The sequence below is a fragment of the Lactuca saligna genome, chromosome 3 (assembly GCF_052625555.1).
Source record: "Lactuca saligna cultivar CGN05327 chromosome 3, ASM5262555v1, whole genome shotgun sequence".
NCBI lineage: Eukaryota > Viridiplantae > Streptophyta > Magnoliopsida > Asterales > Asteraceae > Lactuca > Lactuca saligna.
Genome location: NC_136419.1, coordinates 104,342,976 through 104,415,064, shown reverse-complemented (window position 1 = coordinate 104,415,064; position 72,089 = coordinate 104,342,976). Strand labels below are relative to the sequence as shown.

Below are 72,089 nucleotides of genomic sequence, written 5' to 3'. Positions count from 1 at the left end.
CAGGATCATTTTGTCGTTGTCTCACAACACTTGCAATTTGTCTTTGAATATCCAACTCTACTTCAATCTCAGCCATTCTTTCATATTTAGACTTTTAAATAAGAATTTTCTTTCCACTATCTTGAATTAGAGGAGTTTCCTTTGGTTTTGACTGACTTCCCCATTCACCAGATGAACCAATTACAATGCTTCAAAATTGGCCATGTAGTAACCACCGTTGAAATTACTGGCTCAGCATTCAACACTGTGGGTTTTGACATTAGAATTTGAGTTGTATAAAATTTTCCAACTACCTTTGCTTCTTCATTTATCACACCTGATGCACCTTCTCCTTTACCAACCTTCATCGGCTCTCCCGCTTGCATCCCTGTAACAACATCCGGTCTTCGAGATTAAAGCTTTTTACTCGTTCAACAAAGTTATGATTTCAGTAAAGTTTTTACTTTCACTAGTAGACAGTTGATCAATCTGAGGACGCAAAGTTTCATACAACTTAACAAACTTCATCATTGCATCGACAATGATGTCTATTTTCTGATTTAGAGATGCATAATCCTGTTGTGCAATAGAAATCTCTTTAGACATGTCTTCTCGAAGTTCTTGAAGTTTCAAGTTCACATCTTCCCAAACCTTCTTCACGTCTTGAACGAATAAAACATGACGTTCTTTGGCAACACTTTTAAAATCTCTGAATTCCTCAAAGAAAGTTGAAGACTGTGCTTCATCCTGAGCTCATTATTCTTATCATTACCATCCACCTTTTCAAGAATTCGAGATTCAGAAGTTTGACTCAAACCAGAAAATATATTTATCCATCTAGCTTCTTGTGCTTTGAGTAGCACATCAATTTCGAAACTCGACACAAAATTCCTTCCCCCCTGCATCTGCTTGAGATTAAAGGATAGAGTTAGGCTTCTTGTTCAAAATCTTGAATTGCCTACCTGACATCAATATATGATCTAGGATGTCTTCTTCTTCTTGATCAAATTCAAGATCATCAAAAGTACTTCCAAATCCTCCATCATCAGTCTCAGTATCATCAATGGATTTGGGTGGATCAGTGGATTGTGAAGAAAATAGTGAAATGATGGGTTGATTGAGAATATGAGTAAATGTTGGTGAAGAGGAGACTGGAATTGCAGGAATAATAAATGGTGGTAGGAAACAAGGGTATTGACAGTAGTTGTGTCGATAATACCTTGAGTGATCATAGGATGCTCTTTATTTGAATCTCCTTCACCCATAGTGACATTTACATTCATATCGGATATGTGAGTAAGAATTTATGATGTTCGAACCTCCTCATGAGATGACTTTGTTAATGAAACCTCAGGTTGAATGATTGGAGTCTGCTCAGGAGTCGAAACATGTCTTGAAAGAACCGCTTTGGGAGTTTCGGGAATTTCTTCATCATCTGAAGATATCTTTTGAAGGACCAACTTCCACTTTTTAATTTGTTTTTAGATATGCTTAGCCATATCTGTAGCTCTTCACTTCTTTGATGAAGGGGACGTTGGATCTGGAACTTCTCGAATAATTATCTCCCTTTTTTGAGTGACATGTGGCTTATGTGTGAAGGATAGGGAAAAGCCTGAAGACCTTTCAGGAGACTTTCGAGAAGGATAAGTTTTTTTCTTGATTCTTTTAAGGACTCCAGACTTTTAGGGAATATTCTCTGTATGAGTTTCAACTGTTGGAGTCTCAATAGCCTCAGTAGTAGTCATTTTTTCAGCCTTCTTGGATCTTCAAGATTTCTTTCAAGACTCTGCATCGGTTTTGGCCAACGGAACACCTGTTTCTTCATTTGGATTAATTGAAGCTAAATATGTCATTAACACAGGATTAGTTGGATCAATACGCTTGAGCATAGCATCTGGAATACGTGCAACATTTGGAAACACTTCTGCATCATCCTCAACCTTCTTCGGAAATTTATACTTCAAAAACTCAACAATGTGTTCATCAGCAGGTATCTCAATCCTTTCCTTTTCATACATAAAATGAAGAATTAAGCTCCAATACCTAGCATAAGAAATCCCTTCTATAACATTGGTATTCTCATCACTCTTTAGAAACTCTTTCCACATTTTACTTGAATAATCCACAACAAGATCATAGTAAATCCCCGCAACCATAACATACACTTCCATTCTGCCTTTGTGTAAGTCAACACTCTGACCAGTAAGACAACGAATAAAAAATGGCAAAAAGAAAGTTCCATATAGAAGGAAGACCAAATTTCTTGAACTGACTGATCTTAATCAGCTTGATTAAGATCAACAACAATTCATTAAATTTCTATTTCGTTTGAATTTGTTTTTGGTTGATTTTGAATTTTTCGAAACCTCATCAGCATTTTCTTCATCATTGCTGTCTTTTTGACTATCTTTGACAGTCACATGATCGAAATCACAAACTTTCGAAGTTGAGGGTTTATCAGTTTCAATCTTAACCAATGAATCATTACAAATTTCTTTACATTTAGCCTTCGATGTGACATTAATGATAGTTAACTGAGAACAATCAATGCTTTCCTCTTCCTCAATGTTACTGATTTCGCTAAGACAATCAGAAATGTCTTCGATATCAGCAAAATAAGATTGAGAGTCTAATTTTGAATTCTTGGTCCTTTTCAAAATTTTTATTTGTTCAGTTTTGGTCAAGATATCATTCATAATATTAACTAATTCATTTGCATCAAGATATTCGTCTATTTTCACAATTCCATAACCATACATATCATCAGGAATTCTATCAAATTCTGCTATGGTTTTCTCACAATCATAAGAAATGCAATCAACATTCTCTCTTTCTTAAACTAGAAAATGTAATAAATTTCTATGTTGTTCCTTGCTTATGTTACAAGAATGATACAAAGCAGTTAGTTTAGCATACAAACGTTTAGTAGAATTACAATAAATGTTGCGTTGGACTAATAGCATTTTTACTTCACTACTTAATGAGTCCTTATCACAAATCAAATTTGTAATTTGCAATTCTAAATATTCAACTTTTATCTTTTTTGAATCTAACTCCTTCTGCACTTTTAGTAACTGAGAGGTTGATTTCTTAGTTTCGTTACTAGCAGAGATGATCAATGTATCAAAATAAGCAACAGTATTATCAAAAGCAACTAATTCAGAACCATAAGCATTCAAAGGAATATTAAATGATTGAAGGATAGAAGGCACCTTAGGAATCATTGGAGATTTGTCCCCTCCTTTGGTCATAAAACAATGACCAGTCACCAGTTCGTCATTTTCATCTTCATGCTTTGCAAACATGGCACCATGCGTAGGATTACGCATTTCCTCATCATCCAAACCTGGTGACCATATCTGATAAATTCTTTCATCATCATCTTCAACCTTCACAACTAGAGACATTCCTTTTGCTTTTTCCCTAACTTCTTCCAACCGCTTAACATAGTATGCTTCGTCTTTGATCATGTTCTTCTTTTCCTCCTTCTTACGAAGTTGAAAATCACTAGCCATATGATTAGCTCCATGGCAGTAGTGACAATCAATACCAAAATCTCCTTTAAGATTCTTCTCAACTGTCAACTCTTTTTCCTCCACATCCTTCTTTTCACTCTTCTTTTTCTCTTCTCCTCCAGCTTTTGTTACAAATTTTCCTTTCACCTCACTGGTTTTCGACTTAGAATTGAAAGGTTTCATGAAAAACTTCTTTACTATATTATAAGAGTAAAAATCAACTCCCTCATTGTCTGAATTTTTGATAAAATCTTCTTCATTGGAACTCTCATTTTTAATCTGGTCCTTCTCAGTAACTTTCGAAAATAATGCCAATGGACCTCCCAAAGTTTGTTTTGATTCTTCATCCATTTCATTCATTTCTGCTTAATGAGTTTTCAGAAGATTGTATAGATCATTCAATGTTGATGTGTAGAAGCTTTGTTGGGTTTTTATCATCAACGTCATATTCCTCCATTCTTTACGCAAACCCATGATGAACGTCAGATTGAATTCCATAGTTGTTCTTGTAATTTCATGACGATGACACATGTAGATTAATTCATTCAATCGATCATAATAACCTTCAATTGATTCCCCATCCTTTTGCTTGAATTCTTTTAATTCAATCAAACAATGTTTCATAGAATTGATCTTAGTCTTCTCACTTCCTTGAAAATTTTCTTTGAGAGTGCTCCATATGTCTTTTATACTTTTACAGCTTCTGACATAGTTATAGACCATAGGAGGAAAAGCACCACATAATTCTCTCATGCATCTTTTCTCATTCTTTTTCAGTCGATCAGATTGAGTTTCAACACTTGGAGTAGCAGAAGATAATCCAATTGGTTAAACATTTGATGGAGGAATTCCATTTCCAGTTATACATGACCAAAGCTCCACATCAATTCCGTTCAAATAGTCTTGCATGCGATCAGCCCACAGATCATAGTATTCAGGGACGAGCATAGGAATCTTAGTTGAAGCTCCTAGCAGATGTAAATAGGATATCATTGAGTCATCGTATGAATGGATTTTTCTGAAAAACTTAAAAGATTTTGAACACAAACTGCTGAAACAATAAGATATTCCAAATAGAATACTCGATTCAACAAATCAGGTGCAGAATCGAATCACAACTGTTGATCAAGAACAATTTTCCCAGCAAAAGGTGCATCAAGTTTTGAATCAGAAATTGATTCGACAACCTTTTGATTCAAAATGAAAATCAAATCGCAGAGATATGATTCCTACTCTGATACCATTGATGAAGTATTGAATCGAGAATTGAAATGTAAATCAGAGTTATGAGAATTAAGAACACCGACTATAAATAAGATTTGGTTTCAACTTCTATTAAGCTTCAAAGTTTACAAAGAGAAAAAAGACAAGTTAGACCTCTGGTTTTTATCTAAGTCTAAGTAACACTCCTATTTATAGGAGAACAATAAAGTATACAAAAAATTACAAAGGACTAAACAATAAGATTCGACATACAAAGCCTTTGTAAAATAACATTACAACTTCTACATCTTACAACCTAACTTCGACCTTAAAAAGCTTGGATCTAGATTTTTCCCCATGAAATAGTTATGGTAAAGAAAATGTTTGAGTAAGCTCAGTTGTTAGTGTTGGGCTTCTTGCGGCCATGCAAAGGCATAAATTTTGCAAATTTATGGCCTTAGGGGTCTTATTAAGCTTAGATCTAAGTTTTGGTTGTAAGGTCTTAAGGCATTAAGACCTTGTATTGATTTTTTCCTTCGGGTGCGTACGTTGGGCGTAACTCCCAGTACATTGTGCATACTATACCTCATTCGCCACCCTTTCCCGCTCCGACTGAGTACGTTGCGCATACTAGTTGGTATGTTTGGCGTACGACCCAATCAAGCTTGGGTGGTTTTCGGGACTTTAATCATCTGGGCTTGCTTGTGGGGCTAGATCATAGATTCTCATGGTAATAGATGACTTCTAATTTTGGGCCCATATTGGACTTTGGATGATTTTTAATTTTAGGCCTATGATTTTATTTGGCTTAAAATAATAGGATAACTTGGACCTTTTTACCTTGAACATTAAGCAGGTAATGTAGGTTTTTATCTATGGCTTATGTCCCAATTATTAATTTGAGCTCTGTTTGTTTAGTTTGCCTGAGGATTTCTCTAGTCCAACAACTCAAGTGTTTATCTGGTTTTTCAGTAGTTGAGCTGAGTTTCCTCACCAGATCCATGGTTCGCATACACCAATGTCAGCCCATCGTTTATTGTGTAGAATGTTGGATCCTTTGTGATTATTACATGGAAGACCAACATCTGGACCCCAACATTTGTATGAAGCCCCTGGCAGTTATATGAAAGACCAGGATCTGGCCCCTGACATTTGTATGCGCGACCAAAATTAGGCCCTCAGCACCAAACGAAAATACCATGGTTTGGCCCATGGCAAGAAATGATTATATGAATATTCTTTAGACCATAGTATTATCTTTTTTCATATGTGGTATGTGGTACTCGGGAGAACTCACCAAGCTTTATCCTTACAGTTTATGTTTATGGATTAAGGTACATCTAGTCCAAAGGGAAAGATTGTCACAACTGAAAAAAATTAGGTTAATATGTGAATTCCTGAACAATATAATCTCCTTGTATAAGCCCAAAACTCGATCCACTAAGCCAAATTCAATCATTTCAGGCCTGAGCCTAAGAATTCTCAACCCAAAACCCTTATTGGATCAATACTTCCTTATTGGGCCGTGAATACCTTTATTAGGTTATCGTGGACCCAATACTCCATCTTAGCATTTTTAGGGCTAAAACACTCTTAATGGAACAAACCCTTCTTATTGAGCCCTAATGGGCCAATAATCCCGCAAGTTGGTTCTTTTGGGCCATAAGACTTGTTTGGGGCCTTAATGGGCCGTAAACATTTTTCTAGATTTTATTGGGCCACGAGAAATTATTCCAAGTTATTGGGGGCGAGAACCGTTTCCATTTAGCTTCATTGGGCCGCAAACATGTAATTGAGCCTTCTTTGGCTAAAAAATCTGTATTGGGCCAATGTGTCTCGGTTACGTTTAGCACAAAGCACAAAATTTTCTTTCTTTCCCTCTCCTATTGGGTCGATCGGCCATATATATATATATATATATATATATATATATATATGCATATATATATATATATATATATATATATATATATATATATATATAAGAGATAACATATGTATTATTTAGCTTGTGACACATCATTTTTGCATGACATGTATCCATGCACATACCCATCATATATCTAAGAGTTGCATTGTCTACCAAATATCTAGGTTTCAACCTCTCTCCCCCTCCCTCTATTTACGGCCAAGAACACCACCACCTCTCTCATTTCTCATCCAAACTCATACACACAAGTCCCTCATATCTCTCTAAACTCCAAGAACTTCTTTCCTTTTCTCTTCCAAAATCGTGAAGTATAAGTAGGTGTTAAGAAGGATTCATCAAAAGATCATCAACTTGGTAAGTCTATTTCACATCTAAATTGTTTAGTTAAATTTTTATGCTAGGATCATCTCTCATAACCACCTCATTTTTCGTGATTATGATCGTAGAACACCAAAATCCACCAATCTCTTCAAAGAAGCTACCTAAGGCCGAAAAGTCACTCCATTTTCGTTTTCAAAAACGATCAAATCCCAAGGTGAGCTTCATACCCCCATATCTTTTGTGCTTTTCATGTTTTCGGGGGGAGGATACTAGTCAACTCTCATTTAACCGTTGGATATTTGCACGTACCATTGTGTTATGTGTTTAACTTTTGGATCTTTACTTGAACAAGAAGTTTATCACTTAGATCTTCATAAAAACCATGAAAAAAGTATGTGTTGTATTATATATCACATGTAAAATTGTAGATTTGAGATTTTACACTCAAAATAGCAAAATCAGGTATTGTGTTCAAACATCTATAACCTAAACTCAAAAATCAGCTTTTATCTGAAACATTTTGGACTATTTATGGACTGTTTTGACCACCTTAATTATAATATTTTTAAAAACTATTTTTCATGAAAAACGCGCAGGTTTATACCTTTAAAATGACCACTCGCACGCATTCATACGATTTTCCTACAATTTTTGGTGATTTTTACAAAACTGCCTATCATTTCAGGAATGATTTCGGACCAGTCGGTGAAGATGAACATTTTTACACTGGTCTGAGGCCATTAAAAATCTTAATAAAAATTATGAATAAATTTGACTCGTTTTCCAAACTCTCAGAGTTTACCGATCCGAATTTTGACCTATGATGATTTCTCTATAATATTTCTAAAAACAAGATAGAATTGGTCAAAAACAAGAATTTATTTTTATCATGCTAAAAGCTCTTATACTTGTGTTAGATGGAAGTTTGTGTAACTTATATATAGTTTTAAAACATCTAGACATATTAACTTATATATATATATATATATATATATATATATATATATATATATATATATATATATTCTTTTCGAGCCTGGAAATAAGATACATGTTTAGTGGGCCCAAGTTTTCCACTTAAATGTTTATTGGCTTGGAATATACCTTATATGTTTTTCTTTCTTTTTTGCGTAAATTCGAGTAATGATCTAGTAAGACGTGTCGGCTGACACCTATTGAGTGTACAATCATAGCGTATATGTATAACCAGAGTCTCTTGGAGAGAGAATGAGAGTTTGTATATAGATCTATACGGGGGTGACACCCCACACTTGAGTTGTTCGCTACAGTTAGACTAGGTCAGTCTAGGATGACAAAAATCTTACCTTATTCGGTAGGCATCTGGAAAACGCCATGACAGGCGAAATTGTCATTATATAGTATGGTTATAACGACACACTTAGAGGAATTAACGTTATAAAATTTACGGGAAACCATTCTCTTGTCTTTTTGGATAAAACGGTAACCTATACGTGCTGGTACTCAACCTCGGGGGTTGAGATTCCAGCCTTCTCTTACGTAGACAACATCGGGTTGTCTGGGATCACTCTTTTTCTATTTTCGCAAAGATTAACACATGCATTAATATAAGATCATATACAAATTTTTCAAACCATTTCTTTTTAGAAAATATCATATTTTTTGGGAATGTTCTCTTCACTTTTACAAGCAAAAGATAACCTAGGATCGACATGCAAATATTCATAGTTTTAGAACGAGACCTACAAATTATTTGCATAGAAATATCGGATTTCTGAAAGCACTATGAGAAGTACTCTAAACAAGGACAAAGCCATTTTTATACAAAAATGCTTATGAACTCCAACTTTTTAGTTGACGGTTTTCAAAACGACTTGTATTCTCAGGGATCCAGTAACAAGTAATAAGCTCAGCTATGAGATTAAGTGGTGCGACTTCAATAAATTTTACTTTGTTACTTTTGTGTAACTGATGAAGATGTTAAATATGTAAACTATGTAAGTGTGTGTTTCCAATATATGATGTTTGATTGCTATGTTTCATTCATATTCAATTGTTATGATACTGTACAGGAAGTCATCCGCCGTCCCAGTTCGGGTGTGTGACAAAGACCCGACGTGATGCCTCACGATTTCCACATTTGATATATTTGTACTATGATGTTTTGGATATTATGACTTGATATTAATTAAGAACCACTCAATGAATGATTTGATTAGTTTTAAAAAAGAAAAAATTTACTCATTTTTTTTGGGACGTTACAGAGGTGGTGTTATTGGATACCGAAGAGTGGCTATATGTTAGGTGCGATTCATTTTTTATTATTTAATGGTGCGGTTTTTGCATTTAATAGAGCGGTTCTCTTTATATTTTTTATGGATAAAATCAAGTTTTGGGTGCGGTTGTCATATTTTTTGGTGCAGTTTTATAACGGTATCATTAAATAAAAGTATTTTTTGATGCTATATTTATTGGGACAGTTTAATAACCGCATCTATTAATCATTTAAACCGCATCAACAAAAGCTTTCTGTAATAGTGGTATCCAAACCGAAATAGCACAAATGTAAGAACATAATATTTGAACCAAAGTATTGCGGACTTAGAAGTTCGAAAAATACCGAAACGGGACCAAATCAAAAGTGCTGAAATCGTAACGACACAAAATTAAGAACCAAATACCGAACTGATGTATAGGGTACTGTACCGTTCAATTCAGAAAAGTAGGGTTTAATTTGAACTTGGAAGTGAGAACCATACCAATACAGAAGTTGCACCAAAGTAATAACAGAATACCGAACCAAAATATAGGATATTGTACCGGTTTCGTTCCGTACCATCGGTATTTTTGCTCATCCTTAATTACAACCCAATGCAATTACATTCATTTTGCGAACCAAATGACTCACATACCGGAGTCTCACATTCCAATTCATTCAAATCCCTCCCCGATAAGCAAACCAAACATTCCCATATCTTTTTGTTTTCTTGCCATTAAATTGTCTCACACTATATCCTTAAACAATCTACTAAACCTCAAAAAATCGAAATTGCTTTTAGAAACAATATCGACCAGTTATTTTTGTGACTCAAACATTCTTATACCAATAATAAATGAATTATACGATGTTAATTTGGTAGCACGATGTAATGTATCCATACAAATGGATATCCAAAGTGAGAGTTGGTGGCCGGTCCCCCCTAATTACGCAATACGAGCCCTCTTTTATTAGATCAGTTCAAACCAAACTGAACTGTATTCGAGATATCGATCGGTATCTACAAAAACATGAAAACCAGCTGTGTATCATGGTATTGTACCAACACACCCAACAATACAACATCACTCTTAAGAGAACCCACACACTGATGTGTCACGCATAGCATGGATACAGCTGTTTTGAAAATCGACTAAAGAACCAACAGAAAAAAGGGTTACCTTTATTGTACTAATTTTATAAAACTGTTAATATGAAAGAAAAGCTGTTGATCATAGTCAATCTATATCTGATTTAAATGGCAATGAACAGTTAAAGTTCCATATTAATTTAAAGAAAATATATATTTGAGAGTCCTTTGAAAAGGGTGATTCTAATATATATAGAGATTGCCATATAACACCTATATATTTTAGTTTTGATTCATTACAAAACTTGCCGGACCTAGAACGTATAGTGATAGTTGATTTGTATGATGACATTAAATAAAATAAGTGTTTATTTAATTGAGGGAAAAAAAAAAGACGACAGAGGTTACGTCTTTTTCTTGCTATATGGGTCACAAACAAACGAATGAGGATAATTATTATTACAGAAAAAGAAATAAAAAAATGGATATAAAGTGACAATAATAGTATAAAATTATGAAACATATAATTTGAATATGCTGATATTTCTTCTTTTGTATTTAATAAATCGAAATTTGCTCCTTTTTACTAATCGAGGAAAGGGATAACCAGGCATATTAATTTTAAATAATATCGAAAGCTGTAAAATATATTATTTCTTTTGAAACAAAACCATTATTGTACACAATTGCAATCATCATATGAATTCAATTTGACATATTATATGAAAATGATTTAAATTCAAATGGTTTTTGCTGTATTGCAAACAAACTCAGTTAATACATTTTTATAGTGTTTAATTTGTTTTAGAATATATATATATATATATATATATATATATATATATATATATATATATATATATATATATATATATATATATATATATATATATATATATCATAAGCTAGGACTATATGCTTCTAAAATTAAAATGTCAAACAAGAAAATAAAAATAAACCAAAAGGCTCATAGGCTAGTGTTTTTGGCAAAAAGTTGAGAGTTTAAGTCTTGTAGGACATAAAATATATTTATATCTACAAATATGATAATAGGTTCATGTATTAATAATTTTTTATTGTCTATTTATTGATTTTATTAATCAACTCATTTAAATAAAACTTCACTTTATTAGATCTTGAGTCATTTTAAAATGTTTAAGCCATAGATATCTTGATTAGATGTATTTTTGTTTATTCTTCAACTGTTGTAACATACTAACATGTTTGGAATAAAACCCAAAAGATGTGTAAGAGTGTAATTGGTCAAGTTTGAGGTCATCACTATAATTGACTCGATAGTTTTTAATTGAGTTAAACTCGTAATTAACATTAATAAGAAGCTGTGACTCATAATTTAGAAGGTTTATAATACAATCATTTTATTATAAATTTTGGTTAAAAGTAAAAGTTCCCTTAAAAGGGATACATAAAAAAAGAAACAGACATTGCTTTTTATAGTAACCCATGTTAAGGGTAAAAACGTAATTAAATATTTTGATATGGAAATATGTTTGAAGTAGAGGGGAAAAAACGACATCGTTGCAGTCATGTTCGCCCTCATATCATATTTCCATATCTATAAAAAGTAAAAAAAACGCCCATCCATCGCCAGTTCGCCGCCACACTCTATTCCGGTATGGCACTCAACATAGCTTTAAAGTTCTGCCCCTTTCCACCACCACCGCCGTAGCTCCGGTAGCTCAACCCAAGAGTCTCCGCATCGGCGACCTTACTGGAGCTCCTCGCCCGCCCCTTCTCCCCAGAAAACGTGAAACGGATATTTTTCTGACGACGACGACGACAACCACCTTTGGCCAATGCAGCAGCCGCTTTCACCGCCAATGCGGCCATCTCCTCCGGTTGAAGAGGGTACTTCAATCGTTTCAAGGGTAGGGCAAAGTAGAGCTGACCAGGTTGAAGTTCGTCGTCATCTTTAATGGCGGAAACGATATCGTCGAACTCCATGTCGTCGGAGTTACAGATGAAGGTGTCGGGGTTCTTATGAAGAGCATCGGAAACCTTGACGGCATAGGAGAATTCCTGTAAGCTTCCGTCGGGTAAAATCAACATAGACTTGGCCACAGATGTTGAGTGGCATGAACAGCAAAGACCCATTGTTGCATGTGGGTTAGCGTTATAGTGGGTTGGGTCCGGGTATATATAGGGAGAAAGGGAAGATAGCATCGTGAATTGGACCGCCTTATGTTGGCAAATCTTAAATAATAAGACATAATATTTCTATCAAGCACCTACAATCCATTTTTGTTTTCTATTTTTTCTTCTATTTTTTCCGATTTTTTTTTCCCTAAACCTATATGTTTATTCACTAATTTTACAAAATATAAATAGTATTACATGCATTTGTACTTTGTTTTTTAGTTACTACACCAAATACAAATATAGTGTTATACAATTTATTTGTTTTAAAATGGAATGAATTTCCTATTATCGGATTTAGTCTCTTGTTCATATATTTATGCATTTGTACTTTGTTTTTTAGGTACTAATTATAATTTAAATGTGATATTTATTACTTATAAAATTTTACTATATATTAAATTATATCAATTAATTATAAATATAAAGTTTGATTTTTGTTCATCAAATTAAGATAAAAAGTTAAATACATATTAAAATTTTAAAAAATGATACCGTATTTTACAAAAGTTTATAAGTGTGTTATAAATATAATCTTATTTATTTAACATTATTGTAATGAAAAAAATATAGATTATATATCTGTTAAAACCAAATTATTAGAAAAGATGTGTTTAATAATATATGTAAGTTGTAAGAATTAAAATACACTAGAAGTATATTTTTTGGGATAAAAATATAATAGAGTTAGAGATAAAAAAAACTATTTACCTTATTTTTATCTTATTTTTTCCTTTACTAGCTGTAAAACCTGTATATTACACGGATTGATTAAATAAAATAAAATATTAAAATATAAATAATAAGTATTTTTTAAAATATAATTTTGAAATAAAAAATGAAGAAAACATATTAATTGCAATTTATAATAATATTTATTACATTTAATACTTTAAATATATAAGTATAAGATTATATGGTTTTCTAATTTTAAAAGTTGAAAAAAAAATATAAATTTACATGTGGATATTATTTATTTAAAAAATATCATAAAATAACAAGTGTTAAAAATCGTTAGAGATTGACATTTGACCCAAAAAAAAAAAATTCATTTATTAGAAATGATTTTTTTAAAAAAAAAGTAGGTTGGAAATCATCTATTCCACATGAGTTATAGGTAAAATAGATAAACTTATTTATAACATACAAAACCTATAACTAAATAGGAATGGTCGATAACTAATTAAACATGTAGATTGTTTAGTAAAAAAAGACAAATAGAAGTCGTAGATTGTTTAGGAAACAACACAAATCGAAGTTGTAGAATGATGCCGATACGATTAGATTGAATAGCAAAGTATAAATAATAAGAACATAATTTTAAAACTAGATTCTTTATTAATTATCGAAAAAGCTGTTTCACAACAATGAAAACGAAATACTTATTTCGAGAATAAAATAGGCCTAATTTCTTAACCGTAGGAGATTGCAATTGGTTAAGAAAATATCCGCAATCAATTAACTAAATAAAAACTCAGAATAAAAAGTTGTCGTAAATAAAAACAAAACATAAAAAACGTGTTTTGAGGTCCTAAACGATCCCAAATGGCTGAAAACAGTACATGTTATGACAAAGTAATGAGTTTCCTTCATAGACCCATTTTACGTGTTATGTGCGAATTTCGTTCAATTCCAAGCCGTTGGATCCCTTCGGCAGATTTAATGTTGATGACATCATGCATTCATTCTTACAAGTGATGACATCACCAATTCACGCATCAATACTTGTACCACTTGCATCATTTTCCGCCGCTTGAAAAGGACCCGACGTTGAGTTTGCTTCATCATCAAAATTCCCAACGAAAGGTGAGAAATCTACACCATTGAACATAGCGGACACATTGTAATCACCTAATAATTTGATCTTGTACGTGTTATCATTGGTTTTCTTTAACACGAACATGACTATCATGATGGGGTTTTGATACAAAATATAAGTTAGTTTTTTTATAAAAACCGATAAACAGTAGCGTTAAAAATAACAAGTTTATTTTTGAGTTTATAACAAAACCAAATCATTTAGGATCCATTTATAAAGGTTAGAATGATACTAAAAACAACTAAAGAAAAAAAACACATTTTAAGCATTTGAACCTACTTGGTTTTGGGGTATTGATGAAGATAGACAAAATCAAAGTATATGATTTTCTCAACAAGTGTCCACCATCAAAATTAAGTCACTTGGAATGCTAGTTCCTTCTAGTATTCTTGCGTGTTTTATGTTTTTAAGTACTTAAATTAATGTAACACCCAAAAATTTACGGAGCAACTTCGACTATAAATCACACTTTGAGGATTTGACACGATATGTTGGTGGAACCAACACAGGATGTCAAGATAAGAAGAGTCGCGAATTTCATTATTGGCAACACGATGTGTTGCGTCTTGGAACACGATGTGTTGATGGGTGGAATGAAACCCTAATCTTTCGGGTTTTTGCTCCTTATTTAAAGGAATGAAGAGGCTAGGGTTTCTTCACCCTCAACCCCCATCAGCACCTCAAGCCCTAAAAGAAACCCTAATCGTCTTTCCATCCCATTTTTGAGCTAGTTTGGTGTTTTTGAAGCTAAAGAAGGAAGTAGGTGGATGAAGGAAGCAAAGATCCACAAGCAAGCCCTCATTCTTTAGTTTGGCACTCTTCTGGACCTTTGTAAGTGTTTAAGACTCGATTTTTAACATTCAAAGTTGTTAGATCTTGGGTTTTGTCCCTTTTGCTTATTGTTCTTGAATGTTGAAATGGGTAGATCTGATGAAGTTTGCAACTTTGTGAATCTCCAAGTCAAGGTGACCTAGTAGTGTCTTGGATCTGGTCTATAATCAAGTTTTGATGCCATGTATAGAGATTAGGTCATAAATCCTCATTTTAACATAATATGGGTTCAAGACATGCATTGGACATGTATGTCTAAAAACACCAACATTTGGGATGGTTTAGGTGTTAGAGTCACTTTTGGAAATGATGGTGTGACATCCCCAATTTCACGACCAGAAATGATCGATTTGTTTATGCTTTTTTTGAAAATCAGAGTATACTTTTAGAGAAATATTTGCGAAATTTGTTCTCAAAAATATGATAAGTAAATTATCAAAGCATTCCCGAAGGAATGTATTTTTGTTATCTTAAAACCTCGGGATGTGATTGTCACTACAGATCATAAGCATAAATAGAAACTACATAGGACTTACAACATTTATTATTCTAGTGGCCTATAATCCATAGATCCTTCATTAGATCATCACTCATGTGCTCTCTTGCCACTACCTGTATACACGAAACTGAGCAGACAAGTCTTGGGAGTCTGGTGAGCACATAGGGTTTTCAACTAACAATAATTAAGTTTATTAGTTTCATCAATTAATCAACCTGATTACCTATTCCTATTATCCTCACTTTTTGTACCCAAAGCATGTAATTCAAGGGACCTAGCCTAAAGATTTTCATCGGGATCACAACACTACTTAGGGGATTCCTCAACAATTTATGTCAAATAAGGCAATCATAAGGGAGATGGAGTACACCTGGTGAACATTTAGTTCAAAAACACCTATAGGTTGAGAGCCTACCAACGTTCCCCTAGACTGTCTAGAATAGTCTGTGGTCATCATCTATACTCTGCTAGATGACTAAATCATCTTTATCATTGAGGCCTCTCATCATTTATTTCATCTTCTATACCATCTAACCATCTCTACTCAGCATAATTATCTGTATAATATATATATATATATATATATATATATATATATATATATATATATATATATATATATATATATATATATATATATACAATTTAAATCAAATGAGACATGTATATTTTGTTAATCCAACATAAGTGTCAAGAACACAGATAACATGCACACATAGTACATAATTTATATTAAATACTTCATATATATATATATATATATATATATATATATATATATGTGTGTGTGTGTGTGTGTGTGTGTGTTAGATGAAAGTAACTATGCACTGACTTGTTAAAGAGATGACTCCAAACTCGGGCAGCGCTTCGCTTTTAACAATTTTATTTTCCTTCGAGAAACTAGTATCATTATCACTAGATCTTACTCTAATATTTATTATGACTAATTATTAGCTCTACGAGCTATATTGTTTTATAAGTGTTAAAGAATACTTTTCAACTACTATGTACAGAATAGGGGCAAGACATGGAACACTGGAAGGCAGGACCATTTCGCATTAAAGCTGTCCTAAAATCCAACAACCTTATGTGGCCCATCAAACTAGATTCCTAGTACCACGATTAGTTAAAAGATATTGTAATAACACTTTACATTTAAAATACATATCGCTTATATTGTTTATAGGTTCATAAATAACGATATTAAACTTAAACATAAGCTATACTTAAAGTAGTGTAAGCATAACTCACTTACAAAGGGGTTTGGCTAGGAACTGAGCTCGGCAGGGGAGGAAATTCTATGTCGAAATCTCTTCCTCTCGGAGCCTTCAGGCGCTCCAGGAGTCGCCTGTCACACCTCGAAATCGGAACGACGGAAACGTTCGGGGGCGGAGGACGAGGACATCATGTACAATATCACAACAGCTGTAAAATAGTAATCAAATAAGACATAAATATTACAGTGATAAAGTAAAGTATTTACATCTATTTGATACATAGTTTGTATCACATCAAAATGTATAGAAAAAGTAAAAAAGACGCTACTCTAAAAGCTCCGTCTTCTAAAAACCTGCGAGTGTACCTGTCTTACCGATTCGTTGAGAATACAAGTGGTTTTGAAAGTGTATCATCATTTAAGTTGGTGAGTTCATAAGTATGTTATTGAGATTGAAAATTCTTGTCCATGTTACTTGAAAATTGTTATAGTGTGCTTCTAGAAAATCCAATATTTTCTTTAGTGAAAGTAATGTAGTCATGTATGTTCCTTGTAAATGCATATTGTATTTGTGTACCCAGTACCAAAAAATAGAGTAATATATTAGTTTTGTATGAAAGCCTTTGTATGAATGCTTGGATACCACTAGTTGTAGTGTAAAGTAGTGTATTGTAATAGTTTTTGTATGAAAACCTTGGTATGAATGCCTGGTTACCACCAGCTGTAGTGTAAAGTATTGTACTACAGTTTCATTAATTAAAATAAAACCCTTGAAGTAGTGTTAATCGGGTAAACAAATGTTTTAGTTATACTGTTGTGAGTTTCATATAAGATTGCTTATTATAACCTAGTGACCTCTACAACATTCTTCAGGCGTCCGAAAGTTATGACATTTATAACTCAGGCCTGCCGGCCTAACTGTAGCTAGTTGGTCACGTTTGGGATTGTCACTCCCATATAGATCTATACACAAATCTAATGCTCTCCCTCCAGTAGACTCTGGTTATACTATATAGGATTTAATTCCGTACACTGATGGATACAGTTGAAGTAGTTCCTCAAAACCCTATATTAACTAGTTTACGTGTAGTGTTGTAGTGTTGTACTGTTCTCTTGTACTTGAAACTGTATATATTGCATCGTATTAATATATTTTGTAGTGTATAATAATTATACTTAAGTAATTATTTTAGTAGTGTGTACTTGTATCAATGTATTAGAGTAGTGTTTTCCAAACTATATCAATTATAGTTTGAATAAATGTTCCTGTTCTGTGTATTGTACTTAGCAAAATAGTGCAGTGATTCTCAAAAAATACCAATTATAGTTTAAATGTAATATTCTGTAATGTACTGAAAACATTTGTAATCTAAGTGTACGAAAATAAAGTACCCTTATGCTCGACATCTTACAAAAGGGTTAAAAATATACGAATATTTTTGTGAAATGTAGCAAATACTCAGTTTGAATCAATTACAAGAGTTTTAAAATTGTTTTAAAATGTTTGTATAAAAGACAAAAGTCCTTGTGTTTTACTTGTATTCCCCCACTAAAAACAAAAACATTGAAAATGTAGGGGTATGAACTCACCTCAAATGTGCATTAGCTTGAATAGCGAGTTGTAGAGATGATCCTCGGACTAGCGTATGCGTGAATAATGCTATCCTAAAAATAATTATATTTGACGTTCTATTGAAATTAATAAGATATTAATTTAAATAATGAATTAAATAAGGTTGTATATAATAATTAAAGTGTTAAACAACACTTTAATTAGGTAAGGAATACTTACAATAATTATTTTGAATAATTTAAAATGTTGAAATGGGTTTTCAGTGGACAAACTGGAGTTTTCGATTGACTTAATGAGTTTTCGGTGTATTCTTGTGTTCTTGAGTGAATGCTTGAAGATTTGAAGAATTTTATGAAGATTTGAATATGGGATGCATGTTATTGATGAGAATATGAAGATTTTAAGGAAATCTTGGTAAAACTCTTGAAGATTGAGAGGGTTCACGGATGATACTTGAGAGAAATTTGGTGTTGTTTTTTGGATGAAACGTCTGAGAAATGAATTGGTTTACGGATGGATATATATATATATATATATATATATATATATATATATATATATATATGGTGGTTTACGGTTCATAATGGGCCATGGGGTTGTGGTTTCGGTTCTATATTGGATGCTTATTGAGTTTTTGCCCTTTATAGTCAACAAGGAAGATGGTTTACAATTTTGAGTTAAAAGGGAAAATGATTCATGGTTTTGAGTCAAAGGGAAAAGGGTTTTCGGATTTTAGTCAAAGAGTAAAGGGTTACGGATTTGCTTTTCATCATTTACGGTTTTCGGATTTGCTTATACCAAACGTATGTGTTTAAAATTTGGTTTTAGGATTAGATTCTGAACACCATAAGCTACTTTCATGCCATTTTATACCTTTAATTTCCTTAAATTAAGTTAAGTGTTGGACTTGTATTTGTTTGCTTTAACACAATTTTGCATATATACATACATATATATATATATATATATATATATATATATATATATATATATATATATATATAGATTTAAATAAGCATGCACTCTTGGCATTTAAAGTTCCTATAGCAACAAGTTAGCTTGTGAATTTACTTGAACATAGTTGTAGTTTAGAGTTTTATTGACTTGATATAACGGGTTGTTACACCATCCTCTGTTAGAGGGAATTTTATTCCCAAATTATTTCTATAGTGAGTACATCATGGACTAGGGAAAAGATGCAGGTACTTTCATAGCATCTGCTCTTCTCGCTCCCAAGTGAATTCGGGTCCTCACTTGGTATTCTAGCAGACCTCGCTTGACATTCCTTGGAGTTAGCTTCCCATGCTTTCCGAAGCGTATCATGCCCTTCCAGGGTGAGACCTTCAACAGAACGCGGTCACCAACCTGGAATTCCAAGGGTTTCCATCTCTTGTCTCCGTGGCTCTTTTGTCTATCTCTAAAGGCTTTCAGTCGTTCTCGGATTTGGACGATCTTTTCATTGGTTTATAAAATGATTTTTTGGTCGGCGAGAGTGCTATCAGGGACTTGCCCTTTAGCTACTTACGTGTTACCCACCTCAGCCTAACATAGAGAGGATCTGGGCTTACTGTCATAGAGGGCGTCGAACGGGGCAGCCTTTGATTCTAGAGTGGTAGCTATTGTTATATGAAAACTCGAGAAGTGGCAAATGGGTATCCCATGCTTTACCAAAGTCGACCATACATGCAATCAACATGTATTCTAGTGTTTGAATGGATCTCTCACTCTGCCCGTTTGTTTGTGGATGGTAGGCTATGCTTATGTCCAGCCTAGTCCAAAGAGATTTCTGTAGTGAGTGCCAGAATCACAAGGAGAATCTACTATCTCTATCCAAGATAATAGATATGGACACACCGTGCAGTCGTACTATCTCTAGGATGTAAGTTCTATTCAGTTTCTCCATCTTGTCTGTTTCCTTGAATGGTAGGAAGTGGGAGGACTTGGTAATCAAATCCATTATAATTCGTTCCCACTTCCACTCAAGTATTTCTGGTTGTTGAAGTAAACCCGAGGGTTTTGATATTCTACCTTGAACTTAGCGTAAGTTAGGCACTTGCCCACGCTGGTAACAATTTCACCTTTCATGTTCTGCCACCAATAAAGTTTCTTGAAAACCAAATACATCTTACCTAAACTTGGGTGAGCAGAGTATCGAGTCTTGTGTGCTTCATACATGACTAGGTCTCTGTAACCACCAAACTTTGATGTCCAGATTTGGTTCATGAAATAACGAACTTTGTCTCCTTTGATCTCAAAGTTCTTCTCCATTCCTCTTAAGGATTCACCTGTCACATTTTCCAGTTTTAAGGCTTCTAACTAAGCCTCTTTTATTTGTGTGGACATATGGGAATGGATTGTCATGGTTACTGCCTTCACCCTATGACCTGAGTACTCCTTTCGAGTAAGAGCATCCGCTACTACATTGAACTTGTCAAGATGATAAAGAATTTCACATTTGTAATCGTTGAGTGGCTCTACCCATCGCCGCTGTCTCATGTTAAGTTCTTTCTGGTCAAAAATGTGTTGAAGGCTTTTGTGGTCGGTGAAGATAGTGCACTTGGTACCGTAAAGGTAATGTCTGCAAATTTTTAGTGCGAAAATTACAAATCGCAACTCAAGATCATGAGTAATGTAGTTTACTTTGTGTGACTTAAGTTGTCTCGAGACATAAGCAATAACTTTTTCCTCGCTGCATAAGCATACAACCTAGCCCCTGAGTGCATGCATCATAGTATATAACGAAATCCTTTATCCCTTCTGGAAGAGACATGGTAGGTGCGTTACATAGGGCTTGCTTTAGTGTCTGGAATGCAGTGTCTTGTTTCTCTCCCCAACTAAAAGTTACACCCTTCCGAGTAAAGGTTGTAAGCGGTTTAGAGATTCTGGAGAAGTTTTGTATGAATCTGCGATAGTAGCCAGCAAGACCCAACAATTAACTGATTTCTGTGGGCATTCTCGGTGCTGACCAATTCTCGATTGCCTTTATTTTTGGAAGGGTCCACGTGTATGCCTTCTTCGCTAACCACATAACCAAGGAAAGTTACCTTCCTAATCCAAAACTCACACTTTGGGAATTTCGTGTAAATGTTTTCCGCGCTAAATGTTTCTACAACTTGTCTCAAGTGCTGACTATGTTTTTCTTCGCTTCGTGAATAGGTAAGTATATCATCTATGACTACTATCACGTATTTGTCTAGAAAAGGACATCACACCCGGTTCATTAATTCATGAACACGGTGGTTGCATTGGATAGACCAAAGGGCATTGTTACAAACTCTCTAGTGACTATATCGAGTTCAGAATGTTGTCTTGGGAACATCACCCTCCCGGACTCGTAATTGATGGTACCCGGATCTCAGGTCGATTTTCAAAATGTATCTCGCTCCTTGGAGTTGATCAAACAGATCATCTATTCTGGGTAGAGGGTAGCGGTTCTTAATGGTAAGCTTGTTCAGTTCGTGGTAGTCTATGCACATTCGGAAAGATCCAGTTTTCTTCTTCACAAACAACACTTGTGCTCCCCAGGGTGAGAAGCTTGGTCTAATGAATCCCTTAGTGAGCAGTTTGTTTAGCTTGCTGGATAATTCCTACATTTCCACTGGTGCTAGACGATACAGGGATTTGGCTACAGGGGTAGCTGCAAGAATAAAGTCAATTCGGAACACGACTTCGCGTTCTGCAGGAACACCTAGAAGATCTTCGGGGAATATATCAGGGAAATTACAGAGTTTTAGGATGCTCTCGAAGTCTTTGACTTCTTTTTTTTGTTATATACTTGAGCTAGGAATGCATGACACTCCTTTCGCAGGTATTTTTGGGCTTTGATGCATGAGATGATGCGAAGATTCGTGCTGAGTTTTTCGTCGTAGATAACGAAGGCTTCGCCATTTGGCAGATTGAGACGAATGGATTATTTGTAGCAATGAATCGCGACACGATGACGACATAACCAATCCATGCTGATGATGAAATTGAAGCTTTTTATGGAGACCGACATAAGATCAATTGGAAAGGAATAGTCGTTTAGAGTTAGGGTACAACCTATGAATACATCGTTAGTTCTCTATTTCTTCCTGTTAGCCATGTCAACACTGAATGTTTCGGTTAATAGTTAGGGTTTGTGTTTGAGTAAGTGTTTGAATTTATGACTAACGAAACTCTTTTCCTCACCATTATCAAGGTGAATGCATGTATAAGAGTTGTCGAAGAGGAACGTAACCATGACTATGGTGGGATTTGCTACTACTTCCTCCTGGCCCATGGCTAAGACTCTCCATGTGTTGCCAGCATTTCATGCTTTGGGACAATCCCTATTGTAATGCCCCTTTTCACCACACCCATAACATGCTTAGCCTACTCCATATCCGGAGGTCTGAGCATTAGGTTGTGCAGGTGTCCTGCAGAAGCAAGTTGTATGCCCCTTCTTGTTGCAGTTAGTGCATTGTAATTCTCGACAAGGTCCATGATGATGGAAATTGCATTTGTCTCAACTCGGGAGAGTTCCATCATGTCGACTGGTAGGTGCCTGAGTGGTGGGGACAGTAGAAGGAATGGTAGCAGCATGGACTACCACTGTTTGCTGTTTCTTGGAGGGCTCCTGTGAAGGTTGGCCTTTCTGCTTTTTCCAGAACTTCTTCTTACTACCACCCTCTTTGGGTTGTTCAGTAATGACTATCATGGGGTTGTGGCGATCCCTATGATCTACCAATGTCCATGCCAGATGCTTGCTAGTATCAAAAGTTAGTGGTTTGGCAGCTAAGACGTTCCCTTGATCTGGGGGTGTCAATCCTTATATGCATCTTTCAGCCATCTTGCTCTCTGGGGTGACCATCCCGTGACACAGAAGAGCTAGGTCACTGAACCTAGCAGTGTAAGCATCGACACTGGAGTCCTTCATCTTCCAATTCCAAAGCTCCTGCTCTACTTTTTCATTTCACCCTGCGAGCAATATTCAACTAACATTAGTTCCTTCAAATCGTCCAAACTCATCGCATTAGCTATCGGGAGAGTCAGGGATTTGACTTGGCTATTCCACCAAGTTAGAGCTCTATCGGTGAAGGTTCATACTAAAAGTTTTACTTTTCTAGACTCGCAGCACACACAGATCTCGAATATCGATTTGGTCTTCTTGAACTAACGCATTAAGGTAATGACACCTCCAGTACCTTCAAAAGATCGAGGTTTAGTGTGGGTGAATTCCATGTATGAACACTCCCTTAAGTGTCCATTACCGTCTCCCTAATTATAAGGGTAAATGCCACTACCAGCCCCGCTAGTGCCACTCATGTTTATTAGTGTCATGGTTGTTGCTACTGCAACAGTTACTGCTGCTTGGAACACAACAAGGTTGTACTGAGGAGGTGGTGGTGGTGGTCGATTCGTTGGAGGGTTTTTTTTCTTTCTACTGGACATCTTTGGATGCATCTTTCTCTAAAATGATTTAAGAGAAAATGATGATAAGTCCTCTATAAAGATCATGAGTCGGGTGATATTGAAATTATATATCTTATCCTGACAGTTATAGTGTTCTACTAAGCGATTTATAGTGGAAGTCTACTAATATAAGTAAAAAATTTCCTTGAAATTAATAACAACACTTGGAATGAATTTTGTATGATGTGATTTGTGCCTGATCCCCCTATAATCACATAGTGTACACAAATTAAATATATCTATAACTAAATAGGCCTTCGATTAAGTGATCCTACTCTAAGTCCACAACCAAACAAAGAACAGGAAGTAAACTTAAATCACCTATTCTAAGTCTATAAACCCTTAACTATATAGAGCTTATATGTATACACTTATTAATTATAGATCTATCAACAAGGGCTCTTTGTTTTCACGTGTTTGGCTCTAGTATTATAGTGGTATAAAATAATCCTATAGTATTTTAACTGTAAGTTCGGTTATACTGTTTCCTTTATATGGAGTTTTGGTAAGTTTTAGACTTGCTGCAATACCACAATGCCTCCCTAACACATGTTGGTCGTATCTCAAATAAATATAGTTGATCATAGAATATTTATCCCAGATATGATTACATAACTATCTAGCTTTAATCGAAGTGTCCAACATCTAAATACTTTTGTTTTTTTTCTTCTTGTGATACTATTTCTAGTATGTACATATATCCGTATACTTATTATAAAATACTTAGATTTAAAAGTATACTTTTAGTTCAGAGAGCTTCGGCCACAAAGTGTTTATAGTGGTATATCTTGTAAGGTTTGATATTCTTAGTTCACTATAAACCATGCTCTGATACCAATCTGTCACACCCCCAAACCAGAACGGCGGAAATGTTCGGGGGCGGAGGACGTCATGTACAATATCACAACAGTTGTATAATAGTAATCAAAGAAAACATAAACCATTGCATTGATATTGTAAAATATTTACATCTATTTAATACATAGTTTGTATGACATCAAAATGTATAGCAAAAGTATAAAAGATGCTACTCTAAAAGCTTTGTCTTCTCAAAACCTGCGGGTGTACCTGTCTTACCGGTTCCTTGAGAATTCAAGTGGTTTTGAAAGTGTATCATCATTTAAGTTGGTGAGTTCATAAGCTATTTTTTGGGATTGAAAATTCTTTTCCTTGTTACTTGAAAATCATTATAGTGTTCTTCCAGAGAATCCAATATTTTCTATAGTGAATGTAATGTAGCCATGTATGTACCTTCTAAATGCATACTGTATTAGTGTACTCAGTACTGGAAAATAGTTTACTATACTAGTTTTCTATGAAAGCCTTTGTATGAATGCCTGGATACCTCCAACTATAGTGTAAAGTAGTGTACTTTAATAGTGTTTGTATGAAAGCCTTGGTATGAATGCGTGGTTACCACTATCTGTAGTTTAATGTATTGTACTGTAGTTTCATTAATGAAAATAAAACCCTTGAAGTAGTGTTAATCTGGTAAACAAATGTCTTAGTTATAATATTGTGAGTTTCATATAACCATGCTTGATAGGACCTAGTGAACTTTACGATGTTCTTTAGGCGTCCGAAAGTTATGACATTTGTCACCCCAGGCCTGCCGGCCTAACTGTATCTAGTTGTTCATGTGTGGGATTGTCAGTCTGGTATAAATCTACACACAAATCTCACGCTCTCCCTCCAGGAGACTCTGGTTATACTGTATAGGATTTAGTTCCTTACCATGATGGATACAATTAAAGCAGTCCCTCACAACCCTGTATTAACTAGTTTACGTGTAGTGTTGTAGTGTTGTAGTGTTCTCTTGTACTAGAAACTGTATATATTGAATTGTATTAATTTACTTTGTAGTGTAAAATAATTATACTTAAATTAATTTTTTAGTAGTGTATACTTGTATCAATGTTTTAGGTAGTATTCGGAACATTGCACGTAAGCGGGGCTATGCTACCTGTACGAGGGGGCAGCTGTTGTTCTTCTGATGGGACGATGAGGAGAAGGCCGAGACCGCGTATACGAGTGCGTGAGGCATAATGCCAACTACGTGGGGCTTACACGTGTCCTCTTGCATTCTAACCCTTAAACTTCTAAATTTCGTAACTTTCGCATACAAGCTCCGTTTTTACATTCTTTATATCCACGTGTAGGTGGCAACGTAATCTACAACTTTCGTTTAGTCTCTTTCTGCTAATTTTGACTTTATTTTTAAAGTTATATTTTAACTGGGTGAAAAAGATAATGTCCGTTAAAAATTCATAACCTTTTCATTTGTTGTCCGTTTTCGTCTATCTTTATATCCTTGGATTCCTATTAACGAGATCTTCGATTCTCGTTTAGGTTGTGTCGGCTAAAAATCGATCGAAGTCAGATTTTGACGTTCTTTTTATGCACACTCTCGGTTTAACGTATACTACGACTACCCTTTTAGATCGCTAAGGCTAAAAGGTATTTTTATGCACACTCTCGGTTTTACATCACACATTATCGTGTTGTTTTAGTCGTAAAACTTCGTCGCGTCATACCTTCTTCGTTTTAAGTCGGATTTTAACATTCCTTATATCCCTAAAATCCGTGTTATGACTACTTTAGATTTCTTTAAGTATAATGTGTCTATATATTATTTTATTTTTGATGTAATTTTATTATTATTTTATTACATCGTTAGTAGCAATTATAATGTACATAGAATCACATAATTCACATAATTCGCAAAAAATTCTTCTTCATTACTTCAAAATAGGCTACAATCGGATTTATGTTTAAGAAAATGCACCCAAGTGAATCTAGAAAAATCATCTACAATTACTAGTATATATCTATTACCTCCAATGCTTTCAATTACAGAGGCACCACAATGGTCTATATGCGAGAGTTCAAGTGGTTCTATGACTTTTGTATTCATAATTGTTAGATGACTCTTCCTGCTCTGCTTCCCCATTTCATAGGTTGCACAAAGATTTTCTTTATCTAACTTCAAGATAGGAAGCCCTCACACATGATCACCAAGAACAAGCTTGTTGATGTCTTTAAAATTGAGATGAGAGAGTCTTTTGTACCATAGCTAGAAATCATCAAAAGAAGCTTTCGTATGTAGAGATATCATAGTCTTCCCTTTGTTGGGGTTCAGATTCAGCAGATACATCTCTCATTTTCTTTTAGACTTCAACGACATCGTTTTTGACTTCTTCGTAATTATCTCCGATCCTTCATCGTCGAATGAAACTTTCAATCCCGATCCAACAACCAACTGCGAAACACTTATAAGCTTGTGTTGTAAGCCTTCTACGTATGTGACCTTGCGAATTCAAAATTCTCCATTTTTGATGATCCTATTACCCTTTATTTCTAAAGAATGTCATGAGAATACTAGAAATATTAGGAATTATGGCAAAATGGTTGGTAAAATTAAGCACATTTGACATCAGATACGAACCAAGAGCTACCGTAAAATCACAAACATTAGATGAGTTTTGTAACATCCGAAAAATTATGGACCAAAAATTTCATTTTTAATTAAGTGATTTGCAAAACGTTTGTAACATGAATATCATTCTACCATATCATTTAATAAAACATGTCTCACGTTTGTAAACCAGAACGTAAATCATAATAATATCAGAGTACAAATCCCAGAATGTCTCATAGTGCGGAAAAACAAGAGCTTGTGTGTGATATGCCGCTACCGCGCCAGCTCCTTCCCCTTGGCCGAAGAGGTACTTGAAACAACAACTAAAAACCGTAAGCATGAAGCTTAGCGAGTTGCCCCATCGTACCGCATACCAAATAACCACATAACATACAAATATCATCAGACATATCTGGGGGCCCGACCTGCTCCTTCGGTCCTCTCGACCGGATACTGACTAGCATATCTGGGTGCTGGTCTCCCCTTCGGTCCTCTCGACCGGATACTGACTAGCATATCTGGGTGCTGGTCTCCCCTTTGGTCCTTTTCGACCGGATACTGACTAGCATATCTGGATGCTGGTCTCCCCTTCAGTCCTTTCGACTGGATAATCACTAGCATATCTAGGTGCTGGCCTCCCCATCGGTCCTTTCGACCGGATACTGACTAGCATATCTGGGTGCTGGCCTCCCCTTCGGTCCTTTCGACCGGATACTGGGGACTATTTCTGACAACTGTCAATTCAGGTCATTCTCGGACTCATGCATCTTTATAAAAACCATTCATGCACAACATGCCATGGCCTAGTAGTATAAATTAGGTCAAAATCTTGCATAAACTAGGATCCAACTAAGATCTAGGACTAATATAGTTGACTCTTACGATTCTAGTAAGTTGCTTAACTATAATAGGAAATTTCAATACCATAATTAGAATGAAACTTCAAACTTTGTTACAATTGAAAAAGGGTATAAAACCCTAAAAATAAATTAAAATATTCTAATTACATTTCAATATGTGGTGAATATCAAACAATTTTCCAAAAACCCTAAAGAGCCAAAAATCCAAATTTATAAACCTTAAAGATTAAAAACTTTATAAAATTTGGCTATAAACTTCCTAATATCAATTTTTTATTAATCAAATTATGGATTATAATCAATGAAATAAAAATTTGATTTATGAAACATTAAGCATAATTTATTAGTTAAAAACAAGATTTTTAAATAAATCAAGAATTGCTTTAATAAACACTTTTATAAAAATTCGGTTTTTATAAAAATTAAGGAGGGAGTTTTATAAAGTTTGAATTTAGGAGAGAGGAGGCTTTATGGCACTCAAAGATCCGGCCACCCTCTCCCCATTCCTTCTCTCTTCCCCACACTTCAATCATTAAAACACAATCTCCTCTCTTCCACTTCTCTCTTCACTCTCTCTCACACTCCACCCTTCCAACACTCAAACCGTCTTTCTCTCTCTCTAACTCACGAAAATCATCAGCCAAGAACACCCCTCCACACTCAAATCTTCATCCTCCATGACTAATCTTGAAGGTAGACACGAAAATCTTTCACTTTTCCTTACTTTTCTTCTTGTTTTTAAAAGGTTTTTCTTGTATTTCTCTTCCTTCTACACCATTCTTTATGAACATTCATGAACATGTTCATGAATGTTGAGTTTGATGATGATGGTGGTAGGGTTTCACCCAAGAACAACATGCATGTTGTTTAATCGTGAAATCCAAGGACCAAAACCTATGTCAAACACTAAAGTTCGGATTTTTACAAGTTTTGAAGGTTCAAACACCTTATGCTTTCAAGTATTTCTTTTAAAAACATCACTATGACAAACATATGTCCATGCATGGTCCTCAAACCGTGATGCATGGGATGAACACCAAGCTAATGAGCCTGATGATCAAAGTACATTGTTAATAGTGCATGAAAACGATTTTGTCTATAAAAATATCTAAAAGTTCTTTTCTGTTCAAACCAAAAGTTTTCCAGATTCCCATTAATGTAATATGAACATCTGGAACATTTCAAGAGTTTTTATCATTTCTTTGATTTATTAAAACTGTTACAAGAAAACAAGGACATAAATCACATAAAATACTTCCAGAGGTGTATAAATCTGAAATAAATTCGTGGATGACCCTTGTGGTAAATAATGACCCCTCATTAAATTTCATCGATTGTTATTGCAGTTTAATATGATTTTCGATTTTCTTTTTGGTTGGATACAATAAATCACAAAACCACTTTAGAAAGTGTGAAAATTGTATCTAGCAATTTTCGCTGCTCTTACCTGTGGTGGTAGAGTCAGAAAAATAATCTCGGAATTTTTCATCATGCCTTCAAATTTTTCCCAATTTTTGGTAATTATAATGGCCTAAAAATAGGAAAAATAGTTCTGATTACCCAAAATTCGTGAAAATTTTACCAGAACATCATGTTGTACAGTAGGAGGTTACATAAAAAGTTTGATGATTTTTTTCTACTGTAAACTATTTTTCTTCTATTTTCTAAGGTTAAATACACTTAAATACACATAAATACCCAAAACCGGATTATACAATATGAAAACCACTTTTGGTATTTTTCCCACATTATTTACACTGTAAATAATGTTACAAAAATTTTTGGTAATTTATTTTAACTGTTTATTATTTATTCTTCAATTAATGATTATTTAAGGGGATAAAACAAGGAAAAACAGAAATACACACTGAAAAATATCTTTTATATTTTTCCCAGCCTAGTTACGTATAATAACAGTTAAAAAAAAGTTTGAGTAATTTTGGAAACTGTTTTCTATATATTCCAATTTTTATTGGAATAAATGCTCAAAAATCATAAAATATAATTAAACAGCTTGGAAATCCATTTGTATATTTTTCCTAGCTTAGCAATGTGTAATAACAGTAAAATAAAAAGTTTGAGAATTTTTATCCCTTGAATGCTATTTTTAGTGAATTTATGTTGTTCTAAAGGCTTAAAAATTTGGAAATTAGTTAACCATATAAAAAATTGAAGGAAATTTATGTCGTAGGATCCCGGTATTAAGACGTTGGTGTATTCCGAGGCACCGCTTGTATCTACTTGAAACATTGTGAGTATTCACGCACTCCCATATTTTCAGTTTTTATGTTTTGGGGTGGAAAAGCATGTCCAGAAAAACTATTATTTGCATGTTGTATTTAAATTGATTTGTATCAAACATGATTGCTATTGTATTGCTATGTCTCTCTATGTATGTCTATGCAACACGGAACATGAGAACTTATCGTACTAAGTCCCTTCCCTTATCTCTAACCATTAGCTCTTTGAGGCAATGGTCATTATGGATAACGCTATTAGGAATTGACAACTCCTCACTCGCCCTATTGCTAAAGTGCATGATACCATATTCATCTATGGAACGATAATCATAGATCTTGATAGGGCTTTAGTTATAGGTTTGGTTGAGACTCATTGTTTGTTCATACACATACAAACTCGTTTCTTGTTATAGCAATAAACTTGTATTCATTAATAGCAATCAACTTTGTTTCTCATTAAAGCAATGTACTTGTATTTACGAAAAGCCTTATTCAAGCTCGATTTTATAAACTTGTGAGATCACCAACTATTTTCATAGTTTACGCTAGTTTTACATGCTTTTTCAGGAAATAATTAGTAAGTGGATATAAAGATTCATCATCATAGAGCATGCTGCATCGTGTTGAAGTTATTTATGAAGTTATCTTTGAACAATGTTATTTTGGAAAAACATGTATTTTATTTCTTTTGAAGCTATGGGTTGTAAACTTTTAAATACTGCTATGGTGATGTATCTTTATCTTTTGCCATGAAACCGTTATCGCTGTCATATCTTGCGTTTCCACTTTAGCGAGGTGTGACACTATTTCACCCCTACCACTACCAGATAACAAATATCACATAATATATTTAGCATGGTTGGGCATGACTGCACCTTCGGCCCTATCGACCGGTAACCTGGGGACTATCTCTCCCTAGTATCACTAGCACATAGCATCATATCACACAAACACATAAACATAACACAGGTAGTGGCAACCCTAGATGAATATCACAGAGACAATCATCTAATCATACAATTCCTACTAGTGGGCCGACATTGTGGCCTTAGACCCACTGCTACTAGAAGGTAACCCACCTCGAAGTAGCTGCTGAAAGTCTGCTTGCTGAGTGCCTGACTGCTGAACTAGAACTCCCCGGCTACAATTTCCATAAACCCTAAGTCAAATACTAATAACTAATCTTAGGATAAAATGACTCTTTTACCCCCCGATCAAATTCAACATCCTGGTCAAAGTCAACTTCCTGGTTGACTGGACTCGCCGAGTTGGCTCGCCAACTCGCCGAATCCCTTCCATCTCTTCTAGTTTTATACCTGTTCTACTTATCGAGCTTAGCGAAGACTCGACGCGTTCTTCTTCGATACACGCATACTGAGTCCAAGTTCATTCGACTCGCCGAGTTGACGAACACTCGTCGAGTCTAAGGCAATCTTCATCGGACTCCCCGAGTTGCTCATCCAACTCGCCGAGTCCATGGCTATCTTCATAGGACTCGCAGAGTCGAACGTTCTACTCGCCGAGTTCATTCAGTCCTTTTTCCATACAGACCTGATTTGAGCCATGTAGTAGCTCCAAACCACTGATCTAGGCTTCTAGGGAATGCTTATCACGTAAAGTTGCAAACTTTACGTGCATGCATAGCTTTAGGGCTTCAAATGTCCAAACTAAGCTCTTAATGGGGTTCTAAGCTCAAGAGGGACCTTAATCACCAATATGACTGAAACTTAACACTTCTAGAAGGTAATGAGAGTCCAGATCTGAATTATAACCAAACCATAAGGTTTCTCTACAAGGATTTGGGGTTTTAGGGCTTAAAAGCAACAATTTAGGGACAAACAAGATCTAATAGATCAATAATCAAGATGGAAACTTTATTACCAGAATGGATGACCACAAAAGAATGTGTTCTGGATCTAAGTCCCCTTCCTTGACCTCTTCAACCTCTCCCTTCTTCCACTTGCTCCAAAGTGCCCCAAAAGTCCATTCACAAGGCAACAATCACTCAAAATTACCAATGAAGATGAGGGTTTCGATAAGGGATTCTCTGAGGGTGATGGAGGCTGAGATGGGGATATAAGGACGTTTTAATAGGGTGCAAACCCTAAGGATTAGGGTCTCCTCCTGATTAGCCTACTCGCCGAGCCCAGGCGTGGACTCACTGAGTAGATCACTTAAAGCCCGCATCCAACTCGACATCTACTCGGCGAGTTAGGGCTACAACTTGACAAGTAGCTCTTCTAAAAAGAAACATTTAATCAAAATAAATACGTACCAGGAACGGGGCGTTACAATTCTCCCCCACTTATCTTAGACTTCGTCCTCTAAGTCTGCTGTCTCCAGAAACAACTCTGGGTAGTGCTCCCTCATCTCCTCCTCCGCCTCCCATGTCCACTCTTGTAACAACCCGAAATTTCCGTATCATTTTACTGTAACTTTTTCGTAGTACAATTCGCACAACCAATCGTCGATTCCATTTCGATTTCCGATCTTCCGTTTAATTAAGTCATTATTTAGTACACATTTAAAATGACTTAATGGGTGTCTTAATACATTTAGAAATCATTTTAGCACCCAACTTTAGTGATCGGAATATTTCTAGAAATTACCGTATCGGGTTACGGTAACTCAGTCGGGTACGACCAAAAGCCTCGTCTAACACCGGTATCGGGTAGAATTCCACCATGTCCAAAACTTAAACACTATATAAATGTGTTTAAGACTTCATTTGAAGCCTTTGTCCAATTTCTCACTAAACTCTTACAACCTCTCTCCTCAAGCTAGAATTAAGATCCAAATCTCAAGTTTAAGGCTTCAAATCTTTAAGGTAACCTCCCTAACATGTTATTCAACACCTTTAGCCTTCAAATTGATGAATTAATTGAGTTTTGGGACCAAGAACTTGAGTTTATGGCCAAGGAGTAAGCTTGGGCCGTAAACTCCATTAAATGGGGTTTTAAGCCCTTAAACTCCTTCCTAAAATCAATTGGACTTTAGATATGGCTATGGGACTTCAAGATATGGACTTAGAACATTTGAAACTTTGATTTTGAGCCATTTGAAGGAGTTTACAGCCAAAGCATAAGCTTAGGCCGTAAACTCATGTAAAAGGGGTTTTTCATGCCCTAAAACCCTTCCAAATCACTTCTATGGCTTAGATATGAATTATAGGACCTTGGTTTAAGCATTTGGACACTTGAAACATGAATTTTGGGAGACTTATGTGAGTTTACGGCCAAGGTATGTGCTTGGGCCATAAACTCCCCAAAATTAGACATAAATCCAATTCTAAGGTGTTAGAAAGCCATCCAACACCACCAAAAGCCTTGGAATAAATCAAGGGACCAACCAAAAATACTTTAAGGGCCTAAAACACATCATTTGTGGGATTTATAAGAGTTTACGGCCAAGGCTTGTTCTTGGGCCGTAAACTCCAAGATTTTTGGTGTTAGAATGCAAACTAAACACCCCTAAAGCCTTTAGATGAATTTTAGAAGTCCTTCTATGCAAGTTTTAGACATTGAAACACTTTGTATGACCCTATATAAGAGTTTACAGCCATGAGGAGGGTCTCATGGGCCGTAAACTCCATAACACCCCTCAAATGTCCCATAAAACTCATGCTAGGCCTTGGAATAATCCTATTAATCACATGTGATTTGTTTTAACAACATTTAACACCAATTTCATGAAGATTAAGGAGTTTACGGCCAGGAGCCTATATTAGGCGGTAAACTCCCATAAAAATAATCATTTTGATGATTTAAATTCATTCCAAGTGTTCCAAGGCAATTTAGATAATCCATTCTAGCAACCCCTATGTCCATTTGAGCCCTTAAACCATCGAAACCACACCCACATGAGTTTACGACCGTAAACTCATGTATGTGTGTGTTTTATAGTTGTAAACTCTTTAAAATGTTTACTCTTGGGGAGTAAACTCAAGTCCCAAGTCCCTAGTACCATTACAAGTCCGAAGATGTCACCCGGGTCACTCCGAACGCTCGTTTTGAGGTGTTTAACCTCATTGGAGTGTAATGTCCCATATGATTAGTGAATGTATCTCTAATTGTATATATATGGACATAATATCATTGTACATAGGATCATCGCGAGTAATCAAACCCCGAACCAACGTCTAGCATTCAAAACCGACACGTTTCCGAGTCCGGTGAGTTCATACCCCTACCCTTTTTCACTGTTTTCCACTGTTTTCAGGGGGGGGGGGGACACAAGCAAAGTACAAGGGAATTCTTGTACTCAAAATATGTTTTCAAATGTGGGTTTCATATTCTTATGCTTTTATAACTGATATTGCAACTGATAACAGATCGAACATACAGATCACGTAACATATATTTGTGAAATAAGTCTTTAAACTAGTATGTTTTACATGTATTTCACAAATGGTTTTCCACATTTTATCAGTTAAAAGCACGACATTAAAACATTTGAACATAATACCTGTACACTGTTTTGTCCCCGATAACACTCCCCACACATATACGAGTGGAGGACAATCATATTATTACTAGTAAATTTGTTATTCCTGTATGATTGGAGACACGTCCTCGGAGAACACTCCACCCAGATTACGCGAGTGGAGGACTACACCCATAACCAGAATCTCTGGTATTTAGAGAGCGTGACTTGAGTGTATAGATCTATACGGGGCTGACTACCCAACACCTGGCTGCTAGCTACAGCCGAACCGAAATGGTTCAAGGGTGACGAAAGTCATAAGTATGTGGACGACTTATTGCCACATGTGGACTACTTATTGCCACAGGTTTCAGTCTATTGTATGGTTATCGAACTCGCAATTAGGATAACAAAGATTTACTTACAGTAATAATGGATTACTTTATACATCGTTTACATCTTTTACATCTTTAACATCGTTTACATTAGATGTATACATGCAGGAAAGCATGGGGCTTTCCTGGTAACATTTACATAACTAGAAAGAGTAACAAACTGGATAACATTACATCTTTTACAATTTGTAACATACAATAAGGAAAGTATGGGACTTTCCTAGTAACACATGAAAAGTAAACAGAACAGTTCAACCAGTCAGATAACCAACTATACATTTTCACATGAATAAACATATTTTCAGTGTACAAACTTAGTATACTTTACATTTGTGAAACAATAACCAACGTTAAGAAAATACGGGATTTTCTTGGTGAACATAACATTTCAGATACAGAAAGGAAACCGATACATTTTCATAAAACAAAACCGCTTATGAACTCACCAGCTTTATGCTGATTTTCAAACCGCTTGTGTTCTCAGGTCGACGTTAGAACAGGTACCCGAAAATCCTTTTGCTCGAAGACGGAGTACATGAAGATCCGTTTCATTTTGTCTATATATACTATGTATCACAACTGTACAAACTTTACTTTTGAACAACTGTAAAACTTTTATTATGTAATGTAATGGTTGCTTTACTTTACTTACTATGTGCATTGGATTTGATACTCAACGTGGTAGTCAACCCCGGAAATGTTTTCCGCCTTCGGTTTTCGGGGTGTGACAGATTGGTATCAGATCCCTTGTTTATAGTGAATGAAGTATACCAAACCTTACATGGTATAAAACTATAAACACTAAAGGGCCTAAGTGCTCTGAATTAAAAGTATCTTCAAACTACAAGTATTTTCAAAAGTATATAAGTATACCGAACCGTCGTCATCCGTAACCACAAGTAGAACAGAACATAGGTAAATGGGTGTTGTGTACTACGGTTAAACCTGGGTACTTATGTAGTCGTGTCTAGGGTCAATATAGCCTGGCCAACTATATTCATTCGAGACACGGCCAACATGTGCTTGGGAGTGACTGTGGTATGTGGCATGCCTAAAACTTACCTTAATATCCCAACATCGAATCATTGTCGTAAACAATTCATGAAATACTATGGGAGTATTTCTCGATCCCGATCCTCTGTAGTAATCCTCATTCGAGTGGTTTTCTGTGATTACTCTTAGCAATAAATTATCTGTTCGATAACTCTTTCCTGCTTTATCGCTTGCTCGAATCATATAACTGTCATATCTATCGATTCAATGTAGAGGACTTACCATCCTCTTTTCCTTGATTTTATTAGATCAAGATGCCTCCCCAAAAGAGACCTAGCTCCAAGAACAACAACAATCCTTCCTCGCCGCCACCTCCTCCCCAGTTCGATCTAACATCGCTCCAGACGATGATGACCGCTGCGATGGTAGCAGCTATGTCACAAATGAACCCTAGTGGTTCAGGTGGTGGTACTCAATCTCAAAACCCTGAGGGTAGCCAGGGACACCAAAGAGGGGGTTCCTACAAGGATTTCATGAATGTGAAACCAACATCTTTTAATGGTGCTGGAGGTGTCATTTCCTTATCTCGATGGTTCGAGAAAATTGAGTCCATCTTTGAAATCTGTGCTTGTGCGGAGTTCGATAAAGTCAAATTCGCAGCCTGTACTTTTGTGGATAAAGCCTTGACTTGGTGGAATGGCCGAGTCAAATCTCTGACCTTACCCGTAGCCAATGCCATGGGCTGGGAGGCCATGAAAGAACTTCTCATTGCCGAGTACTGCCCCCGTGGTGAAATGCAGAAATTAGAGCACGAGCTCTGGAACCTGAAGATGAAAGGTTCCGACATTGCTGCATATACTTCCCGATTTGATGATCTCGCACTTCTCTGCCCGGGGTTAGTCACTCCTGAAAACAAAAAGATCGAAAGGTTTGTTTGGGGATTATCTCAACCAATAAAGAGTCACGTTTTGGCTGCTCGTCCAGATACTTATGATAGTGCCAAGACTTTAGCTCAAATTCTGATTGATCACAGCGACGATGTTAAGGAAATCACAACCAGTTCTGAGCCGACTCAAAGGAGTGGTGAAAAGAGGAAATTCTGGAAGAAGAAGAAGGGTCAATATTCTCAAGGATCATCCAAGAAACAACATACGGTAGCAGTCCATGTTGCTACTACTACTCCTGTTGCTGCTGTTTCTGCCATGGGATCCACAGGCTCAACTCCTACCAGTAAATATGCTGGTAACCTCCCTCTACGTGACAAGTGTAAATACCATCATCATCCTGGTCCCTGTCCAGAATTGTCTTGCACCAACTATGGTAAGAAAGGGCACACGGTTCGATACTGCAGAACTCCTACCCAATCAGCCAACCAATCATCGGGAGCAGGTGTTAGTCAAGCCTGCTACAATTGTGGAGAAGTTGGGCACTTTAAAAGGAACTGTCCCAAGAAGTCAACTGCTGATAACACTGGAAGGGTTCTAACCATGGGACGGGAAGAAGCAGTTGCTGATCCCACTGTTTTTTCGGGTACGTTCCTTCTCGACAACTCATATGCTAGTATTCTTTTCGATTCGGGTGCTGAAAGGAGTTTTGTTAGTCATGCATTCAAACATAATCTAAAACCAAATCCTCAACCACTAACTGAAACGTTTACCATCGAGATGGCTAACAGTGAGAAAGAAAGTGCTAACGATGTATTCATAGGTTGTACGCTTACCCTAAATGATCACTCATTTCCTATAGATCTCATGCCCGTTTCCATTAAGAGCTTTAATGTTATCATTGGCATGGATTGGTTGAGTCCCAATCATGCTGACACTCTTTGTTACAAAAAAGCTATCCGTCTCAATCTTCCTTCGGATCAAACTCTCGTAATCTATGGCGACAAACCCAGTTCCAACCTTCATATCATTTCTTGCATCAAAGCTCGAAAGCTCCTTCGAAAGGAGTGTGTTGCATTCTTAGCTCATGCGATCAACGAGAAACAAGAAGTTAAAGACCTCGCGAGCATCCCCGAAGTCTGTGATTTTCCCGATGTGTTTCCTGAAGAACTTCCAGGAATTCCTCCCGAACGACAGGTCGAGTTCCGTATTGACCTGATTCCTAGAACTACTCCCGTAGCAAAATCTCCGTATCGCTTAGCTCCGGCAGAAATGCAGGAGTTATCTAGTCAACTCAATGAGTTGCTCAGTAAAGGATTCATTAGACCGAGTTCCTCACCCTGGGGAGCTCCGATTCTGTTTTTCAAAAAGAAAGATGGATCCTTTCGGATGTGTATCGACTATCGTGAACTGAACAAGTTAACCGTCAAGAACCGATATCCTCTTCCAAGAATAGACGACCTCTTCGATCAACTCCAGGGAGCCAACTACTTTTCTAAGATAGACCTTCGGTCAGGGTACCACCAGTTACGAGTCCAGGAGAATGATGTTCGCAAGACAGCTTTTAGGACTCGGTATCGACACTACGAATTCGTAGTGATGCCCTTCGGTCTAACCAATACACCGGCTGTGTTCATGGACCTGATGAACTGGGTGTGCCGTCCCTTCTTAGACAAATTCGTCATCGTGTTCATTGACGACATTCTCGTTTACTCCCGAAGCGAGGAAGACCACAAGCAACACTTGAGGCTAGTGTTGGAAACCGTTAGATCTGAAAAGCTATACACGAAATTTTCCAAATGTGAATTCTGGATACGGAAGGTAACTTTCCTCGGTCACGTGGTAAGCGAGGAGGGTATTCATGTAGATCCTTCCAAGATTAAAGCGATAGAGAGTTGGTCGGCACCGAAAACACCCACAGAAATTCGTCAATTCTTGGGTCTCGCCGGCTACTATCGACGATTCATTCAGAACTTTTCCAAAATCGCCAAACCTTTAACTACTCTAACATAGAAAGGTGTACCCTTTTGTTGGAGTGATAAACAAGAAACCGCATTCCAAACATTAAAGAAAGCCTTATGCAGCGCGCCTGTTCTGTCTTTACCCGAAGGGACAGAAGATTTCGTTGTCTTCTGTGATGCGTCTAATAAAGGTTTAGGCTGTGTGCTTATGCAAAGAGGAAAGGTGATTGCCTATGCCTCTAGACAACTGAAAGCACATGAGGTCAACTATACCACACATGACTTGGAACTAGGAGCAGTAATCTTCGCATTGAAGATTTGGAGACATTATCTCTACGGAACCAAATGCACGAACTTCACTGATCACAAGAGTTTGCAACACATCTTTAATCAAAAAGACTTAAACATGAGGCAACAACGATGGGTAGAATTACTCAGTGATTATGAGTGTGAAATCCGTTACCACCCCGGCAAGGCCAATGTGGTAGCAGATGCCCTTAGCCGAAAGGATAGTGCAGGCCACAAAGTGAAGAACCAGACAATGACCATCCATTCCAACTTACCCATGCAAATCCGAGAAGCTCAGGATACAGCCCTCAAACCCGAGAACGTGTCAGATGAAACCTTGAGAGGGATGGAAAAGAAACTTGAGATCAGAGGTGACGGAGTTCACTGTTTCATGAATCGAATCTGGATTCCCAAATCCGGTGGATTCAGGGAAATAGTCATGAAGGAAGCACACAGAACCAAATACTCTGTTCACCCGGGTTCGGACAAGATGTACCTGGATCTCAAACAACAATACTGGTGGCCGAACATGAAAGCTGAGATAGCTACATTTGTGGGCAAGTGTCTGACTTGCGCCAAAGTCAAAGTCGAACATCAGAAGCCTTCAGGTCTACTCCAACAACCCGAGATTCCCGAGTGGAAATGGGAGATGATTACCATGGACTTCATCACCAAACTACCCAAGTGTTCTAGTGGGTACGATACCATTTGGGTAATTGTCGATCGTTTGACAAAATCCGCTCACTTCATCCCGATCAAAGAATCATACAAGATGGAGAGACTCGCGCGAATCTACATCCAGGAGGTAGTACGTCTACACGGTGTACCTGTATCCATTATCTCTGATCGAGATAGTAGGTTTACCTCCAGATTCTGGCAATCCCTTCAGAAAGCCCTTGGAACCAAAATAGATATGAGCACGGCGTATCATCCCCAGACCGATGGACAGAGTGAGAGAACAATCCAAACCCTGGAGGACATGCTTCGGGCATGTGTCATTGACTTTGGAAAGTCGTGGGATACACATCTATCCTTGATCGAGTTCTCGTACAACAACAGTTAACACACCAGCATTAGGGCTGCTCCGTTCGAAGCCCTATACGGTCGTAAGTGCAGATCCCCTCTGTGCTGGGCCGAGGTGGGGGATACACAATTAGCTGGGAGTCGAGTCCCCGATAGTGCTCTCACTGGTCCTGAAATCATCCGTGAAACCACCGAAAATATCATTCAAATCCGTAACCGACTGAAAGCCTCACGTGATCGTCAAAAGAGTTACGCTAATAATCGTCGGAAACCACTAGAATTCCAGGTTGGAGACCGTGTCTTGTTAAAAGTCTCGCCCTGGAAAGGCACTGTACGCTTTGGTAAGCGTGGGAAACTTAATCCGAGGTACATTGGACCCTTTGAGATCCTCTCCAGGATCGGTCCAGTTGCCTATAAACTTCATTTACCTCACGAACTCAGTAACATTCATCCTGTCTTCCATGTTTCAAATCTCAAAAAGTGCCTATCCGATGAAACCCTAACAATTCCCTTAGACGAGACCGAGATCAATGAAAACCTCAAATTTGTAGAGGAACCGATCGAAATCATGGATCGAGAAGTCAAACGTACAAAACAAAGTCGCATCCCGTTAGTGAAGGTTCGCTGGAATGCCAAGCGGGGACCGGAATTCACTTGGGAACGGGAAGATTCAATGAAACAGAAGTATCCACAACTCTTTTCTTATCCATGATTTGTATCTCGTCTTATGTTCTAAACTTGAATTTCGGGACGAAATTCCCTTTAACGGGGGGATAATGTAACAACCTGAAATTTCCGTATCATTTTACTGTAACTTTTTCGTAGTACAATTCGCGCAACCAATCGTCATTTCCATTTCGATTTCCGATCTTCCGTTTAATTAAGTCATTATTTAGTACACATTTAAAATGACTTAATGGGTGTCTTAATACATTTATAAATCATTTTAGCACCCAACTTTAGTGATCGGAATATTTCTAGAAATTACCGTATCGGGTTACGGTAACTCAATCGGGTACGACCAAAAGCGTCATCTAACACCGGTATCGGGTAGAATTCCACCGTGTCCAAAACTTAAACACTATATAAACGTGTTTAAGACTTCATTTGAATCCTTTGGCCAATTTCTCACTAAACTCTTACAACCTCTCTCCTCAAGCTAGAATTAAGATCCAAATCTCAAGTTTAAGGCTTCAAATCTTTAAGGTAATCTCCCTAACATGTTATTCAACACCTTTAGCCTTCAAATTGATGAATTAATTGAGTTTTGGGACCAAGAACTTGAGTTTACAGCCAAGGAGCAAGCTTGGGCCGTAAACTCCATTAAATGGGGTTTTAAGCCCTTAAACTCCTTCCTAAACTCAATTGGACTTTAGATATGGCTATGGGACTTCAAGATATGGACTTAGAACATTTGAAACTTTGATTTTGAGCCATTTGAAGGAGTTTACGGCCAAAGAATAAGATTAGGCCGTAAACTCATGTAAAAGGGGTTTTTCATGCCCTAAAACCCTTCCAAATCACTTCTATGGCTTAGATATGAATTATAGGACCTTGGTTTAAGCATTTGGACACTTGAAACATGAATTTTGGGAGACTTATGTGAGTTTACGGCCAAGGTATGTGCTTGGGCCATAAACTCCCCAAAATTAGACATAAATCCAATTCTAAGGTGTTAGAAAGCCATCCAACACCACCAAAAGCCTTGGAATAAATCAAGGGACCAACCAAAAATACTTTAAGGGCCTAAAACACATCATTTGTGGGATTTATAAGAGTTTACAGCCAAGGCTTGTTCTTGGGCCGTAAACTCCAAGATTTTTGGTGTTAGAATGCAAAATAAACACCCCTAAAGCCTTTAGATGAATTTTAGAAGTCCTTATATGCAAGTTTTAGACCTTGAAACACTTTGTATGACCCTATATAAGAGTTTACGGCCATGAGGAGGGTCTCATGGGCCGTAAACTCCATAACACCCATCAAATGTCCCATAAAACTCATGCTAGGCCTTGGAATAATCCTATTAATCACATGTGATTTGTTTTAACAACATTTAACACCAATTTCATGAAGATTAAGGAGTTTACGGCCAGGAGCCTATATTAGGCCGTAAACTCCCATAAAAATAATCATTTTGATGATTTAAATTCATTCCAAGTGTTCCAAGGCAATTTAGATAATCCATTCTAGCAACCCCTATGTCCATTTGAGCCCTTAAACCATCGAAACCACACCCACATGAGTTTACGACCGTAAACTCATGTATGTGTGTGTTTTATGGTTGTAAACTCTTTAAAATGTTTACTCTTGGGGAGTAAACTCATGTCCCAAGTCCCTAGTACCATTACAAGTCCGAAGATGTCACACGGGTCACTTCAAACGCTCGTTTTGAGGTGTTTAACCTCATTGGAGTGTAATGTCCCATATGATTAGTGAATGTATCTCTAATTGTATATATATGGACATAATATCATTGTACATAGGATCATCGCGAGTAATCAAACCCCGAACCAATTGTATATATATGGACATAATATCATTGTACATAGGTCATTGTACATAACTCTTCTGCCGACTTTGCGCAGTATGTAGTCTACTACGAACCTGCTAGATCAACTCTTTCGTCTTGAGCACCACTTCGGTGCTCCCAATGACACGCTGACCAACCTCGCCCCTACAAATTGGGGTCCTTCACTTTCTCCTGTAGAGCATCTCCAAAGGAGGGCGGTCAATACTCGGATGGTAACTGTTGTTATAAGAAAATTCTACTAACGGAAGATACGTATCGCACCTGCCACCGAAATCTAGCACACATGCCCGCAATATATCCTCAACAGTCTGGATGGTCCGCTCACTCTGACCATCCGTCTGTGGGTGGAAGGCAGTGATAAGATGCAGACGAGGGCCCAATTCATCATGAAACTTCTTCCAAAACCTGGAAGTAAAATGTACATCTGTCTCTCTGATATCAATGACACTGGCACCCTGTGCCGCACCACTATCTCCCTGATATAGATGTCGGCCAACTTCTCGACCGAGATGCTCTCCTAAATCGGGATAAAATGGGTGCTCTTGGTCAGTCGATCCATGATGAACCATATAGAATACACTCCTCGCACGGTCCTGGGAAGGTTCGTGATAAAATCCATCGTAATATCCTCCCACTTCCAAAATGAGATTTCCAACAGGTGCATCTTGGCGTGCGGTCTCTGATGCTCGGCCTTGACCTTCCTGCAGGTCAAGCCCCGCTCGACGAACCAAAGCACATCCCGCTTCATGCAGGGCCACAAATAGTCCAAACGAAGATCCCAATACATCTTTGTCGACTCAGGATGAATGGAGAATCGGGATTTGTGTGCCTCCTCCGGTAAAATCTGGCGCACGCCTCCAAGGTATGGCACCCATACCCTACGGTGCAATGCCAATAATCCCCTGCTATCATAGTCGAAGGAGGAAACCTGACCCACTATGCACTCACTCTTCCGATGTTCCTCCTTCAGGTCCTCCTGCTGGGCCTCCTGAATCCGCTCCAAAAGCAGAGTCACCACTGTCATCCGCATGCGAATATCCTTGATCCCCGCCTTGCTGCTAAGCGCATTGGCCACCACATTGGCCTTCCCCAGGTGGTAAAGGATTTCATAATCATAATCCTTTCCCACATCAAGCCACTGACGCTGCCTCATGTTCAAATTCAGCTGATCCATGAGGTACATCAAACTTTTGTGGTTCGTTTAAATGGTACACCGAACCCCGTAGAGGCAATGACGTGCCCCCTCTACATCAGTACCGTGCCCAACACCGAAATGGATGCGTCACAATATACAAAAAAATCCTCTACACCCTCTGGCAGAGCTAAGGTTGGTGCCTCGCACAATCTCTGTCTCAAAACCTAGAATGTTGCCTGCTGCTCAGGCCCCCATCGGAAGACTACAGCTTTCTTAGTCAACCGTGTCAGGAGTACGACCATCTTGGAGAAGTCCCGAATGAATCTCCGATAGTAGCCCGCTAAACCCAAGAAACTCCGAATCTTAGATGGAGACTTCGGAATCTCCCATTTCATCATGACCTCTATTTGGGCTGGGTCAACCAGTATACTGTTCTGGTTGACAAGGTGCCCCAGGAATTGCACCTCGTGCAACCAAAACTCGTACTTGGAGAACTTGGCATACAAGATCTCCCTCCTTAGGGTTTCCAAAACCTCTCTTAAATGCTCGTCGTGCTCCTCCTGCGTCTTGGAGTAAACCAAGATATCATCGATGAAAACTATCACAGACCAATCCAACATTGGTCTGCACACGCGGTTCATGAGGTCCATGAATGCGGCAGGAGCATTGGTAAGCCCAAACAGCATCACCACGAACTCATAATGTCCATAACGTGTCCGAAACACGGTCTTCTACACATCCCCCTCTCTGACCCTCATCTGATGGTAACCTGAACACAAATCGATCTTGGAGAACCAAGATTCTCTCAGTAACTGGTCAAAGAGATCATCAATCCTCAGGAGTGGGTAACGGTTCTTCACGATTACCTTGTTCAGCTCCCGATAGTCTATACACATCCAATGTGACCCGTCCTTCTTTTTCACAAACAAAATCGGGGCTCCCCAGGGTGAACTGCTCGGCCTGATAAATCCCTTGTCTAGCAGCTCCTACAATTGTGTAGACAACTGCTGCATCTCGGGAGGAGCCAACCGGTACGGTGCCTTGGCTATCAGAGCCGCACCAGGGACTAGGTCGATCCTAAACTCTACCTGACGCTCTGGAGGTATCCCAAGAAGCTCCTCTGGGAACACATCTACGTAGTCTTGTACCACTGGAACCTCGCTCACCGTCACCCTACCCGCCTCCTGGGTATCCATAACATACGCGACATATCCCGTGCAACCTTGCTGAAGGTATCGCCTAGCTCTCGCTACTGAACATACTGTGGGTCCACGCTATGGCCTCTTGCTGTGGATCACCAACTCTCCCCCACTTGGGGTCCTGATCCGCACCAGCTACCGTGCGCAATCTATCATTGCCCCATCAGGGCTCAACCAATCCATGCCTATGATCACCTTGTTCCCACGCAACGGAATGGGAACCAAGTCCACCAAAAAACACTCCTCCAACAACCTAAGAACACAATCCCTGAACACTGCTGACGCTCGTACCGATCGATCACCGGCAATCTCTACCTCTAGAGGGCAATCCAACATGCCCGAAGACTCAGAAAACTTCTTGCTAAGCCCAAGAGAAACAAACGATCGGGTGGCACCCGAGTCAAACAATACCTGAACTGGGATACCATTCACATGGAATGATCCAGTCACCACATCGGGTGTGGCACATGCCTCCTCGGTAGTCAGTTGAAACGCCTGACTCCTCAACACTGGAGCCTCTTCCTTGCCTGCTGGCCATCAGTGATCCGCAGGGTCGCTGGAGCTGGCGCCTTTACTGGCGCCGATGCTGCTGTCAACTGGGGGCAACTGGCCCTCTTGTGGCCCCTTTGGTTGCAATTGAAACATAGCAACTCAAATGTCTGTATCACAGGCACAGGGGCGGTACAATCCCTGCTGAAGTGCCCTTACTTGCCGCACTTATAGAAACCTGATGATCCTAACTTGCACGCTCCTTCGTGCGCCTTGCCGCATTTCCTGCAGTGGCCCCGCCCCTGTTGGCCTTTTGGCCGCGCATCTAGTCCCTAGGGCTTCTTCCCGGAAGCCCCCATAACATGACCCTCCTCTGCTTTCCACTTCCGGATGTGCTCCAGATCTATCTCCCTCTCCCTGAACTGCCAGCTACTGGTCTAGGGCGTAAAACCACCATTCCGAAAGAGAACATAATAAACGTTAGGAACACTGATATATCTCTAGGAATCACTACTACCACAAGTTTCTTGATCTCATCTCAGCTTTCCTTGATTTGAGTACAGATCCTCTTCTCCCAGTAGTACAGGCCCATACTACCTTCCACATCTATCCGTACTTTCCTCAAGTACTGCCTTGACTCCACCAAGTCACTATTACTGCTAATAATCTCTACCACCCCATCCTAGGCTTGCCCTAGGGAATTCTCTGACTATACCCGATGCAGTCCTCAGCTGCTGAAAGCCTCCTTGTGATGCCAATTAGCCATCACCTGAATACCATCACATGCGGTGAGTCTCAGATAATCCTTCAAGTAAAAGGCTCGTCCCTACAACGGTTAGACTCAGACAAGAGCTGCACAATAGGGCCAAGTCTAGCACTCTAAGATTATTCAACCCTGTTTACATGTGTTGTGATGCATTCACCTAATATCTAACTCCCATCACTTAGAGTCCCACAAAGCACAAAGAAAGCAACTTTCATACATACAAGACTACTCAAACAATTCTATCCTAATAATGGGGAAACTGTACTAGCATATAATGCTAACCTCATGTTATCATGCATAACCTAAACAAGCTATCCTACTGCTGTCTACTCAATCCTAGCATGCAATTTTCATATACTGAAGCACATAAAGCAGACGCATAAGGCAGCACTCCTAGATCCTTAGTTTTTATTCTAGCATGCTGTTCTACTGAAACTAATAAATATACGTAAACTTGTATAGGTACGTTGGGGAATACTTACTTGAGCTCGGCCGGTCGTGCACATCAAACACTTTGTTCTTTCTTAAAACTCTTTACTTAACCTTTCAGAAAACATTTTCTCTTTTTCAAAATCTTTTAATCCCTTGATTTGAGTTCCGACACCCATGAAGGTGTTTCCAAATACCTCAACCCAGGGCTCTGATACCAACTTGTAACATCCCAAAAATTATGGACCAAAAATTTCATTTTTAATTAACTGATTTGCAAAACGTTTGTAACAAAATATCATTCGACCATATCATTTAATAAAACAAGTCTCACGTTTGTAAACCAGAAGATAAATAATAATAATATCAGAGTACAACTCCTAGAACGTCTCATAGTGCGGAAAAACAAGAGCTTGTGTGTGATATGCCGCTACCGCATCAACTCCTTCCCTTTGGCTGAAGAGGTACCTGAAACAGCAACTAAAAACCGTAAGCACGAAGCTTAGTGAGTTCCCCCATCGTACCGCATACCAAATAACCACATAACATACAAATATCGTCAAACATATCTGGCTGCCCGACATGCCCCTTTGGTCCTCTCGACCGGATACTGACTAGCATATCTGGGTGCTGGTCTCCCCTTTGGTCCTTTCGATCGGATACTGACTAGCATATTTGGGTGCTGGTCTCCCCTTCGGTCCTTTCGACAGGATACTGACTAGCATATCTGGGTGCTGGTCTCCCCTTCGGTCCTTTCAACCGGATACTGACTAGCATATCTGGGTGGTGGCCTCCCCTTCGGTCCTTTCGACCAAATACTGACTAGCATATCTGGGTGTTGGCCTCCCCTTCGGTCCTTTCGACCGGATACTGGGGACTATTTCACCCACTACCACTACCGCATAACACGTATCACATAATCTATTTATCATGGCTGGGCATGATTGCCCCTTCGGCCCTATCGATCAATAACCTAGGGACTATCTCCCCCTACTATCACTAGCATATAGCATCATATCATACAAACACATAAACATAACACAGGTAGTGGCAACCCTAGATGAATATCACAGAGACAATCATCTAATCATATAATTCCTACTAGTGGGCCGGCATTGTAGCCTTAGACCCATTGCTACTAGAAGGTACCTCACCTCGAGGTAGCTGCTAAAAGTCTGCTTGCTGAGCGCCTGACTGCTGAACTGGAACTCCCCGGCTACAATTTCCATAAACACTAAGTCAAATATTGATAACTAATCTTAGAGTAAAATGACTATTTTACCCCCCCTCTCCCGGTCAAAGTCATCATCCTGGTTAACCGGACTTGCCGAGTTGGCTCGCCAACTCGCCGAGTCCCTTCCATTTGTTCTAGTTTTATACCCGTTCTACTCGTCGAGCTTAGCGAAGAATCGACGTGTTCTTCTTTGATACATACATACTGAGTCCAACTTCATCCGACTTGCCGAGTTGAAGAACAACTCGACGTGTCTAAGGCAATCTTCATTAGACTCGCCGAGTTGCTCATCCAACTCGCCGAGTCCACGACTATCTTCATAGGACTCGTCGAGTCCAACGTTCTACTCGTCGAGTTCATTCAGTCCTTTGTCCATACAGACCTGATTTGAGCCATGCAGCGGCTCCAAACCACAGATCTAGGCTTCTAGGGCATGCTTGTCACGTAAAGTTGCAAACTTTACGTGCATGCATAGCTTTAGGGCTTCAAATGTCGAAACTAAGCTCTTAATGGGGTTCTAAGCTCAAGAGGGACCTTAATCACCAATATGACTGAAACTTAACACTTATAGAAGGTAATGAGAGTTCAAATATGAAGTATAACGCAACCATAAGGTTTCTCTACCAGGATTTGGGGTTTTAGGGCTTAAAAGCAACAATTTATGGACAAACAAGATCTAATAGATCAATAATCAACATGGAAACTTTATTACCAGAATGGATGACCACAAATGAATGTGTTCTAGATCTAAGTCCCCTTCCTTGACCTCTTCAACCTCTCCCTTCTTCCACTTGCTCCAAAGTGCACCAAAAGCCCCTTCACAAGGCAACAATCACTCAAACTTACCAATGGAGGCTAGGGTTTCCATAAGGGATGCTCTGATGGTTATGGAGGCTGAGATGGGGATATAAGGACATTTAAATAGGGTGCAAACCCTAAGGATTAGGGTCTCCTCTTGATTGGCCTACTCGTCGAGTCCAGGCGTGGACTCGCCGAGTAGATCACTTAAAGCCCGCATCCAACTCGACATCTACTCGGGGAGTTAGGGCTACGACTCGCCGAGTAGCTCTTCCAAAAAGAAAACATTTAATCAAAATAAATACGTACCAGGAACAGGGCGTTACAAGTTTAGTGATGATCTACAAAACGAAGTAGACATGGAAGCCAAGAAACTCCTAGAAGTTGAACACCTGGGAAAATGGACAATGTTCAAAGATGGAGCTTTAAATTAGAAAGTAGCAGGTCTTGAGATGATACTAAAGTTGCCACAGGTGGAAATCATACCCTAGACAGTTAGTTGTGAATTCTACACTACTAACAACGAAGCAGAATACAAAACACTCATCATGGGACTATAATTAGCTAAGGATATTCAAATCAAGGATCTTCTGGTATTTATTGATTCTTTATTACTAACCAACTATTACAATGGATCTTATGTAGTGAAAGGTGAAAAATTAGCATTATACCTAGAGATCCTCAAAAAACTACCTTCTAATTTCGAAAACTTTAGCCTAACCTAAGTTCCAAGAGAGGAAAACACAGAAGTAGATGCAGTAGCTAATTTAGGATCCTCCCTTAAGATCCCACCAGAGACGAAGATTCCTGTAACTCACATAATAATCCCAGCTGTAGAAACCCGCTCCAGCAAGTCAGAAGATCCTATTTGTCTGAAAAGCATATCAGCTAATGAAGATCCTAACCCTAGGATCCCTTATCAAAGAGATCCCAATGAACAGGATCCTCAGAGAAGTTTTCTATCATGAACCCAACCTATTATAGAATATCTCTAATATTTGCACAATCCCGACAAGTGAAAAAAGTGAAAGAGTATTCAGGACGAGAGTCTTATGATTCATGTTAATCCAAGGTAAAGTTTACAAAAAATCTATTGTAGGTCCATACCTAATATGCTAGGAAGATCCTGAAGCTGTAGAAGTCTTAAAGAATAAACACGAAGGAGATTGTGGCAATCACCCTGGGGGCAGATCCTTATGCTCCAAAATACTGAGAACAGGATGCTACTGACCAACCAAGAAGAAAGACTCCTTCCTACATGCTAAAAAAATGTGATGCTTGCCAAACACACAACAACATCCTGCATCAACTAATAGAACCTCTACATCCTATTATCTCCCCATGTCCATTTATGAAATGCGGGATGGATATTGTAGGAATATTGCCTGTAGCCCCAGGAGGAAAAGTCTTTATGTTGGTGATGACTGATTACTTCTCCAAATGGATCAAAGCTAAAGCTTTTTCCCAGGTAAGAGACAGAGAGGCAGTATCGTTCATTAAACCTAATATCATGATCAGACTCGGGATCCGAATGAGTTCATATGGGATAATGGATCCCAATTTATCAGCAAAAGAACAAGAGACTCTTTTCACAAGCTGGGGGATCACAATGATAATGTCTACTCCTGTTCATCCCCAAGATAATGGACCGACGAAGTCGAAAAACAAAATCATAGTCATTAATTTCAAGAAAAGGCTGGACAAAAAGAAGGGAAAATGGGCATAAGAACTTCCTTTCATCTTGTAGGCAAATAGAACCACTTCCAAAGTGACCACATGATAGACCCCATATTCCTTGGTGTTTGGGACAAAAGTAGTAATCCCAACGACAAGATACATAATGCAAGACCAAGAGAATAATGATTGTATCGTAGAACATGATCTTGACATTGTTGAGGAGCTCATGGATCTCTCCAAAATACGGATTGCTGCTCATCAAAAAAGAATCACCAAGGCTTGCAATAGGAATACAAGGGTCAGAAGGCTCAAAATAGGGGACTTGGTATTAAGGAGAACGTTCCAAAATACCAAGGATCATAGTGCAAGAAAATTGGCTCCCAAATGGGAAGGACTATACCTTGTAGATGCTAAAGCAGGGAAAGGAGCTACTGGTTAGCAACACTCAAAGGAGACATTCTACCAAGATCCTGGAATGCCATACAACTCAAAGCATACTACATGTAGTAGGATCGAATGATCCATAAAAAACCAAGGTACACATGTTCTTTACCTTAAAGTTTTATAATTATTGATTCTCTCCTCAAATACATTATTAACTTAAGCATCAGACGGCTGTTAGCCAGACTAACGACCACCTTTAGCGAACATTTTCAATGCAAAAAAACATATAGTTAAGGATCCTCAAAAGTGATGACCCTGAAATATCGGGATCCTCACAATCGAAGATCCTGGAACGTCTAGATCCTCAAGTTTAAACACCCTAAAGCATTAGACTCTTGACACATAAAGATCCCAATACTTGGTAGACTCCATTATATTTAACAATTTAATCCCTAAACTACCATGAACACATGCTAAAGACTGATCATATCTCCCAAGCTTAAGGGTACTTAATCCATTCTTACAGTTTAAAGAGCTAATTACCTCTTTCACACAAAATAAGGTTTATACACCTTGCTTGGACGCATGATATCTAAATGTGGGATATAGATAAGGGGATCATTTCACGATTCAGTGGCTCGTCAACCCTCTTATCTTTGAACACAAGTTGAGATCCTTACAGTTTATAACATTATCATGTTATCCAAAAATTGGGATCATGCCCTAATAATTACTCCAGAAATATAAAATTTTCATGTTATCGGGATTTTACCCCAATGACTACTTAAGGTTTATAACATTTTCATGTTGCTAAAGATTGGGATTTTGCACTAGAAATTACACAAGGTCTATAACATCCTCATGTTATCATATGTAGGGAATTTTTTCCAGAGAATGAGATCAAATTATAACATTCCAATGAATTATTTAACAAGTGGGGACCCTCCCTAGAATATAGCATTAACATGTTATCTATTTTTATCCAAGTCTATAATCTAAATAGGTTATCCGAAGGAGAAATTTCCTTTACGGGATCCAAGATCCTTATTTTAAGGATCCACGGCGATAAGGATCCTCACCGACCATCATTAGTAAGGGATCACATTCCCAACATTGAACCAAAGTTCTCTCCTAAGTTGGAATTTATCCCTAGTAAGTTCTAAGGTTCAAAGACTCATGAAGCTTAAAGAGAAACTTGAAGACAATCAACCCTGTAGAAAAACCATGAGAGAAATGTAAAAGGAAAATGCTACCATGTCATTCAAAAGAAGAATGGGTTGCATATCAACCCAGCCAAAAGGTTAATTGTCTTACATCACTAACAAAAACATATCCAAGAAAAATAATCTCACCAACGGCCATGGAAGCAGTAGTGGAGGAACCCTCTTGAAGACTAGAATATTCAAGCATGAATGACCTTTCCACTGCTGGAAGTATGAGGAATTTGGATATCTTATCCTCAGAATCATTAGTGGCAGGAATTACCTCCGCAAATCTAATCATTGCATAAAAACAAACAAAATAAAGGAAGTACATTTAAGGATCCTTAATATCTAAATTTGTTTCCTACCCTTTTTAATCAATGATCATGGAAGGGAATCCCCCTCAAGAATTGAATCACGCCTCACAAAGAAATATTTTTCTTTCCAAGTGCCATCGTTTTGTTTAGATTTCAGAATGAGATGGGGTTTATTTATCTTAACTCTTAAAAGGAAACGAGAAGAACCTAAATTAGAGAGATCATAGATGAAGGCCAACTTAGGTAATCCAATGTCCATAATTTTGGACTGCTTCAGGCGATCTATCCAAAAAGGATCCTCCAACCACATGCATAGTTTTGATATAGGAGATTTGGGTACACAGAAAAAATCATGAACACTACCACTAAATGGATAAGTTAAACCTAGAGTAAATGGGTATTTGGGAAAATAAACCCACCTAGGAGACACAAAATCAGGCTAAACGGTAGCCTCGAAAGGATGAAAAACCACATTAGAAGGGAAAGCCCCAATGGATTTCGACAATTCCATGTCTTCATTGTCAAAAGACCAAACGTCGTCATAGGATAAAATTCCTTGATTGTTAAAATCATTCTCGGAAGGAATAACAATGGCAACTGAAGAACGACTAATCTTCTTAGCCATGACAAGGAAAATCAAAACAACGGAAGAATGAACAATAGGAAAAAAGAATTACCTTCACAACGAGATGATGGTTACTTGGAAAATTAAAAAAAAGGAATTACTGAAAGCCCTCATTTATAGCTAGAAGAGGACGACGGAGATGATTTGACCATTTCTCATTATCTCACTAAAAGATAAGACTTATCCCTTAAAGACTAAATTTAAATTTCTTTTAATTGTTTACTTCAAGTTATTCCTTTAAAATCTACAAAGATAATCCATATATGTTTAGGAATAACTTAGGGGAAATTGTTAGGGCCAAGATCCTTACTATATCCAGGATCCTCAGCAGCATCAGGATCCCGACTAATTGCCGTTATTATTTTTATTAATACTTATAACAATAATATTTTTTCTATAACTAACAAGTGAAAAAAAAACAGTCAAGGGAAGACCAATTCTCAACGAAGAATTACGTCAATAGTTCTAAAGACTTGGAATGCTTGGTCAAGTAGCGTTCACAAAGTTGGTCATACGAGGATCCTGGAAATATCTAACATCCTGTTGGCTCGATTTGACTATAAATTGACACTTGTAATCCGCACACAACACTTACATTCTTAGCTAGAGCTTACTCTACGAATTTCTACATTTATTCTTACTAAAAACTGACTGTAATCTTTTTCTTATGTCAATAAAATCATCAAGGCAGGTGATCAATATCACCTCCCAATGTTTTATGCCAGAGATCCTAATAAGGATCAAGTGCTTTCCTTGTAAACCATCGTGTCACTTTCTTTTAGCACTTGCTTTTACACAATCTGAACATCACAACCTCTAATTTAATTTGGTTGATTAGTACATGTGTAATTTTTGACCAAAACACATATGATGACATCTTTTTAGGATACTCTACCAAATCAAAAGGTTACCAGGTTCTTGATCATCAGTCCCATATGATTGAAGAAAGATTTGATATTACCTTTGATGCTAATTTTATTCGAACCACAAAGGAAACTCATGTTACAATACTTATCTTGGAGTCCGATGCTCCAAATTTTGGGTCTCTGAATCCTCAGATCATCTAAGTCGATTTTGAAAGTTTGTTTGGACCTATAGTAACAACTCTTGAATCGGAATATAAACCAATACCATCTACAACACCAAATTTTCCTATCTCTTAAATCATATTAAGTCCGACCCAAACATTTTCTCTATTTGTTTCCGATGTATTCCTATCTCGTGTTAAGGGGGAGAATACCTCTTCTTTCGTGCATCAAGGAAAACAAAGTAATCCAACCCTCAAATCAAATTTTGATGGTCATTAAGATGCAACAGATCAATTTGCAGAAATTGATGTAATTCCAAAAAACAATGAAGTTGATGTTGACTTCTTTGACTTTTCCGAATAAAGATGATCCTGATATATCTGTTTTAGAACTTTAGTAGTGGCATCTCTTAAAAATCCAACTATCTAGGGGGAGCAACAAAACTCCATTTTTGACTCCATATCTTCAGTTCCATAGGAACTTTTGAGATTACATATTTGGATTACGGGTCGTCCTACAAATCAAGTTATTCGGAATCTAAACGCCGTAGTTCAAACTTGCTCTACTACTAATATTCAAAATGGGTGTCACTTCTCATAATTCATTTTAATGGTTGAACCTAAATTCCTGAAAGAAGTTATAAAATATTCTTATTGAATTATAGCCATGCAAGAAGTGTTAGCCAATTTCGACCGAAATCAAGTATAGACTACTGTCCCTCCTCCTCCTCCTCAGGATCACTCAATTTTTTAAACTCAATTAGTTTTCTAAAACAAGCTTGATGACACAAGAGTAATTATCCAAAACAAAGCGAGATTAGTGGCCAAATGTTTCACATAGATAGAAGGTCTTGATTATGATGAGACCTTTGAACTTATTGCTCATCTTGAAGCCATTCAAATATTTCTCACTTATGTTGCTCACAAGGCCTTCAAAATTTACCATATGGACGTCAACTTTGCCTTCCTCAACGGAGAACTTGACTATGAAATCTATTTTTAACAGCCTCCTAGGTTTGTAAATTTAAGCTATCCAAACTACTACTACAAACTCCAGAAATGTATGGCGTGAAGCAAGCTCCTCATGCCTAGTAAAAGACTCTTGTTTTCTAAAGTATTCTAGTATTCATAGAGTAGTTCTTAATCTGAACTTGTTCCAAATAATAAATAGGAAACATCTCATTTTAGTTCAAATACATGCCGATGACATTTTATTTGGGTCAACTAATCTGATAATGGTTACTGACTTTGTAAAACTAATGGTTAACCGATTCCAAATGAGCATGAATCACGAGTTAAGTTTGTTTCTCCGATTGCATGTTGATTAAAAAAAAATCAAAGAATCTTCATTCAGCAAGAGAAATACATTTCCGAACTTCTTCAAAAGAAATTCAATAAACACTTTTGTCTTTGTAAACGTTCTGATGGGCTTCGATCACAAGATCTTCTCGGATTGATATGGTAAAGCCGTTGATCAGAATATAATATAGGGAATGATTAGATCACTATTATCCCTCACTTTAAGTTGGCCTGACATCAAGTTCTTGACATGTCTATGTGCTAGATTCTATTACCAGTGAAACAAATTTTCTGATATATTAAAGGAACCAAGAGCCTTGGAATTTGGTACCCTAGAAATGAAAGCTTCTTGTTGCAAGATTATTTGGACTCAAATTATGCTGGACTTCAACTTGATCGTAAGAGCACATGTGGTAGATGTCGCATTTTGTGAGGAAGATTGGTTAGCTGGTCACGTAAGAAGCAAAACTGCATAGCACTTTTAATAGCCAAAACGGGATACATTGTAGGAGTGGAATGTAGTATTGGGCCCGTGGTATTAAAAGCATATGATCCAGACTCGAAGCAAGAGAAGTCAAAATAATACTAAGGGGATTGAAGACTGTAGAGTTCTCCAAGTGTTTTTTGATGGTCTGCATTGTTTAACTTTAGTATGGTGGTAACTAAGGGAGGTGGACTATTACTTCGGTTGCAAGGTTATGTAGAAGATGACTTAGGATGACTTTTTGATAATATTTAGGTCTGATTTTTCACCAGTGATTAAGGTTCAAGAATCGGCAAGAGAGTTCTAGGACCTTCGTCAAACTACATGGACTGTGGCGGAGAACACTACCATATTCCAAGAGATGGCTTTTTTGGTTCCAGAATAAGTGGCGAATGAGGAGATGAAGAATGCAAGGTATCATGACATATTGAAGGATGAGATCCATGAGTTTGTGAGCATGTCCATGTGCATGACCCTAGACAACATGGTAATAAGGGCCTGTGAATGGGAGATTGAATTGGAGCTTTTGAGGAATAGGAAGTTAGTCGATGCTTAGACATGTGAGGCCTCAACAAAGAAGCCCAAGACTTTTGATTCATGATTGAGAGGCCAACATGGTCGAGGCTGCTATGCTAAGTGCGACAAGACTAGTCACTATAACAATGATTGTACTGCCACCACCCATGTATCGGTTCTACTATACTTCCATTGAAATTTTCGGGGCCACAAGTAGGCCAATTATCCGAGCTTGACAGTTGGGTGGTTGCAACTTCTACCCACCAACATTAAGGATCACTGGCGGCCACTAGGGCAAGGCGGAGGCTCCAATTGTGAGTAGTCGAGCTTTCTACCTGATAGCCGATGAGATTCGTGCAGTACCATATGTGGTTACTGCAATGTTTCATCTCTCTATCACATTTATTGTTTTATTGTTTACGCTTAATATCTTTGTTGTTTTGGGATGTTGTTAGTGAATGGTGTTTTGGCCTTGGTTCGTTTCATTTTGGGCGCCACCCGATCATTCGTATCTCTTGTGCTCAATAAGAGATTTGGTGATGCTCCTAGGGATACTGATTATCCACTATACATAGAGATCGCTGATGATCATCTAGTGAGATTGTTGATTGTCCACCGGGGTTGTATTCTAGAACTATTTCGAGAGAGGTATCTAATCGACTTGGTTGCTATTTGTTTATGCGACAGTAAGGTCATCGTAGGGATGGATCAGTTGAGACCTAATGGGGTGATGATTGACTGCGAGCACTAGTTGGCGCAAGATCGAACCCCTAGTGGGGGAGAGCTAGTTATTCATGGTGACAGTGCTCATTGTGGACCGCCTCTCTATTCAACTATGAGAGCTAGGAAGCATCTATTGCATGGTTGTTCCGGTTTTGTGGCTTATGTGTTGGATATTCAGGAGTAGGGAAAGAGGAGGGTTGATGATATTCTAGTCATGTGGGATTATCCCAATGTATTACTTGAGGACTTTCCAAGAGAGCCTTTAGAGTGGCAAGTTGAATTTCAGAGAGATTTGGTTCCAGGTTCGGCTCTGATATCCATGGCTCCCTATCAGCTAACACCACCTGAGAGGCAGGTATTGTCTACACTTCTATAGGTTCTATTAGGAAAGTAAATTATAACACAGAGTAGTTGACCTTGGGGAGCACCGATTCAATTTGAGAAGAAGATGGATGCTTCTCAACAGATGTGCATCGATTATCAAGAGCTAAACAAGCTGAGAGTGATGAATTGTTACCCACTTCCAAGGATTGATGATTTGTTTGATCAGCTTCAAGGTGTATCTTGATTCTCCAAGATTTATCTGTGATTAGGATATCACGTGATGAGTGTTAGTGAGGAACACATGTAGAAGATTGCTTTCAAGACTCATTATGGTTATTACAAGTTTGTGGTGATTCCTTTCGAGCTCACTAATGCACCGACAACGATGATGGACCTCATGAGTCGCATATATAGAGCCATGTTTGATTGGTTTGTTATTGTAATCGTTGATGATACTAAGGTCTACTCCAAGACTAGGAAGAAGCATGAGGAGCAACCAAATGAGGTTTTGGAGACATTGAGGAGGGATATTCTATATGCTAAGTTCTCGATGTATAAGTTTTGGTAGCACGAGTGCAGTTTTTGGGAAGACTTATCAACCAGAATGGTATTTTGGTCAATTCGTCCAAAATTAAGGTTGTGATTCAATGAGAGGTTTCGAGGTCTGCATATGAGATTCAGAGTTTCTTAGGTTTAGTGGGTTACTATCAGACATTCATCTAGGATTTCTCCAAGATAGTGGTTCCTTTGAACCGAATGATGAAGAAGACCATCAATTTCTATAGGAGGGCTGAGCATCAGGCGACATTTGAGAGTCTGAGACATATATTGTCTGAGGCATCGATTTTGACCATGCCAGAGGGTGTTCATGACTTTATGATTTGTTGTTATACAACGATCACGAGTTTGGATGCAGTCCTCATGCAGCGGGGTCATGTGATTGCATATGCTTTAAGGCAACTGAAAGTTCATGAGGTGAACTACCCTACATACAATTTGGAGTTGGGGATGTTCTTTTTACCCTCGATAGTTGGAATCATTACTTGTATGTGGGTTTTTGTACTATCTACACATATCACAAGATTGTGATATATGTAATGGATCAGTTGAATCTGAACACGAGGCAGCGTAGGTAGGTCAATGTGGTGAAAGATTCTGATAGTGAGTTCCTTTATCACCATGTAAAGGCCAATGTGGTGCTTGATAATCTGAGGCACAAGACAGTTGATACTCCTATCTAGGATTTGTGCTTGAGGATAGCAGAGATTTCCCCACTGCTAGAGTAGTTTCTTGGGGTTTTGGCTTAGACTATGAAAGAGTAGCACCGGAAGATTGTGTGCATAGTGGGTCAGCGGTCATCTTTTGACTATGATAGATAAGGATTGTTGACCTTGCATCGGAGAGTTTGGGTGCCGTGTTTCGGTGGTACACGACATGTTATGATAGAGGAGGCATACAATTCAATGTTTTATATTCATCCAAGTGCGACAAAGATGTGGTGTGGTATGTGGAGAGGTTCTTGACTTGCATGAAAGTCAAGGTCGAGCATCTACAATATCAGGGTAAATTGGAGTCGTTGTGCATCCCGGTTTAGTAATAGGAAGAGATCAAAATGGGCTTCATCATGAAGTTACTATAGAAAACGCAAGGAGTGGATTCGATTTGGGTCATGTGGACTGATTGACTAAGAGTGTGAATTTTATCCTCATTTAGAAGAGCATGTTTATGGAGAAATTGGATGATATTTATTTATGTGAGGGTGCAGCACATCATGGGGTTCCAATATTAGTGGTCATGGGATGGAAGGTTCATTTCATTTCTAGGTTCTAGAAGAGATTTCATGAGGAGTTGTGTCATACCCCCAAACCACACGATGAAATTGTTTGGGGGTGGAGGACTTCATTTGTAGCATCACAACACATGCATCATAGTAATTAAAGTACAAAAAACCATTACATGTGTTCAATCACTGTATATTGATACCAAAATAGTTATAGCAAAATATAGAAGATATGACTCAAAATGGCTCCTTCTTCTCAAAAAGTTGGGGGAGTAATTGTTTATTATTTCCCTGAGAATACAAGTAATTTGAAAAGAGAGTATCAACATAAAGTTGAGAGAGTGTATAAATATTTATGTTAAAAAGTATGTTTTCTGTTCTTTGAATATGTAAACTATTCAAAAAAATCCTATATTTTATGGTGGATATGAAAAGTAGTTTTATTCCCACAAAACCATTTTATTTATAAACCATTATTCTGTATTTGTATCCAGTAAAAGTGAGTATGCCTGGCTTCACGAATTGTTATTGTAAACTATAGTTTAACTGTATTTCTGTAACCTAGTACTTTGAAAATACACTCATGTTTAGTTAATTATACACTAATATGTTGTTATTATCTTTTTAATGAGTTATTATAACCATACTATGACCACCAGCTAGAGTGTGGGTTTGTCAATCCGAATATTGATCTATAAACACTTGTTTCGATCCCTGGCTAGAGATTCTGGTTATAATATCAGGACTTTAACTATGTTGTTTAAATGAATAAACAACCTGAACATGTTGTCTCTTAAAAACATTAAGTGTATAATAATAACCCAATCATTCTGAAATAAATTATTGATAGTATTTTTCCTTGTTTAATATACTCTAATTATACTTGAAAGTTGTATACCCTTGCTTAGTTTAGAATTAAATTATTGTTCTTGTACACTAGTAAAAGCCCATATTTTTGTAAAATAGTGTACTCTAGTATGCTTGACTCGTAGGTTAGTGTTCTTGAATCATAAATTATACCTATTATAATTCATATGTACTTTTTATATTGATATTAACTGATCATGAATGCCATCCCTTGCTCGACATGTTACAAAAGATATTTAAAACTAAATGAAATAATCTTCATATATATATATATATATATATATATATATATATATATATATATATACACACACACACACACAGACACATACACACTTTGTTGCGGGAAAAAGAAGGCTTTATTGTTGGAAATCAAGTGTTGCAAGGGCAGGTTAGATAATGAAAGACTCTTATTTTTGCTGACTTCTGGCGTCTCGGCATGTTAATTGAGGGTTGTATATCATATCGGGGCTTCGGTGGTTTGTAAGGGAGTTTATGGGGGTGAAAAGTGTGTGAGATATGAGAAAGTGGTGTAAAATTGGAAATGGAAGCGTAGAATCTCGCATGCATTTATAGGGCCGAAGTCCCGGATCCGAAGGGGAGACATATGTCAGCTTCGGTGCAAGGGGAGGCCAGATGTCGGTCTCCTGGGTTGCACACGTGTCTCATTTTGGTTGCTCCATTGGTGCAAGGCGTGTCGGCTTATCATTGGACCGCAACTTCAGTCGAATCAGCGGAGCACACGAGGAGGACACGGGTCGGTCTCGCATGCGAGGTAACGTGGCCAATTCCCATTCATGCAAAATTTCCTGGTTTTCAAGATTTTTCTATTTTTGTGCCCAATACTTCTAAAGTTCATAACATTCACATACGAGATCTGTTTTCGATGTTCTTTATATGAACGCGTAGGTGAAATTATCCTCTAAGACTTTTGTTTAGACTTCGTTGGCTAATTTTGAATTTATTTTTAATATTATTATTTTTAACAGATCTGGACAAAAATATCCGTTAAAAATTGATAATTTCTTTATCTGGAATCCGTTTTTGTCTTTCTTTTTACCATTGTACTATTATTGAACAGACCTTCAATTCTCGTTCAGGTTGTGTCCGCTAAAAATCATTTATTGAAAACTCACTTTTTACACTAAACAGTGTTTTGCCGGTTTTGTCACGTATATTTGAATGGTCATAATTTCTTCGTTATAACTCAGATTTTAGTGTTCTTTATATTTTTGGAAACCTTGTTAAAATCTCTACCACTTTGTTCATCCCAATCAAGATTAGTTAACTCTTCATTTTTGAGGGTTAATTATCTAAATGTACATAGTATACAAAAAAATTTTCTTTATTATTTTAAAAAGAATTACAAATTGATCTATACTATTACATAGATTTCAAATAACGGTTTATTACATTATCCCCCCATTAGAGAGAATTTCGTCTCGAAATTAGGACTATAACATTACAAAAGGACTAGGGAAAAAGATGTAGATATGTGTTTTGCATTTGATCCTCGCGCTCCTAAGTGAATTCAGATCCCCGTTTTGCATTTCAGCAAACCTTCACTATCGGGATATGGCTTTATTTGGTTTTCGTAACCTCCCTGTCTAGAATCTCTGCAGGTTCTTCTACAAAGTTGAGGCTCTCGTTTAACTTGGTCTCCTTTAGTGGGATCACAAGAGTTTCTCCGGATAGACACTTTTTCAAGTTCGAAACGTGGAAGGTAGGATGAATGTTACTTAATTCTTGGGGTAGTCGAAGTTTGTAAGCTACAGGACTGATTCTAGTAAGAATTTCGAATGGTCCTATGTACATTGGTTTCAGTTTCTCACACTTTCCAAAGTGTATCGTGCCCTTCCAGGGTGAGGCTTCTAACAATACGCGGTCACCAACCTGGAACTCCAAGGGTTTTCTCATTTTGTCAGCATAGCTTTTATGTCTATCTCTAGAAGCTTTTAGTCGCTCCCGAATTTGTACGATTTTCTTCGTAGTTTCTCAAATAATTTCCAAACTAGTGAGAGTATTGTTTGGAATTTGACCTCTAGGTAACTGCGTATCACCCACTTTAGCCCAACACAAAGGTGATATGCACTTGAGGCCATATACTGCTTCAAATGGAGCAGTCTTTATGCTAGTGTGATAACTATTATTGTAAGAGAACTCGACAAGGGGTAAATGAGTATCACATGCCTTCCCAAATTCTATCACACTGGCTCACAACATATCTTCTAGAGTTTTAATCATCCTTTCACTTTTTCCGTCCATTTGTGGATGGTAGGTTGTACTCATGTCCAACCTAGGACCCAGAGAGTTTAGTAAAGATTAAAAAAAAATGAGAAGTTAATCGACCATCTCGGTCATATATAATTGATATTGGCACATCATGCAGTCTAACTATTTCTCTGATGTATGTTCTTGTTAGCTTCTCCATCTTATCGGTTTCTTTAATGAGCAAGAAGTGTGCGGACTTGGTCAATCTACCAACGATTACCCAAATAGTATGATAACCACCCATTCTCTTGGGTAACATAGTTCTGAAATCCATCGTAATCCAATCCCATTTCCATTCAGGGATTTCAGGTTGTTGTAGTAGACGTGAAGGTTTCTGGTATGCTACATTGACTTTTGCACAAGGCACTTGCCCACAAAGATAGCAATCTCGACCTTCAAGTTAGGCCACCAGTAAAGTTTCTTAAGGTCCAAATACATTTTTTCTGAACCTAGATGCATGGAGTATCACATTTTGTGTGCTTTATTCATAACCACGTCTCTAGAACCATCTAACTTTGGTGTCCAGATCCGCTTCATGAAACAATAGAATACATCACTTCTGACTTTAAAATTCTTATCCATTCCTCTCATTGTTTCACCTGCCACTTTTTCAGGTTTTAAGGCCTTGAGTTGAGCTTCTTTGATTTGTGTGGACAGATATGAATTGATTGTCATGGTCAACGACTTTACTCGGCATCCCGAGTATTCTTTTCTGCTAAGGACGCCATCTACTATATTGGCTTTACCAGGGTGATAAGGAATTTCATATTCGTAATCATTCAGTAGCTCCATCCACCGTCATTTCCTCATGTTCAACTCTCTCTGGACGAAAGATATGTTGAAGAATTTTATTGTCCCTGAATATTGTGCATTTTGTGCAATATACGTAATGTCTCCATATCTTCAAAGCAAAAACCACGGCTCCCAATTCATGGTCATGTGTTGGGTAGTTCACCTCATGTGTCTTGATTTGTCTTGAGGCATAGGATATAACCTTCCTTCACTGCATAAGAACACATCCAAGCCCTTGCTTGGAAGCATCACAGTACACTACAAAGTCTTCTGTCCCTTCAAGTAGAAACAAGATCAATGGACTGCACAAAGCTAAATTCAATGTATGGAAAGTTGTCTCTTGCTTTTCTCCTCACTTAAAAGTTACCCCCTTTTGTGTCAGGGTGGTAAGAGGTTTAGCAATTTGGGAGAAGTTATGGATAAATCTACGATAGTATTCAGTAATAACTAAGAATCGTCAGAATTCTGTACGTGTTTTGGGTGCTTACCAGTTCTCAAATGCATTGATTTTGGAAGGGTCCACGTGTATTCACTCTGAACTAACCACGTTACCAAGGAATTCTACTTTTCTGATCCAAAATTCACATTTCGAGAACTTCGCATACACTTTCTATATTCTCAGGGTTTGTAGATGTTGGCCATGCTCGTCTTTGCTTCTTGAGTAGATAAGGATTTTGTCAATGAAGACTGTAACGATTTTATCTAGGTATGTATCACACACTCTGTTCATTAGGTCCATGAAGACAACAAGTGTATTCATCAATTTGAAAGGAATCACTACAAACTCGTAATGACCATAACGAATTCTAAATGCTGTTTTTGGAACATCCTCCTCCAAAATACGTAACTGGTGATACCCGGACCTCAAGTCTATCTTGGAGAAGTAGCTTGCACCTTGAAGTTGGTCGAATAGATCTTCAATGCGAGGTAGAGCATAATAATTCTTAACAATGAGTTTATTCAGCTCGTGATAGTCTATGCACATACAAAATGTTCCATCCTTTTTCTTCATAAACAAAACCGGTGCTCCCCATGGCGATAAGCTTTGTCTTATGAAGCCTTTCATTTAGCTGGTTGGACAATTTCTGCATTTATGATGTTGCAAGATGATAAGGGATTTGGATACAGTGGTAGCCCCTAGGATGAAGTCGATTTTGAATTCGACTTTTCGTTCGGGTGGCACTCCTGGAAGATCTTCGGGAAATATATTAGGAAAGTTGGAGACCTCAGGAATGCTGGTGATGTATTTCACTTCTTTCTTATTCCATACCAGATGAGCTAAGAAAGTACAACACTCCTTGCAAATAAGATTTTGTGCCTTGATACAAGAAACGATTTGAAGGTTTGATATGGGTTTGTCGTCGTAGATGATATGAGTTTCATTGTTCGGAATGTTTTGGCGTACGGATCTTTTGTAGCATAGGATTTCAGCATGGTTAGAACATAACCAATCTATACCAATAATGACGTCAAAACTTTTGATAGAGACCGACATAAGGTTTATTGGGAAGGAAAGTAATTCAAGCTAAGCATACAACCTATGTATATGTTGTTAGTGTATTCAGATTTCGCATTAGCCATTTCCATTGTGAAGGTTTCATTTGGTGGTTGAGAGTTTTGTTTTAGTAGGTGTTTGAAATTACTGCTCACAAAGCTCTTCTTAGCACCATAATGAAATCGAATGCATGCATAAATATTATTGAGAAGAAATGTACCTATGACCACCGTAGCATCTGCCACAGCCTCTTCGTGACCGATTACCATAATCCTTCTAAATCCCCCAGCATTTCTAGATTTTGGACAATCTCTTTTGAAATGCCTAACTTTGCCACATTCATAACATGCTTGACCTACTCCATAGGTAGGTACTTGATTAATCGGTTAGGGTGGTGATTTACAAAATCAGGCAATATGCCCTTTTTTGTTGCAGTTTTGACACCGCATTTCCCAGCAATTACCGTTGTGGTGGAAATTACATTTGTTGCATTTAGGGAGACTACCAGCATAAGGCTTAGCTGGTGTCGGGTTATCAGGAACAACAGTAGGTACAGTAGTAGCATCGAATGCCACTATTTGTTGCTTCTTTGAGGATTCCTGAAAAGATTGGCCCTTCCTTTTAATCCAGGTTCTCTTCTTCTTCTTCTTCTTGTTATTGTTGTTGTTGTTTCCTTTGGGTTGTTGTGGAGCAGGAACTATAGAGTTTTGATGGGCTCCATGGCTAATAAGTGATTGTGCTAGCTCTTTAGCATTATCAAAGGTAACAGGCTTGGAAGCGATAACACTTTCCTGAATCTGAGGTGACAGTCCCCGGATATATCTTTCAATCTCTTTGCTCTCCAGATCAACCATATCCGGACATAGGACCGGTAAGTCGCTGAACCTATTAGTGTAGGTTGTTATGTTTGAACCAACCATAGTATGACCCGAAAACTGTTGTTCAAGCTTCTGAATTTCACCCCGTGGGCAGTACTCCCGCACCAACATTGGTTTCAGTTCTCCCAACTTGTAGAGTTAACCACTATTAGATTTAGTGACTTAACATGGCCGTTCGACCATTTAGGGTTTTATCAGCAAATGTACAAGCAACGAATATATCCTTGCTCCTTTCCAGACAGGAGTAGATTTAGAAGACTGCCTCTATTTTCTCGATCGATTGCCTTAATGCTATGACTCCCCCAGTCCCGTTAAAATTCCTAGGTTTGGACTTTGAAAATTCTTTGTAGGTATACTCCCAATGGTGCCCATTATTTTCACTCTAATTGAATGGGTGTGTGCCATTCCCTGATCCACTTGTTCCAGTGGTGTTTTTATGTGACCTAGTAGCTGCAACAATGGCAGTGACCATCGCCTGAAACGCGGCAACGTCAAATTGAGGAGTTGGTGTTGGTGCTTCATTGACATGTCTTGAGTTTCTCCATGGAAGCATCTTTTTCTATAAAATTTAAAATGTGAAAATGACAATTAGTTATCAAGAATAAACATGAATTCGATATCTCTAAACTGAAACACTTAGTTCAATATGAATCTTGTAAAGAATTGATAATAGAAGTCTATGACAAGTATAACTTGTAAAAAGATAATATGAACTTGAGTGGTTCTTTTTCGAAGAGTATGAAAATGTATGTCGATTGTATTGGTATATTAAGTACATATAGTCTGGAAAAGTTGACCTTAATGTAGGTCTAAATATACCACAATATTAGGAAAATATTGACATCAAACCGACCTACTGAAAATTAACTTTCCACGGTCATACTAAAAAATATGAAAAATAACAGTAGAACATATCTGTAGACTATGAAATTTTATGAAAATTATGCAGATTTCTAATGAAATAAAGTACTTGTTATTTGATACATATATATTTTTGTTACATACTGTTGGAAACTAAGATATATCAATGTAATTTACATAAGGAAATTACAACAGTGAGAATCACAAGTAGTGTAAACACTATCTACGACGAGTACTACGCTGATTACCAGATTCAGCCTCATCTTTTTGCTTCCAATAATTTTCTTGGGTATCCTAATATTGTTTTAGTGTCCATATCTCTTCTTGGGCATCATTCATTTGCCTTTGAAGTGCTTCAGTGTGATTTTGGGTAGTGTCCTAAAGTTCATATAAACGAAGAATATTAGCAACGTTGGTCTATGCAATAGCATTAACCTCCAAGATTCGATTGATCGAAATCTGTGCTTGATCAGTTTGACGGGCTATGAGGTGTACTATGATTAAAAGAGCCCTGTTAGCTGAACCTCCTGTGGAGATGTCATAATAGACTCTTGCCATTTCGTAAGGTAGACGCTGACCTTGTTGCTGACTCTAGTGGTTCAAGTGTTCGCCCTATATTGGTATAGGTCATTGAAAATCTTGCCTTACCACAGGGTGTTGTCCAGCTTGAGGTGGATTATATATTTGAGGCTCTGTATCTGTACCACTAGAATCACTATCACTAACTTCAAGTGGTTCTTCATCAAAATTCACGATCCAACCCACATCTTCTTGGTCGTAGGGGTCTCCTGGTAAGTTATATGCAACCATGTTGTCTTGTGCGAGAAATAAGGACATGAGAAGTGCATGAAAACCTAAAGAATGTAATATTAAACATCAATGTTTAAACTATTGTATCTATAGTATCATAAAATAATCCTATAGTATTTTAAATTTATGTTTTGTTCTAGAGTTCTTCTGTATATATGTAGTTGGTAAGTTTTAGACTTGTTGCAACACTAATATCACTCCCAAACATGTGTTGGTCATATCTCAAAACAATATAGTTGATCAAGCTATATTAATCCCAGATGATTACATAACTGCTTAGGTTTGACTGCAATGTCTAACATCAAATTACTTTTGAGTTGTTATAACTGTGATACTGTTCTTGTATGTATGAGTGTTAGTATACTTCTTATAAAACTACTTAAAATTTTTAAAAGTATACTTCTAGTCAGAGCTCTCAGCCCCAAACGTATTTATAGTTTGTATATCTTTTATGGATTGATATACTAAGTTCACTAAAAATAATGCTCTCATACCAATCTATCACACCCCCAAACCAGAGGGCGGAAATGTCCAGGGGTGGAGGACTTCATTTGTAGTATCACAACACATGCATCATAGTAATCAAAGTATAAAAAACCATTGCATTTAAAAGTAAATGTATTTACATGTCTTCAATCACTGTATATCGATACCAAAATAGGTATAGCAAAATACAGAAGATATGACTCAAAATGGCTCCATCTTCTCAAAGAGATCGAGGAGTACCAGTTTATTGTTTAAAAGTATGTTTTCTATTTTTGAATATTTAAATTGTTCCAGAAAATCCTATATTTTCTGTTGTATATGAAAAGTAGTTTTAATCCCATAAAACCATTTCATTTATAAACCATTATTGTGTATTTGTATCCTACAAAAGTGAGTGTGCCTGGCTTCACCAACTGTTATTCTAAACTCTACTATAAAATATATTTCTATAACTAGTACTTTTAAAATGTACTCATGTTTAGTTAATTACACACTAACATATTGTTATTATCTTTTTTATGAGTTATTATAACCATACTGTGACTGGATGGCCTGAAACAAATGCTTTGAGGGTGTTTAAACAATTAATAACAATTGTCACTCATAGGCGTGTATGCGTGACTGTAGCTAGCAGCCTGAGTGCGGGTTTGTTAATCCCAATATAGATCTATACACACTTGTTTCGATCCCCAGCTGGAGATTCTGGTTATAATATCAGGACTTCAACTATGTTGTTTAAACGAATAAATAACATGAACATGTTGTATAAAAAAAACATTATGTGTATAATAATAATCAGTCATTCTGAAATAAATGATTAATAGTATTTTTCTTTGTTTAGTATACTCTAATTGTACTTGAAAGTTGTATACCCTTCCTTAGTTTAGAATTAAATACTTGTTCTTGTATAATAGTATAAACCCATATTTTTGTAAAATAGTGTACTCTAGTATACTTGACTCGCAAGTTAGTGTTCTTGAATCATAAATTATACGTATTATAATTTATATCTACTTTCTATATTGATATTAACTATTCATGAAAGCAATCCCTTGTTGGGCATGTTACAAAGGATATTTGAAAATTAATTAAATAATCTTTATGTATATATATATATATGTATATATATATGTATATATATATATATATATATATATATATATATATATATATACACACGATATATAACTAAATTGAAATGACAGTTGGACAAATAACTGATACCCTAAATCCACATCCAAATAAGGGAAAGGAAATAATGTGAGTTATTAGTCCTAAGCCTTTTAAATCTTATATATATATATATATATATATATATATATATATATATATATATATATATATATATATATATATATATATATGATCTTTGGGAAAAATATAAATTTATAAAAGTGTTTATTATTTTTAAAATAGTTTTCATGACTTGATGTGATTTTATCACAAATTGAAATAGTTTGTTTGTAACACAAAATCGTTGTGTTAGACTTGTATTCCCCCTCCCCCCTCCCCCCTAAAACTGTAAAAATTAGGAAAATATGGGGGTATGAACTCACTTGATAGGTTGTGAATTGGGTCGCAGTTTGTTGCTGGAAAAAGAAGGCTTTATTGCTGGAAATCTGGCCTTGCAAGGGTCGGGTTAGATACCAAAAGTCTATTCTTTTTTTTGACTTCTACCGTTTCGGGATGTTAATTGAGGGTTGGATATGATATCTGGGCTTCGGGGGTTTGTAAAGGAGTTTATGGGGGTGGAAAGTGTGAGCAATATGAGAAAGTGGTGAAAAATTGGAAATGGAACCGGAGAATCTCGCAGTAATTAATAGGGCCGAAGCCTTGGAACTAAGAGTTTACAATGATTAAGATGATAGTAAGAATCAATTGTGAGTATAATGAGAGTGGTCCATGGGCTAAATCGCTATAGTCCAACAAAACAGATGAGAGTACGACTTTAATGAAGATCTAAGAATAGAAGGATGGAAGCATTTGGATAAAGGTTTCCCATAAGATTAGATGTTTGTCAATATTATTGTCATTAATGATGTAACAAGTTTGGGGAAAATGTCCTAAAATCATGTCTTACATCAAATCATAATGAGAAAGTTTGACAGCATTAAAAAATCTAGGTGACTGAAAGTTCAATGTTCTTAACATACAAGGGAAATTAATAGTAGAGTCTAAGAATAGACCTAAATATATCCAAAAGACAAAGTAGAGTAGACTCTACTAGCGACGAGAACGGCTAGGATGAGTCCTTGATTCTGCCAGGCGACATTCCAAGTCTCTCATGCACCTTTGATATGTTGCTTGATGAGCTCGAAGTCCCCTGACATCATCTTAGGTTGCGATAAGTTCTGTCTGCAGGGCCGCATTCTGGTTTAGGGTTCTCCCTTGAGCAAACTCTAGGTGGCGAATATGAATGGTGTTGCTCCTCATTGCAAGCAATCCTACGAACCAGAATATGCAGGACTCTGTATGCTGAGCCTCCCTCGCTCAGAATGTAGAAGCTTCGTACTCCATTGTAGGGTAAGGGTTGACCCTGCTCGTGACTCCATCTATTCAAGTTTGTTGCCCAATGGGGTGTGGGCCCTTGAAATGCTGGACGAGGCTAAGGATTTGGGATTCGAGCCACTAGAGGTAGATTATTAACTTCTGGCTCGGAGTCAGAATCCTCCGGAAAACTCTCTATGAAGTCGTCATCCAATGGAATTGCCTGATTCTCTTCTGGCTATTCGTCGAGCCATCAAACTTTTCCTTCGTTCAGAAAGTACCGGTCTCCAGGGGGATGGAATACAAACATGTTATATACGCGATAATAGGGATAAAAGTGATAGTTAATAGACGTACTACTTAAGATAATCATAAGATGATCCTTATCAGTTACTTCAATACTTGCGTAGTGCATACCAATTATATGTAACTGAAATAGAATAGACCTTCGAATAAGTGACCCTAACTCTAAATCCACAACCAAACAAGGATCAGGAAATAAAGAAAAGATCACAAATTCTAAGTCTATGACACCTTAGTCACATATCACCTGAGCGTATCCACACAACAACTATTGATGTACTAGTAAAGACCTTTTTAGTTCTTAAATAAGTAATTATAGTACCACAAAATACTCCTATAGTATTATAAGTCTATGTTTTGCTCTAATGTTTTCATTGTGGTAGGGTTGGTAAGTTTTTAGACCTGTTGCAACACCACAACCATTCTTACGCACATGCTAATCACTTCTCGAAAAAATATAGTTGATCACCCTATATCACTCCCAGATCTGATTATATGTCTCTAACCCTACTTGTGTTGTCCAACGATCGCAATACTTTTTTTTCTATCCTAGTATGACACTGATTTTAGTATGAATGCATGTATGTATACTTTGGTTAAATATTTTATTATTTAAAAGTATAAACTCTTGGTCAGAGTATTTTAATCCCGATGTGTTAATAGTTTGTATATCTTTTATGGGTTGAATACTCAATTCACTATAAACAAATCTCTGATACCACTTTCTCACAACCCGAAACTGAATTGGCGGAAACATTCAGGGGCGGAGGACATTATGTACAATATCATAACAATGCATAATATTAAACAAGCAACAACATCATCCATTGCATTAATAGTATAATTCAATACAATTGTGTTCTGTGAAACAATAATAAGACACCAAAAATGAATAATCAAAATATAGATGAGTCTGGAAACGGCTCGGTCTTCTCAAAATCTATCATATGTACCTATCTACTGGTGACCTGAGAATACAAGTTATTTTTGAAAGAGAATATCAACATTTTAGCTGGAGAGTTCATAAGTATTTAGTGTCAAATGTTGCATAAGTAAACATTTGTTGTATTTGTTTGTAAGTGTTTGTAGTAAATGTTTGTATCTCTTAGAGAATCCTATATTTTCTACTAGAAATGTAGCATTCTACTAAGGCCCGAATGTTTAGAATGTTGTTTGTTTGTAAAAGTGAGTGTTTTTCCAAAGTATGACTATCATTACCAAAATATAGTTTTACATTATCGTTTATGTGAGAAGATCACTATGTGAATGCAATGGGTAAATAATAAAATATTGTAGTATTGTATGTAGTAACTACTGTTATACTAACTACCTTAAACCAATTGTTAACCATACTTGATAGACTAGTAGAAAACACGACGCTTGAAGACATCGAAATGTTATGACATTCGTCACCCGTAGACCTGTAGGTCCCACTGTAGCAAGTAGCAAGGTGCAGGATGGTCAATCTAGTATAGATCTATACACAAATTCACGCTCTCCCTCCAAGAGACTATGGTTACAAAACGTGACAGTAGTATGATGCCATGCCACGAAGTAGTGGCTCATATTAATGTTATAGTATTCTTGTATTTCTATAGTATGCTCTCTCTATCCT

General features: G+C 37.3%; 2 protein-coding genes across 2 annotated transcripts; one reads left to right on the top strand and one right to left on the bottom strand.

The window, feature by feature from the left end:
* Positions 1 to 11,636: 11,636 nt before the first annotated feature.
* On the bottom strand, positions 11,637 to 12,428 carry LOC145033879 (uncharacterized). Its single transcript, XM_078982372.1, has one exon. It carries the CDS (start codon positions 12,387 to 12,389, stop codon positions 11,901 to 11,903), a length of 489 nt encoding a protein of 162 aa, XP_078838498.1. The 5' UTR covers positions 12,390 to 12,428; the 3' UTR covers positions 11,637 to 11,900.
* A 37,801-nt stretch (positions 12,429 to 50,229) lies between these two features.
* LOC145035851 (uncharacterized) lies at positions 50,230 to 50,592 on the top strand. The gene has a single exon (XM_078984356.1). The coding sequence runs from the start codon at positions 50,230 to 50,232 to the stop codon at positions 50,590 to 50,592; it is 363 nt and encodes a 120-aa protein (XP_078840482.1).
* Positions 50,593 to 72,089: the final 21,497 nt, after the last annotated feature.

Coding starts and splice junctions, on each gene's coding strand:
- LOC145033879 (XM_078982372.1), bottom strand. CDS start 12,389: ATGGGTCTTTGCTGTTCATGCCACTCAACATCTGTGGCCAAGTCTATG.
- LOC145035851 (XM_078984356.1), top strand. CDS start 50,230: ATGGATATTGTAGGAATATTGCCTGTAGCCCCAGGAGGAAAAGTCTTT.